General features: G+C 36.2%; 1 protein-coding gene across 1 annotated transcript; it reads right to left on the bottom strand.

The window, feature by feature from the left end:
- Window positions 1-15,020: 15,020 nt before the first annotated feature.
- Window positions 15,021-52,661, bottom strand: Smp_171750 (putative axis inhibition protein, axin; the record flags this gene model as incomplete). The annotated part of the gene is given in 8 exon segments (XM_018796997.1): window positions 15,021-15,147; window positions 18,569-18,898; window positions 32,167-32,996; window positions 33,001-33,024; window positions 33,291-33,695; window positions 36,012-36,489; window positions 43,582-43,896; window positions 51,966-52,661. Coding segments are annotated over 8 exon segments (3,141 nt in total). The 5' UTR covers window positions 52,598-52,661.
- Window positions 52,662-54,535: the final 1,874 nt, after the last annotated feature.

Consider the following 54,535-nt stretch of genomic DNA (forward strand, 5'->3'; position numbering starts at 1 on the left):
AATTGACTCATGATTTCAACTATGAAAATATCCTTTTTGTTAAAATATAAATTAACCAATCAAATGAATATGCCCGAAGTTTGTGTGGATGATGTCGTTCAGAAGGATGATGAAAGCTTCACAACCAAACTATCCAGCTCAGAGAACAAAACTCTATCAAAATCATCCACCTGAGCTACAAATCTTCTCCTCCATCGCATAGTAATAATGGTATTATTATTATTATGTAATCAATTATGATAGGATAATTTGATTGACAGATTATGATCAGTAAAGATTATTTAGTATTTAGTCAACAATGATGAAGAGATAGTTAGATTGAAAGAAGAGGAAAATGAATATGATTCCGGTCTAGTTGAATTGTCATAATATAAAGAGAGAGAGGGGGGAGGGAGAAAGGGAGGGAGGGAGAGAGGGAGTTGAATATTTTATTTATTTATTTATTTGTTTGTTTGTTTGTTTTGGCATGTAAGATAAACTCTGTTAATGACATTCAATTTGTTCATACTAGATTGATTGTTCAATGTAGTCATGAATGAATGAATGATAATGATCAAGTAAGTTAAGAATTAATTCTATACAGTATAATTATATGCGACATATACAATTTATAGCCTTTAGTACTTGTTATATCTTAGTGAAAGTCCGCTTGTAGCTCCTCCAGGGGCTACTGCCGGTCCCAAGCCCGGGTAAAGGAGGAGGGTTAGGCATGGGGTTAGCGACCTCATCCTGTGGAAACCAACCCACTAAATAAACACTAACCAGAAAAAATTATTTTCAAACCATTTAAACTGTGCCCTGCGAGTTGAAGGAGTAATGATGACGTCTCATGATGAAATCCGAGTTCCTTCGGAAGTCATGAGGCCGATGCATCTTCTGACAACCAGAGCGACAATTTTTATAGGTACATGGAATGTCCGAACAATGTGGGAGACTGGAAGAGTCTTCAATTAATGAACGATTATTCTATATACATTCTTATGGTCTTACTATTGAGTAACTAGATTGTGTATCTATCTATATTCATCTTATTATAAGCTTCATTTTGACTTATGGATTATTATTATTATACGATTTATTGTTTTTAAGTTATGCCCAGTCTATTAATTACAGTCTCCTACAATCACAGCCACATTTTGGCTTGATCTTGTACAAATATTATTTTCTATTTGATGATATGATGCGGTCTGTTAGTCTGGTATATAAACCGAGTATCCTTGAAATAAAAGACTCGCATAATAGAAGCTGCATTTGGTGCTTTTGGATTCAATTGGAAAGGCTAGGTGGACAAGAGACCAATAAGGACGCTAGACTGCTCATACCGAACGAACGTCACTAGTTTGGTACAGTGCTAAGATTGGAAAATTCGTATTTCCAGTAGTGAAGAAATCACGTGATAATAGCCGGAAATAAAATCATAACAATACTTTAATATTAACTCTGGAAATATACATTTTGTTTGCTTTCTTCTTTTCTATGTATTCATTGCTACGCTGGTTTAGAAGTGTTTAATCATTTCATATATATAAACAAAGGTGGATAGTGGTTAGCAGTGGAATCCAGTTTGAAGCGCTTTCTGTCCTATTTGGGACTCGTCAGCTGGATGTACCTGCATCTCATAGTTGATGTTCACTCTGGAACTCGAACCCAGTACCTTTCGCTTCAAACGTCATCTCGTTATCCACTTATCTACTGAGTCCTGATAACCATTTGCTTGTGCAATGGGGTGAAGTTTAAATTCATATAGTATTGTTTGTTTCAATCTTTCCATTGATGTTTAGGACTGCAAATGGTCAGTCTCTTTTAGATATATAGTTTTATATATAGTTTCTTTTATTATCTCTTACAGAATAAGCATAAAAATATTCAAGCAGAATAAATATGAATTCATTTCATTTCATTAGTTTCTTATTAGTTGCTTACACAATTTTTAATATCTAAAAAGAAAAATGACAAAGTTAAAAATTACTTATTCTGAGTTCAAATCTCGCGAGGCGAGGTCGTGGATGCGCACTTTATTTTATCTATTTAAACACATAAATATTGGTACAAGGAAACACCAGATACATATGCGCCTCACAAATCTCATTCGATTTGTGTGAGGGCTGTGATACTGCCCAGGTGCCCGAACTGAAGCAGGTAATCTTCTTAGGGGGCCACACTCTGAGCCTTTGACCGAAAGATCTGATCCACAAAGCAGTGGAGCATCGTAAGGAGATGCATTCCCATGGTAGCTGGTGACCAACGATTGGTTCATACACCGTTTGTTCCTTCGGGATACTGTAGCCCATGTGCACAATTGGTTTGGAATGAGGGTTTTCCAACTCCCCTATGTGGACTCGCCGTGTCCACCAACCCGGTTAAAGCGCCGGACATTCGCTTTTCGTCCTCTCACTTTCGTAAGCAACACCCCCTGTTGCGAGAAGGCAGTGCTTAGTACTTCCCTTTCAGAGGCTATATATGTGTGGCCATGTGAGAGAATTTGGAGAGGAAGAGTGGACTCTGCTCACTCTCGGCCGTACCAGGGCATTTGGGGGCGGGATGCCCACTGCCACTGAGGAGTCCCACAATAGGACGAAACGGCTGTCCAGTGCTTCTAGATTTTCCATGTTGATCTAGCTTCAATTGATTCACGCTTTCAACTATGATAATATTAGATCTCCACGAAAACCCCTTCTGATAATTATTCAAATGAGTTTCATTTGGAAGTTGTTGTCAACACACACACACTCACATACTACAGGTGAGTAGTGAAGATGTAAGTGAAGTAACCGGATTAAATAAAAATAATAATACAATTATATGTCCTTCTTGGAAGTACATCTTATGACGTTGATAGAAACAAAAGATCAACGATTTAAAAATAGGATCGTTGCATAGAGATTGTTCACAATCTCAAACGTGTGTGTGTGAGTGGGAGGAGGGTGAATTCATAATGCACTACTTTAAAATTTTTTTCATAAGTCTATATTCATTATTAGTTCACGGTGAAAACTACCTAAAAGTTATACACATTTATTAGTTGAATTCACGAGTCGATCATAGATAAACCATCATGGAAAACCTAGAAGCACTAGATGGCCATTCCCTACTAGTATGGGACTCGAAAGCAGTGCATATTCACGATCCTGCATGCGAGATACGAACCCAAGACCTATCGGTCTCGCATGAGAGCGTTTAAAATCTAGACCACTGAGTCAACATCCAAATAAAATGTATTACAAGTTACATTCATGAGTCAATTAAAACCTATTACCAAATAAGTAAAATTGAAATGTTGTTGTTAAATTGGGGCTTAATACTACTGTTAAGAATTCATTACTGTAACAGAATTTACAGTATTGAATAAATGAATTAATTATGATTTCCATAGACCTTTTCAGGGTTAAGAAGAACATTAACATAATGATACATGTACAATCCAACTGTGAATACCAAAAAAGGAATGAAATTTTACATCATGGATTTCACAGTGAGCTGCAAATCTAGCTATTCTATGAAAGACTTATTTAAGTCTATGTTTATTGATAAAGTCCCCCCAAACTAAGAAATACTATATAAACATACATATACATATGTTTCAGTCTAATGTATCTTCTCTGTTCCAATTAATTAATCTTTCGTTAGATGAGAACTCAGGACCTTCGATCTCGCGCGTGAACGCTTAACCTCTAGACTATTGAGTCAATATCCAACGATGTTAATGTCTAACTTCAACTAATCCACATGATCATTGTATTCGATAATAAACTTATTTTTACTCATGAGGTGCTTTAATATGAATTTTCATAGTCATACATACACAAATATATAAGAGTTGAAACCTTTGAAATCAATCCAGTTAAGAGTGAGAGAGCAATTCAGTGGTAACAATGGATGAATATCATACTTTTATCTGTGTTAACAAAAGTTATAAAATATGATCTATTTATCTCTAATTTAGTTATGTAAACTGGTGATTTTATAGAGTTGAGATCATGAGCCAATTGAGGCTAGACTACCATGAGAAGCCTGAAAGCACTGAACGACCGTTTCGTCCTATTGTGGGACTCCTCAGTGGCAGTGAGCATCCACGATGCCGCCTCACCAGATTCCAAAGCGGGGACCTACCAGTCTCGCGCTAGTGCACTTAACCTCTCAACCACTCAGCTGGCCGGCATCCAACAGTGTTAATGTCTAACCTCAACCAACCATCCAACTATTCTTTAATACTGAAATATGAACCCAGCTTTGAAACAAATCTAGGTCAATTAGATGTGTACTATTATTAGTATTATTACTATTTTTATTATGAAAAACTCATTACCAGTTAAGGATGTATGTACCTAATCTCAAGTTATATTTATATGTGAGAACTAATGACAATACCTGACTTACCAAACTGAAGTAGGTGGGATGAGTTTTGAACCTGAATAAGTGGTTGGTTGTTGAACGCTTTAATCGCACAACCCTCAATCCATCATCCTCATTTGTAACTTCAGTAAATTCCATTAGTAATATCTGTCACAATTCTGATATAATAAAATTGCAGCATTCAGGATTTCTCACTAATGAACTTCAAAACTTTGTCTAGAAGTTCACCACTTATAAATACTGAATTATTCTTTACCTAGTTTTGGAATAGTTTTCTTTTCTTATTATTATTATTATTAGCTTTACTCAATATTATATTTTTGGTATAATATAGAATCCTCAACACAATGTATTTCAACAAGTTTCCGTTTCTTATTTCTTGATTGATCCTGACGACAAATATTGACTGATCGCCAGTTAGAAGTTAGCAGTCTAGTCATTCACTGGGTGGTGACACGCATGATATTGATCACCACCCAGTGATCAATCAATTGTGACTGCATTCCAGTCTTACAGGAGGTCGGTCGCGGCCCGAATAACTCAGTGGTAACGTCTCTGACTGTGAAGCTGAGTGACACGGGGTCAAACCCGTCAGGGAGCACCGGTTCCTTCAAGATTACAGGTACACATTGCTGATGAGTGCCAAGTAGCACAAAAACCGGGTTCAGGGTTTCCTGTCGACTACCTCCAACCACCATCTTAGTCCAGTCAATTGACATCTAAATAATGCACATTCTTTTCGCTGCATATTACCAGCAACTACGGTATCTGTAACTGGACCTTTGTAACTTGTACAACGAAAGTTTGTACACTTTTCAGAGACTCACCGAAATAGGTTATGCGACTAATAGTCATAATAATGTATTAATAAAAACAAAATTAGATAACTTGTTAAAATATCTACATAGACAGCAAGAACAAATAGCCAAAATGTTCATGCAGGCCGCCTGAAAACAGATGGTACTTTTCCTGAAATGATACTGATACATTCATCATCTCAGTAAAGAATTAATCTAATTATTGTTTAGTATAATTGATCGAGTAGGTTGAAAGCGTGAGTCAATTGAAGCTAGACCACCAAGGAAAACCTGAAAGCACTGCACAGCCGTTTCATCCTATTATGGGACTCCTCAGTGGCAGTGCGCATATACGATCCCGCCTTGCCAGATTAGAACCCAGAACCTACCAGTCTCGCGCCAGAGCCCTTAACCTCTCAACCACTGAGCTGGCAGGCATCCAACAGTGTTAATTTCTAGCTTCAATCGATCCACAAAATTGAGCAATCATTCACCAATGTCATCAGTGAGTTGATATCTCCGATGTTTCAAATTCCATTCAAGGAACCGTTATGTAGAACCACATACAGAGATGAAATAACTGTTGTTAACTAACGATTTATCTTTCAATCAATCGTAAATAAAGTCCATCAAGTTTTCAATGAAAATTCAGAATAATTAATGACAAGTTGAGGAAATATTATGGAATGTTTGTGGTGATAACTCACTAATGAAAATAACTCTTTTCGAATGGATAAAGAATTTAAGTATGGTACAGAATGACCGTCGAACTCCTAGATAGATGATAATATCAAACATGCTCAATCCCTGTTCTATTTCAGTTAGTCATTCACTGTCAGAATGGTTATTAAAGTAAATATGAGAAAATTGTTTGTCGGAACGATTCCATCAACATATTTGCTGTTGAGGAAAGTGTATGAAAAAAGTGGTAGCTATAGTGTTTGAGTGGTGGAAACTTCTCAAGACATTCCACATAATGAAAACAGATCAGACACGTATACTGATAAAAATGGAGGACTTTTTGTAAAGCAAAATATAAATGAATATTTACTGAAATAAATTTTTAATGACCTCTGTTATGTCATATAGCTTGCCAATTATCACGTGTCAAGATGGTCAATCAAAACACCGACTTATACGACCTTGGCCCTGTGCCAAAGCAATAACGCGTTAACTAGCGTGAATAGTCAACTTTGAGTCCTTACTGGTTATTCTTGCTTTGTCCTGCACTGCCTGTTGAGTTCAGAACACAATCTCAGCTTCCACTATATGCATCTTATATCTCAGATATACTTAGTTTATACGCAAGCAGACCAGAGCATACCACACCTTCAAATGAAAAAAATAATAATGATACAAGATCAAGCCAAAAGTTGCTGTGAGTGTGAGAGACTGTAATTAAGAGATTGACAATAACTTAAGAATAGTAAATCATATTATAGTAACGAATAAGTCAAATTAAAGTTTGTAATCAAATAAATATGAATATACATATAATCTAGTTAGAACATGAACTCTGGGATGCAGGTACATCCAGCTGATGAGTCCCAAATAGGACGGAACGCGCTTCAAACTGGATTCCACTGCTAGCCACTGTTCATCTTTACTAGTTACTTAATAGTTATACAGTAAGAATATACATATAATAACAGTCTATAAACAGATCCCAGCAGTTATCATTTATTTATTCTTAGTTAAGATATGGAAACCTGAATATTTCAGTATGAAAACCATTCTAGACTTTGTTAAATAAATGCAAATGATGAAAGGATGAGTGTAGATAGTAAATTTTTTTATTTTTTCATATAATAGACTCATTCAACATGTACCTAGTGATTAAATTACTCAGACAATTGGTGAACGGTTGGTCAAACTTCGTGGATCGGTTGAAGTTAGACATTAACACTGTTGGATGCCGGCCAGCTCAATGGTCTATCGGTTAAGGGCTCTGGCTCGAGACTGGTAGGTTCTGGGTTCGAATCTCGCGAGGCGGGATCGTGGACGCGCACTGCTGAGGAGCCCCATAATAAGACGAAACGGTCGTCCAGTGCTTTCAGGCTTTCGATGGTGGTCTAGCTTCAAATGACTCATAATTTCAACTTTGAAAAATACTCAGATTTCAATTATTAGGTCACATGTCCTATTATATAAAAATTGATAAATGAATAGTAATAAAACTTATTAATGACTGACTTCAAGAGATATTTCCTAGAGTTCTAATGAGAAGACGTGACCAATGAAGTTCAACTGGGTCTGTTGTGAGGCAGTAACTCACAGAAGGCAATAGTGAACGGTTGCACAATTTCATTCGATATCGACTCAATAGATTAAGCTTTCACTCAGGTGACCGAAGATCCTGAGTTCTCACCCAGCGAGTTGGATCGTGTATGCACAATACTGAGGAGTTCCATACTAGTAGAAAATGGCTGTCCTATGTCTCAAGGTGTTCCATGATACTTACTTACTTACGCCTGTTACCCCTCGTTGAGGAGCATAGACCGCCAACCAGCATTCTCCATTCAACTCTGTCCCAAGCAATCCTTTTCAGTTCTTTCCAGTTGCTATTCATCCTTTTTATATCTGCTTCTATTTCCCGACATAATGTGTTCTCTGGCCTTCCTCTTTTCCGTTTCCCTTCCGGATTCCAAGTTAGGGATTGCCTTGTGATGCAGTTTGATGATTCCCTTAATGTATGACCTATCCACTTCCAACGTCTTTTCCTAATTTCCTCTTCAGCTGGAAGTTGGTTTGTTCTCTTCTACAGTAGGTTGTTGCTGATGGTGCCCGGCCAACGGGCATTCAGTATCTTAATTATCGGAAGGGGTTTTGTGGAGATTTAGAATGTTTCATAGTTGAAAGCATGAGTCAGTTGAAGGTAAAATCCCCTTCTGATTATTAATATAATCATATGCTCACTAGTGACTTCGAGAAGTATATCTAGGAGCTGCGCATTCACGAACCCGCGCTCGCGAGGTTCGAACCCAGGACCTACCAGTCTCGAGCCAGAGCCCATAACCGATAGACCACTGAGCTGGCATCCAACGGTGTTAATGTCCAACTTCAACTGATCCACGGAGTTGAGCAACCGTTAACCAATTGTCATCAGTCCCATAATAGGACGAAACGGCCGTCCAGTGTTTCCACGTTTTCCATGGTGGTCTAGCTTCAATTGATTCATGCTTTCAACTATGATTCAGTATCTTGCTTAGACAACTGTTTATAAATACTTGTACCTTCTTGACGATGGATGTAGTAGTTCTTCACATTTCTGCTCCGTATAGTAGGACTGTCTTGACGTTCGTATTGATGATTCTCACTTTGAAGTTAGTTGACAGTTGTTTTTAGTTCCATATTTTCTTCAATTGTACAAATGCTGCCCTTGCTTTGCCAATCCTTGCATTTACATCTGCATCCGATCCTTCTTGTTTATCAATGATGCTTCTCAGGTACGTGAATGTTTCCACATCTTCCAAAGTTTCTGCATCAAGTGTGATTAGGTTGGTGTTCTCCGTGTTCCATTTGAGAATCTTGCTTTTTCCTTTATGTATCATGAGGCCTATTGATGCAGAAGCTGCTGCTACATTCACTGTCTTCGTCTGCATTTGTTCGTGTGTATGAGATAGGAGAGCTAGGTCATCAGCGGAGTCCAAATCGTCTAATTGATTCTGAGATGTCCATTGTATTATGTGCTTCCCCTCAGATGTCAAATAATCGTCTCATGAATTCAACTATTACGTAATAAAACTGCTTATTCAACAACAACTGTCAACAAAAGACTGTCATCATCAAGATCAAAATGTACCCGAAAACTATTTTGTTTTTTGTTAAAAGAAAACAGTACAGATCCTATTCGCTTACGCTATGAATGATATTTACATTAGATTTCTGTGAAATTATTATTAAAGGTCAATACCAAACTTTATGCCCATATACTTTATTAAAAGGTTTATATTCTCTATATATTCAATCTATATATAGAGAGAGTGTACATAATTTAAATCAAGGTGAAAAACCATCAAAATTTTGCCGACATTTTTTATTAGTTTGCATACATATATAAGTAGTATATATGTACATGTAAGTAGTATATGTGTGTATAAGTAGTATATGTAATGTATATAAGTAATATAAATACATATACATTACAGTTAAAGGTCATTGTTTATATGAAAACATCTAATTTGTTTCTTATAAAGATTACTGATTTGTAAAGGAATTTGCCGAAATACCGACAAATAATAAACATTAAAACAATCTACTTCTCTTTGTTTATTATTATTATTATTATTATTATTGATAATATAAGTCAATGAATAGAATGTGTATGATCTATGTATTGATATACTCTATATAATTATTAACTAATTATTGACTATAGACCAAAGGTATTTGGCTAAGGGTTGGTAATATTATTATGCAATTGACTAAAGTCAATGACTTGATCTGGGGTTCGAACTAATGACTTGTTTGAGTTGATCTAGGGTTCAAACTAATGACTTGTTTGAGTTGATCTAGGGTTCGAACCAATGACTTGTTTGATGTAAAGTTGTGAATGGTTTAATCATATTTTGGATAATTACACTGATAAGTAACTGGATCATGGTTATTAGGATTACATGACATTCGTCATGTATATGTGTTATATCGAGTGAGTGTGTACGTGCCCGTGATAAGACCGCCAATTAGAGAGGAATGAATTATCGATTAGAGCAATGATACACAAAAATCCGTATGAGCAATCTTGAGTACTTATCAATCTTGCTCTCTGCCTAGGCCAGCCAGTTAAATCTACAACACCAATAACAACCTCCGCAGTATGAATCATTATTCACAAACATACTGGGTTTATATACCAACCAGACAGACCACATTGTACTATAAAATAGAAAATGACATTTGTACTAGATTCAGCCAGTTGTTGCTATGATTAGGGGGAACAGTAATCAATAAAATGGGGATAACTCAAGAATGGTAAATCGTATAATCATAGTCTATGGGTCATAATGAAGCTTATAAAAAGGAGGACACAAATATGAACAGTAAAGCTACTAAATAGTTATACAATAGGAATTATACGCATCATATTGGTGCATATATAGTTCTCAGAGTTACCATTCATAATTCTCTTCGGGATATAACAATATGTAAGCCAGTATATGGATGGTTAAGAATTTTTTTTTTTAAAAAACTACTTAATTTTGAAGGGGTGTATGTTTGTTCATTTTTGAAGATAAAGGTAGGCGTAGATTAATATTAACCGAAGAACTATTAATTACCTTATCACAATTTAAAATTAATAAGGAGAGAACAAAAATCCAACAATAAGGAGCTTATTTGAATAAACTAAGCGGTTGATGTTACCTTGACGAGGTGGTCGGGCTTGCCTATCGTGATGAACCAATCGAGCTATACTGGCTGGAACAATCATTCCTCAAGATCCTACCATGGCAAACAGATCAGTTGAAGAGCGGTAAGACTAAAAGCAGCAAACCCAAGGTCCGAAGGCGAAGTCGTACTGTAATGTACAAGAACACGAATGGGGATAATCGAATGTATATGAGCACAAATTACAGACTATGTCACTAAATTCTCATAATCATACAGTAAATAGTTAACTTGCAAAATAACGATCAATTGTCTTATTCATGCATCTTCCTTCTGTAAATATCAGTCCATCTTCTCTGATTTCATTGTTCATACATTTTCATATCGATTGCGCTTCATTCCTGTTCGTTCCTTATCCATCTTCTGCCAAAATACATTCTGTGCCTGACCATTGTCATATACTACTTATGTGGACATAAGTAGACCACACCACAGTACTGCTGACTGTATAGAGCTGTGATGGCAGTAAATTGTTTCCTTCAGACAAACACGATAACAGCTATGTTCCCTTCCTACAAGGAAGTGTGTGGTTAGAAAAGATCGACCCTAAAAATCCACACCTCACCTTATCCCACGGATTTCCATCTCCGGCGGTAAGGTCCCAACAAGTACGTAGCTAACACGAAAACTACCCACAAAAAGGTCTTGCGTGATCAGCCTCAAGCAGTTGTCCCTTGGGCACTGCGGTCATGCTCTCAGATTACTAAGACCACCTCTAACCCGATTTCTTTTTCAGGTACCTCTAGAAGAACCCTTCCACGGTGTGGGCAACCGGGAAGTGATAACCTCTCTCATACCTCCAACAGCACTCAAGATCACTGTATTCATAATCAATCTCCTCTTATTTGAATAAAATGTACTGAGAAAAGTATTCTACGACATCAGGATTTTCTGATTACATGAATGTTTGTATGCAGTATTTCTCACGGACTGACATTAAACTAGTTAGCATTAAAAACCAAACAACATTTTACAGATATTTCAGGTTACTTTCAAACTATTCAGTAGTGAACACTAGCGATCACATTTGGGACCTTCTAGTCTAGGAAATATCGCTTAACTACCAGACTAGTGAATCGCGGGGTTCGTTGATTTGACTGCTAGTGTGGTCATTGGTTGGACTTAACAGATTGAAATAAATTGAGCATTGGGTAGAAAGTTAATAATAAAGATATGTTTTGTTATATCCCAATGAGTAGAAAAATTGTACTTCTGATGTTTCATTACTTAATGTAAGCCACTTCTTCACAATAAATCAATAACCAAAATTGGATTTACACAAGTTTAATTTGTACAAAGGAAACAATGATTTGTATTTTAATATTTATTCACTTTATATCGATGTTTTATGGATCAATTCGGACATGAAGTAGATTGATCCTAGCTTCTCATTAAATTTCTGGAGTACTTCTACCCAATTAAATAATCACAAATTCAGCTCAGTAGTCAAGATGTTAGACGTTTGCACGAGAAACTGAAGGTCATCGGTTTCATTTTCGCGTAAAAGTTCGTAAATGCACACTGATGAGAAAACCCATACGACGATGAAACGTCCTTATGGGGCTTCCATGTTTCAGATCGGTTAGTGATTTAAAACTACTTATTTATTAGTAACTCGAGTGAGATAAATATCGATGGCAACAGATGATTAATAAACATCTACGACTCAGAAAACACACATGGTTCGCTTTTAGCTAGAATAAATATTAGGAATAAAAGTATTATTGAGAACTACCTTCAACAGTGATTTTGATTTAACACTGTTTCAATAATGAACTGAAGTTCACATAAAATTCATCCCGCGGGATCGTGGATGCGCACTGCTAAGGAGTTCCACAATAGGACAAAACGGCCGTCCAGTGTTTCCAGGTTTTCCATGGCGGTCTAGCCTCAAATGACTTATGATTTCAACTATATATAATCTCAAATTTGTCAATTATATTACATAGTGTAAATAAACGCTTGCTACTAGGAACTATATTATATTCCTTATTGTGGGACAGTTTAGATTGTACTTGTCCTATTCATGAACATTTAAAGTCTTACATTAAGGAACTACATGGGATTATCTATTGAAAATTATCTCGATTTAAGGGCCATAATAAACCATTATCCAGGCGCATAAAACGAAGCTGGTGATTCCCTATAAAAATTAGCATCCTCTCTTGAATACTTGAGTTGAATCCCTAATCTATAAGGTGATAGTAACATACCGAAATGAAGTTCAGACTCCTTAGTAGTCTACCCAAGTGACTCAACTTGGAATAGTACCTATGCCTCCTAGTGAGGGTGCTACGTTCAGACCACTGAGTTGACATAGAAACTATCTACATTTAAAACTCCAGTTCGTTCCTAATGTAGAAAAACGATCACCCAAATATCATTAGTCGTAACACTACCAACACAATTGAACTAGACTGATCACAGTTTAGCATCAGAACTTTACTCGAAGTCAATCTATAATGATCAGGATCGACTTAACAAACTAATACACTATAAGCAAAGATGAATAGTGACTAGCAGTGGAATCCAGTTTGAAGTGCGTTTCGTCCTATTTGGGACTCGTCAGCTGGATGTACGTGCATCTCAGAGTTGAGTTGATGTTCACTCTGGGACTCGAACCCAATACCATTCGCTACAAACGCAATCGCGTTATCCACTTAGCTACTGAGTTCTGATGGCCACCTGCTTGTGCAATGGGGTGAAGTTATATTCACTTGGTGTTGTATACTTGTACTTTCCCACTGTTAGTTTGGACTGCAATTGATCAGTCTCTTGTTGGCATATGTGCTTCCTATGCGGACTGCCGCAATATTGCTTGAAGTCACAAGCTTTATAAGATACAAGTAAACAACAACAAATGAAACTAATACATTCTCATCAAAATCTTAAGATTATCTTCTATAATATTAACTTTATGATACAGATAACAAGTATGATCTTGAAGATTCTATAATGAGTTGATAATTTGAAGATTTCATTTATAGGTCAAATGCAATTTAAATGGATTGGTTGAGGTTAAACATTAACACCGCTGGATGCCGGCTCTATCGGTTAAGTGCTCTGGCGAGAGACTGGTAGGTCCTGGGTTCGAACCTGGCGAGTCGGGATCGTGGATGCGCACCGCCACTGAGGAGTCCCACAATAGAACGTAACGGACGTCCAGTGCTTCCAGGTTTTCCATGGTGGTGTAGCTTCAATTGACTCACGATCTTAACTATATACAATTTAAGTATTATAATGATGCACATTGTGTGTAAGATACAAAATGTCTAAAACAATTCAATTGTTGTATACAAGATGAAAATATATGGATTTTTATTGATCAGAAGGGGTTTTCTGGAAATTTCAGTATTTTCATAGTTGAAATCATGAGTCGATTGAATCTAGACCACCTTGGAAAACCTGGAAGCATTGGACGGCCGTTTCGTTCTATTATGGAACTCCTCAGCAGTGCCGGTCCACGATCCCGCACTCGCGAGATTCAAACCCACGACCTACCAGTCTCGCACCATAGCACCTAACCGATAGACCGATAGGCATTAACACCGTTGGACTCCGGCTCAATGGACGCGCACTGGTGAGGAGTCCCGTAATAGGATATTTATTGAACAATCAGAATAACAACAAGAACCAATCCATAAACCTTGGATATGAAACATATAATTATATTATTTTATCACCATGACTTTCACTAGAACTATAACAATAATATTAAAAAAAAGGAAGAGAGAGAAATCAAAGTTAACTGAAACTAATTAATTAATTAATTATATGTGCAATTACACTTTTTTCCCCTTTCAAATACACATACAATTTGAGGATTATGAAGTGTGTATGTGTTGCTTTGGTTGTTGTTGTTGTTGTGGTGGTGGTGGTGGTGATGGAGTGAGGTGCACAGATCCAAACTGTAATACAGATCAACACACACACAGACACACACAAAAAAAGTTTGTTACCAATAAACAAAGTGTTAAAAATAGATACGGATATGAAAAAAATATTCTAACAACTATGGTTTATGTGTGTGTGTGCATAGTGAATAGTGATGGCTGCAATTGTCTGTTTATAATAATAATAGTAATCGTTGTAGCACAACACAGTAGGGATTCCAATATTTCCAACATAATGTAATCGTATTTACAAGAGAAGAAAAATATATAACTGTACAAAGTTAATTAGAAGAATAGTCTGTACAGAACTAAATAGATAGTTACATAATCATCATACATACAAGGCAAGTAGATATACATGAATGTATGCATACACCAAACAAAAAAAGAAAGATGTGTATCTATGGCAGGAACAATAATCAATAGGGATAAGATATATGTGAGGTAGTTGCAATAGTAATAGTAGTAGTATTAGTAGTATTAGTAGTAGTATAGCACATAAAAGGAAAAATAAACAAATACATAGATTAATCATCACAAAAATTAAAAAGAGAAAGAGAAACGAAAGAATAGTTGAATTGTTTAAAATTGTCTAATCAGCACGTTCTACACGTGCTACAACTTTACCTTCCCATAATGGTAAAATAGCATTGTCATTTGTTAATTCTTCATGTACTACACCTGTACCAAATTCATCATTAGGTTTCTTGAAAAAGTATCTACAAGAGATGAAAGAAGTAAACAAAAAAACATAAGGTGACAATAAATTAGAACAACAATAATGGCTAGAAACTAAAGAGATTAAAAGCAAAGATGGATAGTGACTAGTAGTGGAATCCAGTTTGAAGCGCGTTTCGTCCTATTCGAGACTCGTCAACTGGATGTATCTGCATCTCAGAGTTGAGTTGATGTTCACTCTGGGACTTGAGCCCAGTACCTTTCGCTTTAAACGCCATCGCGTTATCCACTCGCCTACTGAGACTGACTAGTTACAGTCCTAACACATCGATGGGAAGATTTAAACAAACAATACTAAATGAAGTTAAAGGTGTATAATGTGAACATGTATCATCAACCATACAACTACACAAACACACATATATGCATACAAAAAGGGGTCAGGGTTCATAATTTACAAGAAAATTACAAATAATCCTTCCTTAACAATAGAATAAGTTTTGTTGTTCATATCTAAATGTGTTATTGATGGTTACATTTGTGCCAGTTATTGATTAACTTAACAACTGAAGAGCATTTTTTGCACACTGTAAACTTAGTAGTCAGTTGTCGATGTATTCATATATGTATCTACATAACAATCATTAGGTTATCTCTACTCTTCCACACACAAACACGTTCCCTCTCCCTTTCTCTCTCTCTCTCACACTCTCTTGTAAGAAAATAAATAAATTATATTACAGATTAGATATACACCATCAGTATAGTTCAATGTGTGTAGTTGAAACATGGATTAATTATTATTAGGATTAGACCAGATATACATAAATACATATATATAAGAGAAAAATCGATTTGGGGAAAAAAGACGAAAAGAGAGAGAATAGTGTAAGAAGAAGGATAAAAACTAAAAAGAATCTAGTTCGAACAATACTAACTCTTCTGGTAAGGTTTATGAGTTAGAGTTTAAGGTGAAAGCTACGAGCCACTCTTTCAGACTTAACTATAGTTCAACTTCGTGGATTGGTTGAAGTTAGACATTAACACCATCGGATGCCGGCCAGCTCAGTGGTCCATCGGTTAAGTGCTGTGGTGCGAGACTGGTAGGTCCTGAGTTCGGATCTCGCGAAGCGGTATCGTGGGTGTGCACTGCTGAGGAGTCCTACAATGGGACGAAACGCCGTCCAGTGCTTCCAGGTTTTTGAAGGTGGTCTAGCTTCAATTTACTTAAAATTTCAACTACAAATATATTACATTTGTCAAACTAGTAACTACTTCAAAGTACGATGTTTGGCTAGTGTAGGTATAGGTTGAAAGAAAGGTAGGAGAAGCCTATCTAAGACATGGAATCAATCCATGAATTTATCGACCATTGTTCTGAGCTATAAAGGTAGGTGCAAATTGCAGGATTGGTTTATGCAATAACTATGATCATTTGTCAAATCTTATCATCCCTTAGATCTTGAATGTTAAAATTATTTTATATTTTTATTCTGTGAAATAATTCTTTCTTCTCGAATTATATTACTCTTTTTCTAATCTTCCTGCTACTACTGATATTGTTACTACTTTTACTACACTTGGATTTGTTTTGATAATTTCATCTTGTTATGCTAATATGGTATGGAAGCTTAAACTCATGCATATATGTAACCGGTTCTACGTTTCTCGTGACGGAATGACTGACACATAAAAGAAGTACATAAACCTCTTGAAGGCTCTTTACTCAAACACTACTAGTCGAGTTAGAGCTTATGGCGAACTGTCATATGATTTTACAACCTCAAGTGGTGTCCGACAAGACTGTCCACTATCCCCATTTTTGTTTAACTTCATTATAGATCTATTGCTGGAAATAATATTCTCGTCGACTGAATTTTCAGGAATTGATCTCCTACTAGGGGGGTACACTAAGCGACTTAGAATACGCAGATGATATAGTCCTGTTTGGTGAAGACGCTGACAAAATGCAGAGTCTTTTGTTAGAACTGAGTAATAATGCCAGGATATTTGGAATGCGTTTCTCCCACTCTAAATGTAAATTGTTACTCCAGGACTGGCCTGCGTCAACACCTGAACTAGGGATAGGGAGTGAAGTAGTCGAACGTGTCGACAACTTCATTTATCTTGGAAGTCTGATCAGCCCTAAAGGGTTGGTGTCTGACGAAATCTCAGCACGGATTCAAAAAAACCCGTTTGACTTTTGACAACTTACGTCACCTATGGCGAAGATGAGATATCCGTCTATCAATTAAGGGATGAGTATACTGCGCAGCAGTTCGTTCTGTTCTACTTTACGGCTGTGAAACACGGTCATTAAGAGTAGAAGATACTAGTAAGTTACTAGTATTTGACCATAGATGTCCTAGAAATATTGTTCGCATCTGCTGGGATCACCGGGTAAGTAATAGTGAGTGAGATTAGATGCCAGGGTATTAGGGAATGATGGTAAATCAGTTGATGAGGTCATGAATCTTCATTGACTGAGATGGTTGGGCCACGTTTTACGTATGCGTGAACACCGATTACCACGACGCGCTATGCTGACTAGTATTGGGGATGGTTGGAAGAGAGTTAGGGGTGGCCAAACCAAAACGTGGCATCAGTGCTTGAAGTCACTAACTTCTAGTCTAAGCCATGTTGGTAGATGCAGACTGCTTGGTTGGGGTCCGCGTGACTATCATAACCAATGGTTGGAGACTGTAGGTGACATGGCTCAGTATCGATCACAATGGCACAGGTGTATACACTCTCTACCTTCCTTTGAACCGTGAGATTAAAATTCCTTCATATCCGTTTTCCTTCCTATACTATATCCTTATATTCAACCTTTCTTTTATATATTTTACGACCTCTGAATTAATTACTTCTATGAATCCGGTGTTCATCTTGTTGTGCTAACGAGGTATGGCAACTTGGACCGATGCATATATGTGCCTGGTCCTATGTTGTAACTAACTGACTGACTGATATCACATTACAATTTAAAGCATAGCACTTAAAAATTCAAACATTTCACATCTCTCTTTCTCAAGTATTCTAAATGGGCAAGAGCTATAATTTGTTCATGTATTTAACTTAAGCATTTTATTTCTACAAAAGAAAAAAATAACTTCCACATTTTTGAATTCCATAGAAATCAGGGATAAACCAATACAACAGTGGATAATCTTTCTTGGCAAACTCTTCCTTATCAAATCTATATGCCTAGACCCACTTATGTGGTGAGGAAAATCAAACTAGATTGCTTAAATCTTATCATGTTTTTTTTCTTAGAATTGAAATTTGTCTCTCCTTAGTGAAGTCACCACTAGGCAATTCCTATGTGTGTATAGGTGAATACAACTTTGACATTCCTATCCTCCATGTTTCACATCTTAGAAAAAGGGTCCATTTGAAAAGAAAAGATTTAGTCAATTTACAAAGTATCAGTCACAAACGAAACAAAAGAAACCAACTTACCGATAAACACCTTTTTTAGCAATCAACTGCTTAAATTGTCCTAATGTTAATAAAGATTGATTACTCAATTTCGTTTGAAAATTGTCTACAGTTTCTGACTGATCATTGACTTCAACAAATAGACCAGAAGAAGAAATTGAAGAAGAAGATGGAGGGGGATTATGTGAACCACCAGTCCATACAGTTCGATAAGGAACAGGATCATCGCATAAATAATAGCCAACAACTAATCCAGCACCTGATGAACCAGTTGTAGAAGTAGTATGACAACTTTGTTGCATCATTACAGATGATGATGAAGATAATTTAGAATTCAAACGTGTACTACTACTAAATTAAAAGTTAATAAAATAACGATTATTCATTGTTAAATCTCGTTTTCTTAAAAAGCGTGAAAGCTTTCATAAACAGAATGCTTTGAACCTTGAATTTTGATGATTAAAACGCTTAATTCAATTCAAAAATAAACAGAACTACTTGTTAGTTGATTGCCCCCAAATGCCCTGGTACGGACGAGAATGAGGAGAGTCCGCTCTCCCTCTCCAAATGCTCTCACATGGCAACGCGTATATAGCCTCTGTCAGGGAAGTACTACTCACTGCCTTCTCGTGGCGGGGGTGTTGTTTACAAACTTGAGAGGATGAAAAGCGAATATCCGGCGCATCAACCGGGTTGGTGGACATGGAAAGTCTACCTAGGGGAGTTGGAAAACCCTGATTCAAAACCAATGGCGCACATGGGCTCCAGTATCCTGAGGGAACAAATGGCGTATGAATCAATCGGTGGTCACTGGCTACCATGGGATTGCATCTCCTCACGATGCTCCACTGCCTTGTGGATTAGACCTTTATGTCAAAGGCTTGTAGTGTGGACCCTTAAGAAAACCACCTGATTGGGTTTGGGCACTTAGGCAGTATCCCAACCTTCCCATAAATCAAATGATTCATATGACACATATCTGTCTGGCGCCTCCTTGTACCAATATTGATGTATTTAAATAAATAAGAAAATTCATTAAAAGTACAATTCAAGAAATAAATGAGATAAGAATATTAAATTTTTTTTTAAAGAAAACAAAATTCCCATGTTCCCATTTTTAATAGAAGTTGGAAACGATGGAGGGGTAATGGTTTAACAACAATTTCAATCTGGTATATTGAAATCTAGTCAAATAATAATAATGTTTCATGATGTTTCGTGACTTATTTTAAACCACTTCTTCAGAGTGAATAAATAAAATTGTATCAAAAAGAAAATTAAGTTGAATGTATCCATATGTTGTTGTTTGATAAATTGAAAACTGACTATTATTATCATCATGATTTGGATAAATTTTTGAGATGTATCATTTATAACTACGGTTTTAAGCGTTTGAAAATAATTCTTAGAAAGTCAGTCAGTCTTGGATGCTATTAGAGGTATGAGGGCAGTTATCACTTCCCTGTTGCCCAAACCGTAGAAGGGTTCTTCTAGAGGTACCTGAAAAGAAAATTGGGCTAGAAGTGGTTTTAATGATCTGAGAGCGTGACCGCAGTGTCCAAGGGACAACTGATTGAGGTCGGTCACACACGACCATTTTGTGGGTAATTTTTGTGTTAGCTCCGTACTTGTTGGGACCTTACCTCCGGAGACGGATATCCGTAGGATAAGGTGAGGTGTGTGCATTTTTAGGGTCGACCCTTCCTAACCCCACCCCTCCTTGTAGGAAGGCAGCATCGCTGTTATGCTGGTTGTCTGAAGAAAACACCTTACTGCCATCACACCCCTGTACAGTCAGCAGTACGACTTCGCCTTCAGACCTTGGGTTTGCTGCTTTTAGTCTTACCGCTCTTCGACCGACCTGCCTGGCATGGTAGGACCTCGAGCTAGTATAGCTCGATTGGTTCATCACGATAGGCAAGTCCGACCACCACATCAAGGTAGCAGCAACGGTCGAGCTTGACTCAGTGTTTCAAGTTAGTTGGTACTTGTTACATCAAGACATATTTATAGTCTTTGAAGAATTGATTCTTCTCGTGGAATTCAAACCTACGGCACAAATTAGATGTTACCATCGAACTTCTTGGGAGTGGCAATTGATCTTATGTAGGACCGAGGTATTTACACTGTTCACATAGTAGTAATAAATACCCCAGTTATTTTTATTTTTTTATTTATTTAAACACATAAATATTGGTACAAGGAAGCACCAGATACATATGCGCCACATAAATCTCATTTGATTTGTGTGAGGGTTGTGATCCTGCCCAGGTGCCCAGACTGAAGCAGGTGGTTTTCTTAGGGGACCACACCCGGAGCCTTTGACCTGAAGGTCTAGTCCACAAGGCAGTGGAGCATCGTGAAGAGATGCAGTCCCATGGTAGCCGGTGGTCAATGATTGGTTCGTACGCCATTTGTTCCCTCAGGATACTGGAGCCCATGCGCACCATTGGTTAGGAATCAGGGTTTTCCAACTCCTCTAGGTGGACTCGCCTTGTCCACCAAACCGGTTAAAGCGCCGGACATTCGCTTTTCGTCCCCTCAATTTCGTAAACAACACCCCCGCCACGAGAAGGCAGTGAGTTATTTAGTCATTTAGTTCTTCGTGTTAATTAAATTCTATATATCAGGAGGTCAGTTATCAATCACATGTTAGAATCATACAAAGAACAATATTTTCCTCGAGACTGTAGACACATTACTGACGAAAGTCAACTAACTAACTACTCCTATTACTCTGGTATTTGTCTTGAAATAATTCTATCGTGTTGTGTTAATGTGGCATAGCAACTTGAACTGAGGCGTGTGTCAGATTTTAAGTTGTGTATAGCTGATCGATTGATTGAACTAACATGAGCTTTAATTCAATATACCGCAGAGAAATATATGTTATTTACTAAACCACACTTAACAAGTGCTGATAAGACAGTCCTTTATTTTCTAACTAACATAGCTTCGTTTGTAGTTTTAAACACGTATGACGAGACAGTTATTATATTAGTTATATGATATACCCTTGTGGGCCAGGATAATTTTGCATTGGCTTTCAGGAGAACCAGACACTATCCAGACTTTCACGTGACAATCCAAACAGTACAGCTCAATCCCGTTTAACAGGAGAGCCAGACACCGCCTTCTGAGTTAACCCGAGCAGTACAGCTCGATCCCGCCCCACAAGAGAACTAGACACTATATGAGCTTCATCGCTACAATCTGAACAGTACAGCTCAATCCTGTGGCGCAATCACACAGGTACCAAGCACCCTGGTGGACCATTAGCACCATTCATATACACAGTTACATCACATGTATAATTATTCCGATTAGTGACGACACAGCAATGATGATAATATAATATTATGATTGTGGAAAGTTAGCTTGCTGGGTAGAACACTAAGTTCTCAACAGTAATGCATCCCAAGTTAGGACTCTTCAATGCCTACTTCGGTAAACAGGCCATATTAGTAGTATTGTTACTATTTACCAATGAATAAAATACAGTAGAGAATCAACTAACCTTGTATTATTTTCATCATGATCATCATTGTTTTCGTCAAAATCCAACCGAATATTGTTGGTCGACTCCAAATTATTGTCAAAATTAATTGAATGTTTAGGATTCTTGTTATTAGTACTACTATTATTAGTAGCAATATTGACATTATTATTATTACCAATACGATGTGCACTAGATTTCCGATGACTATGATGATGATGGTGATGATGTGATTTTCGTGCATGTGATGATGATTCTTTACTAGTTTTGCTAATCTGTGCTTGTGAATTATCATTGGACAATAATACAGCATTATCTGAAGATAAAGATTTTACTTTTTGCTCATCATTGTCATCATCATCATTGGCGGTAGTAGTTGTAGTAGTAGCAGGGGGTCGAAGTGATGCATGTAAAGGTTCCGATGAATTTTGTTGTAATTGTAGCCAATGTTGAAGTAGTTTACCACTTGTTGGCTTTTCAAAATCATTATTCATATCTATTAAGATAAACATACACAGAGGATAGAAATTATAATCACAATCAAAAATATTGAGGAAATACATTTCAAGACTGAATCTGAAAGTGCAGCTCAAGAAGCAATCAAATGAGGATTTCTGTGAGCTTTTCTCTAGGTATAAATCCGAGTTTTTTAATGAGTAGAAAATAGTGTTATTACGCACTCAACCAAGTTGAATAAGATGCAAAGAAGGTCGAACCCAAGTCCTGGTTAGCTACTAGTCATACGTAACTTAGAACCTGGCACGTGTGTGTGTGTTGGCCAAAGTTGTCATACCACATTGGGACGACAAGACGGAATTAATAAGGTGACCAGCACAGAAGTCAAAATAATCATAGTAGCAATGACGATTTAAAAAAGAAAACTAAATGTTGAAAATATGGTTCAAAAGTCCGGAGTTAAAACGTAGCTATGCGAGTATTGAAATTCAAGATCCAGAAGAAAATAAATGGTGAATATGTCTGCGTTATTCAAACCGATCTTCACCCATACTACCCAAAGTCTCTAGCCACTGATCATAGTTATTGAGCAGACCTCAACCAGATAGTCTGTATCTGTAAGCATGGTTTAGACTAAAAACACGTTTTGATTTAGCCGCCTTATTTTTCTTACAACCTAGTCCTCCTCCAGCAAACACTGGATGTCGAATCTCCATCGACTGAAATGGTTGGGCCACGTTTTACGTATGTTTAAACACCGATTATCATGACGCGCGATGCTGACTAGTATTGGGGATGGTTGGAAGAGAGTTAGGGGTGGCCAAACCAAAACGTGTCATTAGTCCTTGAAGTCCCTAACTTCTAGTCTAAGCCATGTTGGTAGATGCAGACTACCTGGTTGGGGTCCGCGCTACTATCGTAACCAATGATTGGAGACTGTAGGTGACATGGCTCAGAATCGATCGTAGATGTATACATTCTTTATCTTCCCTTAAACCTTGAGATTAAAATTGCTTCATATCTGTCTTCCTTACTGTACTATATCCTAATATACAACCTATCTTTTATATACACTACCACCACTAAATTAACTACTATGAATCCGGTGTTCATCTTGTTATGCTAATGGGGTATGTCAACTTGAACCGATGCATATATGTACCTGGTCCTACGTTGTAGCTGACTGACTGAAGTAGACTTTTGTTAGGTATACGTAATACATGTCCCAACTAACTTTAGTAGGTATAGATTGACAGTATCATCAATCGATTTGTCATCTTTTATCTAATACACTAACCCCTTATCTTCTAGTGATTGAAAATCAACTCCAAATAAGTACTTCACTCTTTTACTCTAATCTATTCTTATTTCTCTCCTCATGCATATAGATACTATAGTCCCATAGAAACAATCTAACAAGATTATTTCTCTTAACTTTTTTTAATATTTAAAAAAACATTCATTAAATGTATTCAACAAAATGTAATTAGTAACCAACTACTACTACTTTGTGATCTATATACTTTTATATAATCTATCAAGGTGTCTATATTTTTATTTGAATCATTATTCTGATTGTTTCCATGTCATTTGTGTATTCATCAATAGTTATATCTGCATTTGGTGCTTAGGATACACACACACACACACACTATATATATATATATATATGTGCACGTATGTTTGGCGCCACAAAGGAACTATACTTTCAGATTGTATAATTGTTTTAATACTTAATTAAAAGTTTTTGTTTTTCTATTCTATTTCTATAATAATAAACATTGTTTACATTCATAATTTATCTAATTAAATAACAAATGAACAAGTGTAAAACATAATAGATTTGAACACAATTAATATGTAGTTGAAATCATGAGTCAATTGAAGTTAGACTACCATAGAAAATCTGGAAGCAATGGGACTCCTCAGCAGTATGCATCCACGATCCTGCCTCACGAAATTCGAACCCAGGACCTATCGGTTTCGCGCTCGAACGCTTAACCTTTAGAACCACTGAGCTGGCCGGCATCCAATGATGTTAATGTTTAACTTCAATCAGTCCACGAAATTGAGCAACCATCCAGTCTCAATTGACTCATGATTTCAACTATAAAATCACTAAAATCTCCACAAGAAACCCCTTCTGATAAAATTAATATACAAGAATAAGATAATAATAATTAGATGTCAATCAGTCAGTCAGTGTGTGTGAGAGAGAGATAATGAATGAACCACTTCAGGATTGTAATGGATTTTATATAATTTCAGAAAACCAATAGTTCTGCACCAGCTACTGGGATATTATTGTTAACTCATCGTTAGCTACAAATTGGTGTATTTGGTTTATAGCCAATCTGTACGTGTTTATGTTATTACTAGATTACCTATATTCAAGTAGGAGAAGAGTTCGAACTTCCAACATGGTGGTAACTGAAAGTCGAACATCTAAACCAGTAAGAAATTGCTCCATAAACACCGTTCCATCTATTTCGAAATATACACAAATAGATAGTAACCCTTCACCACATTACATAATAACTTTCTATAGAAAGTCTACCGCAGACAAACATATAAATATCTGAAGCGGTGTTTTTTGTGGAGATTTAGTATTTTCATAATTGAAAGCCTAAGTCAATTGAAGCTAGACCACTAGGGAAAACCTGGAAGCACTGGACGGCTCTGGCGTGAGACTGGTAGGCCCTGGGTTCGAATCTCGCTCGCGAGACGAGGTCGTGGATGCGCACTGCTGAGGAGTCCCATAATAGGACGAAACGGCCGTCCAGTGCTTCCAGGTTTTCCCTGATGGTCTAGCTTCAATTGACTGACTCACGCTTTCAACTATTCAAATATAAATATCTGATAAGTTATACCTAACGCACTATAATTAATCAATTTTATCATACCATCTGTATATGATACAAGAAATAAGAGTTGAATGAAAGAAAATATGATCTTAGTGAGACAATTATAACACCAATATTGCTATTCATTTTCATATATTCAGAGTTAATATTTTAACCATAGTTCAATCATAAACACAAATAGGATGCTATAATTTAACAAGTAATTAACTCAACACTAATACTAAATTGCCCTTTATTTAGGGGTGCATTTTATTAACTTTGTCACCCCTCTCTCTCTCTCTTTCCAACAAAGGGTAGTAGTGTTATTATTATTATTGTTCTATTCAATAAGATAGTACACAGGTATTTCTTTTTTAATGCATTTTCCATTACGTAGCAACTATACTTAGGTTTTGCTTATTTTCATTATAAGAAAAGTGAACATACACATACGCACTTGAACATACACAACAACCTACATGCATACAAAAACACTTAACATTAAAAATAGTCATTACACCTAAGAGGAGTTTAGGTCTCCTTCTTGTTCTACCTTTACCCCTTCTCCCAAATGCCCTGGTACAGCCGAGAGTGGGGGGGAGTCCGCCCTCACTCTCCAAATGCTCTCACATGACCATGCGTATATAGTCTCTGCCAGGGAAGTACTACTCACTGCCTCCTCGTAGCATTACTGTTCTTTACGAAATTGAAAAGCGAATGCCCGGCGCTTTAACCGGGCCAGTGGATACAGAAAGTCCAACTAGGGGAGTTGGGAAACCCTAATTCCAAACCAATGGTGCACATGGGCTCCAGTATCCTGAGGGAACAAATGGTGTATGAATCAATCGTTGTTCACCGGCTACCATGGGACTGCATCTCCTCACGATGCTCCACTGCCTTGTGGGTTAGACCTTTAGGTTAAAGACTTCGGGTGTGGTCCCCTAAGAAAACCACCTGCTTCAGTTTGGACACATGGACAGTATCACAACCCTCACACAAATCAAATGAGATTTGTGTGGCGCATATATATCTGATGCTTCCTTGTACCAATGCTTATGTGTTTAAATAAAATAAAATAAAAACCTTTACCCTACCGTTTCTCTACTGAAAACAAAAAGGCGGAATTTTAAAGAACAGTAAGAGAAGAAAAAGAAAATAGAAAAAAATAAAAGACAAATGAATTACTAACTAAAAAACATTATTCCATTCATTAAATACACACACACACACTAGCGGATGTATGAGATAGGTAGGACGAATACCAGTGGCGAGAAGTATAATAAAAACAACAATGTTAATCCATATACATAGAATAGAAAAAGTACATTGAAACCAAAATGGTTTTCATCAGTCGGTTATTTCTAACAAACGCACACACACACACACACATAAACATACATAGAAACATAAACCAAATAGAACTATTATGATTATTATTATTGAAATGATCAAAGAAATTACCGACATTAATAATATAAGCTTGTAATGTAGTGTAAATGTGAATATATATATATATATATATATATGTATATATACGTCTACAGTACATAAAAAGTACATAGGGATAAAGGAAATAAAGGGAGAAATGTATGAAAGGGAGAAATGTATGTATGTATGTATGTATGTAGTCATAGAAAAATAATTTAGACACCGGTATTAACATCAACAAAATAAACAAATAAAACATCAAAGCAAATAGACGGTAAAGACAAAAAGTAAATAATAAGAGATAAACAGATTAACTATTCAATATGCACATGGATACAAAAAGAGAAAAAAAAGTTTAGTTTAAAAGCATTTTTTTCTTCTCTATACTTCAAAGAGAAAAATGAAAAAATGAAATGAAATCACAAACAGTTTGCGGCTTCTTTTGAAATAATTTATGTATATCAGTATAGAAAAATACCCCCACCCCACCCCCACCCCCCGAAAAAATTAGGAGAAAAATGTTAAAACAAGCATAAACAACGACATGTCAAAAGTTAAGATAGAAGAAAATTAGTTTCCCTACTATAACAACTACCGATTACTATGATTATATTTTATTAATTCTATTACAATCATTTATAGGAATCAAATAAAAGGCAACCTCTATATGGGAATAATAACTTCTTCCATTATCTTCAACAGGTATTATTATTATTATTTAAACACAAATATTGGTACAAGGAAGCACCAGACACATATGCGCCATACAAATCTCATTTGATTTGTGTGAGGGCTGTGATACTGCCTGGGTGCACGAATTGAAGTAGGTGGTTTTCTTAGGGGACCACACCCGAAGTCTTTAACCTAAAGGTCTGATCCACAAGGCAGTGGAGCATCGTGAGGAGACGCAATCCCATGGCAGCCGGTGACCAACGATTGATTTATACGCCATTTGTTCCCTCAGGATACTGGAGCCCATGTGCACCATTGGTTTGGAATTAGGGTTTCCCAACTCCCCTAAGTGGACGCGCCGTGTCCTTTAACCCAGTTAAAGCGCCGGATATTCGCTTTTCGTTCTCTCAATTTCGTAAACAGCAGTAATGCCACGAGAAGGCAGTGAGTAGGACTTCCCTGACAGAGGCTATATACGCGTGGCCATGTGAGAGCATTTCGAGAGGGAGAGCGGACTCTCCCCACTCTCGGCCGTACCAGGGCATTTGGGGGCTTCAACAGGTAAACAATATACAACATGATTAGTATGTAATTGTATATGTGCTTTGTTGTGTGTAAATAAGGAGGAAACTTGATATTGCATTAAGTTGTTAGTTATAAATTTTTTTCTATATTTTCAGATAGAAATGAAATTCAGTCTTAAATACTAACAAGAGAGGTAATAAAAAAAGCCCATGAGAATAATAATATACACTATGTGGCCGTTAAGAGTAGAGGATATTCGTAAGCTACTAGTATTCGATCATAGGTGTCTTCGAAGCATTGCTCGTATATCCTGGGACCACTGAGTAAGTAATGCAGTCGTTAGGAAATGGGTACCAGGTAAGGATAGCAAATCGATTGAAGTAGTGAAACTTCATCAGTTGAGATGGATGGGACATGTGTTACGTATGCCCAACCACCGACTGTCCCGATGTTTCATGGTGTAGGAGTAGGTTGGAAGTTGGGGTGGCCAGATCAAAACGTGGCACAAATCCATGAAGTCACTGACAATTGGACTGAGCCATGTTGGTAGGTGTAGACTACCTGGTTGGGATCTGCGAGATGATAACAATCGATGGTTAAAGACCTTGAATGACATGCCTCAAAATCGTTTGCAATGGCGAAGGTGCATCCACTCTTTGTGTTCTCCCAAATTTTAATGTGGTATGGCAACTCGAACTGATGTATGTACGTACGGAGTTCTACACTGTGACTGACTGACTGACTGACTGATGTAAAAAAGCTAGTATATGTTTGAACTCAGTTGCTTAAACTATACTAGATTGGTGCTGGAAGCAATGGGTTCAAGTGTCAATGTAAACATAGGCAAAAGTGAGTTGTAAGCACGCACAGATACCATGTGCGTAATGGGACAAAACGTTAAGTCGTCTAGAATTTGATTGCTTGATCATATTTCAAAACAAACAATATTTCTAACAACGCCGAAAAAATTAATTTTTTTAAAAATACGAATGATGAATGGAGTTCAATTATATCGAGCGGAGAGTGAGGCAGTGAGGTTATGTCGTGAAATAACTGAAGTTGGGGACATAGACCATGTAGCTACTCACTCAATAGTTGTCATACAGACTAGCTTAGAGATATAATTCCTAAAATTCTAATCAAAAGCTGTAGCCAGTGGAGTGTGAGGATGTTAGCAAAAGGACAGGTATAGTTGAAAAGACCTAAACGACCCCTGAGTTGGATCACGAATACACCGAATTTGGGAACGATAATAGATGAATCTTGACTCAGTGGTTCAGATATACTGTGTTGCCTACGAAGTAACAAGGTCTCAGCCTCGAATCTTTTCGGATTTTGGATTCCTATCGATGAGGGGGTACAAATTAGGATGAAACCGTCGACGATTACTTCTTAGTCAGAGAATCTTGGATTTATTCCGGATTCTCACACACAATTCACATTTACAAATACCTATTCAGTTGGACGGTTGTGTTTAGGTTAGTTAGGATTGATATTGTTATATCCCCCGGTGAATTACGAATGGTAACTTTTAGGTCTATTTATGGATCAATGTAATATGCCTATTTCCTATTGTACAATTATTATGTAACTGAACTATTCATATTCGTATTTCTCTTATCATTAGCTTTATTTTGACCTTTGACTTATTATCATACGATTCTTGAGTTATAATCAGTTTATTGATTACTTTGGTTTGTATAAAAACCCAGTGTGTTTGTAAATAATGATTCATATTGCCGAGGCTGTTATTTGTGTTCTGGACTCAACTGGCTGGGCTAGGCAGTAGCAGGGCCGATACGCACTCAAGACTGCTCGTACGATTTCAAGTATCATTTGCGTCCGATCAGTAAAATCCACTCCTCTCTAATTGCACGTTCATATATATTACGAGTCCATACGTTATAACAGTTATTAAATAGTTAGGGGTGGAATTGTTCAAAAAAGGGAAAACGGACATCCATATAGCAATGAAAAGCTCATAACTTACCGTATTTATACTTCAAATCATTGACCATCAATTCCGGACAGTGAGAATGATGGTGATGAAGAAGATGAGAATGACGATAATGATGACGAAGGTTATGATAATGATGATGTATTGAAGAACATGAATCACATAAGTGTAAATCATTCATAGTATGTTGACTAAACTGTTGTCCAGGTGTTGTCTGTTTCGAATCGAATTCATAACATGATGAAATGAGACAGTTTTTTAGAGGGCATTCACGTGTATAAGTCGTAGTGACACTATTATTATTATTACTATCATCGTTATCATTATTATTATTGTCATACATGGATTTTGACGCAGAATGTGTACGGTTTCCTCGTGGAGTGGAAAGATGTTTACCTTTGAAATTAGGATTTGTTTGCCAACTATGAAGGCTCCTATAATAACAATAATATGAATAATAACTGAGCTGAAATTCACAAAATATAAATTTCGAGTAAACTAAATACAACCATTCACGGGGTTTTATTTCATAACAAATAATCAGATTGCTTCAAAATAGCTCAATAGTAACGACTCTGATTGTGAGACAGTGATTTGGTTTTAAATCTCGTGGAGAGCAACAGCCTCCCCGAAATTCTAGATATGTTTGACTGACGTGTACCAACTAGCTTAAAATCAAGATTGAGAGCTTCATTGTAATTCCTCTGAACATCTAAAATTGATATACCAACAGTTTATTGTACCGTATTTTAGACAATGTAACTGTATTTCAAAGTGACCGTAACATTATCTGTAAGTTGAAATCGAAACAAATGACAATGATGTTACGCAGACACTACATGAATTGGTCTGGAAGCTGATGATTAATTGTTAAGGAACTCAATATCAGCCCGTAAAGTCTCTAACATTCGGTTTGAGCCATATTGGTAGATGCAGACTACTTGATTGGGGTCGGCGCGATTATCGTAAGCAAACAGTTGGATACTGTGGGTGATATGACTCAGAATCGACAACAATGGCATAGGTGTATACGCTCTTTATCTTCTCTTAAACTGTGAGATTAAAATTACATAATACTTTTCTTTATACGAACTAATTCTTTCTCCTTGTATCATATCCTTATATGCAATGTTTACTTGTATAATACTACTACCAGTGAAGTGACCACTATGAATTTCGTGTTGATCTTGTTGTGCTAATGAAGTATGGCAACTTGGACTGATGCATATATGTGCCTGGTCCTACATTGTAGATGACTGAACTCGATATTCACAATTATCAAATCTCAGATTCAAATCCTACTACTTCACCCTACTTCAAGTGAGCTCGATTGAACAAATTCCTCACCATTAGATTTCATTTTAAAAAGCGTGGCACCAAGCTGCCACTAGACATACTATTGCATTAGAATTCAGAATACCGAATTTCATTATCAAGTTGAAGACATATCATACGATCTTGACAGTGTAGTGAGGGGGTCAACATATCCTGATTACCAATATTGTAGGACATCTCTTGGGAAACCTAAATTAAAAATTGATTTAATCTTGAGGATCTTATCAATCTGAAGACATGACTATAGTTTCACAACCTACAGAAACATATCATCAGTACCAGAAACCAGTGGGAGAAATTAATGTGTGCTATTTTAAGGTCGACCACTTTCAAAAACTTTTCTTACTTCTTTAGAAAGGCACGATCACTTGAGTTACCGGTTATCCATAATTAAGCTATCAGAGTCGACAGTAAGACTTCTTCTGTGAACTTTTCCTCCTTTGACTTCACAGAGCGACCCAACAGAGACATAGTGTTCCAGTTAACGTAATTTGTTTATATTTATCAATGACAGATAAATCTGGCAATCGTGCTAATTTAACAGAAACTATCTGGCAATCTTTGTTGACATCATCATGATATAAAAAAACTATATAATGTCACCATTAGATGTAAACAGTGAGGTTTGCTGGTCTATATTTAGATCAGATGAGAATTATTCCTTGAATTAATCAACGATATTTTATGGAACTAGCTTTAATGAGAATTACATAAATGCCACAACATACCTGAATAACAACAATAATAGCTAGAAACAAATAGGAAGGTGACTACAGTAGGCTACTGCTTCATAAAATATAATACTTAGTGGATGTTTTTACTTAAAGGACCCCTCCCCCCCCCCAAAAAAAAAAGAACTCACGACAATACTAGTAATCATGTAAAAAAAATAATAATAACCACATACTGGCTTCGATTTTCTCGATTGTTGTTTACTTGTTTTCTTAAAGGCAGTTGATCGTATGCAGATGATATTCCTGAGTCAAAAGTACTCGATGTATCTGAGGCAGTAATAATGGGTAACTGTTGGCTATGACAATTAGTAGACTGTTGGGGTTTATCATTTAATTGATGAATATAATTACAATTACAATAATTTGCTGATAAATGATCATTTAATGCTGATGGTGAATGTGTACAATGGATACAACGATGACATTCACATGGGATCATTATGCCAGGATGTTGTTGTTGACAAGTACCAGTAGTAGCAGTGGTGTTATTGTTAGCAGAGCATGTAGAATTCAAATGAACACCAGGGATTGGGTAAGATAATGATGATGACGGTGATTCGTAAAAAGATTCACATTGTTTACTTCTTCTTCTCAATCTACTACTACTAAACGGATAGGCATAATTCAAATTTGAAGTTTCTTTGAATTGACTTGATTTAAAATATGATTGTTCGATTGTATTAGTATGATTCTTTTTAATATAATCATCATCACCATCGAATATTCCACGTGGATAATGACGTATAATTTTCTCAACTAGTTTAGCAGTTACTTCACCGTTGACAAGAGCTAACTCTGTAGTGGATGAAGATAAAGCTTGTAAACTAGCCGCTTCTAAAATTGATGCAGTATCTACTGTATCATCCATAATATCTAAATCATCATGATGATGATGATGTAATCGATGCTTTTTCTCATAATAATTACTTACAACACCACTATCCCATGAAGCAATAGATCGTAGATCAGCTTTATTGGGTCGACTGAAACTTCGATAACTCACATTACCACCAGAAGCAGTAATATGTCGTCTACGATGAGAATTATCCGGTATTGCTGTCCTATTATTATTATTATTATTATTATTATTATTATTACTTGAAGGTACACAAGAAGACTCTATAGAAGAAACAACTACTGCAGCAAGTCTACTTTGTTCTGTTGATTTTTTCAATTCATATTCTGTAATATTAGATCCATTGCGTACAATACCAGTTGTATTATGTTTCATTGAATTTACAAGTGTATCACATAACATCGAGGGATAAGGAGTCATTAATAAAGGTTGACTAGATACTGGTGTATGCATAATATCACTTTGTTGCCTTTTTGAATATGATAATAATAATTGTGTATCCATATTCATATCGGATTCATCTGCCCAAATACGTGAACAATGATCATCTAATATTTCTTGAGCATCTTGTGATTTATTAACACCATTCAATAGTTGTGATCCAGTATTCATAATCAATGTAGAATGATGAGGATAATTTAATGTATGCTGTTGAATAGTTGAGGAATTCGTTTCATTCATTATACTATTAGTAGTATTTATAAATGAATTAGGTTTTAATTGTGACCAATTTAAATGATCTGAATGAAGTGATGAATTATGTTGATTGACAGAAATGAATCCATATGAATCAGTTTGTCCTATTGGTAGAGTATTTTTAGACTCTGTCGGATGTTTTTCATCAACCTATTCAGTGTTAAGATAATAAAAACATTGTTTTAAGTTAATCTGAGGAGTCACATAAAAACTAGATGTTAACTCAGTCAGTCACACCGTAGAACTTCGTACGTACATACATTGGTTCGAGTTGCCATACCACATTAGCACACAAATGCAGTTGTCGATTCAAATCCCATAATGGTAGAAGTAGTAGGAGTATAAACAGTAATCCGAAAGATTAGGGTTTGAAGATGTCATTCAAGGAGTATAATACAGTGAAATAAATTTGGAAAGAGAAAAAAAGAAAGGGACATGAAGAATTCAGAAGATTAGAATTTGGTAGAACACAAAGAGTGGATGCAACTTCTCCATTGCAAACGATTTTGAGGCATGTCATTCAAGGTCTCTAACCATCGATTGCTATCATCTCGCGCATCCCAACCAGGTAGTCTACACCTACCAACATGGCTCAGTCCACTTGTCAGTGACTTCATGGATTTATGCCACGTTATGGTCTGGCCGCCCCTAGCTTTCTTCCAACCTACTCCTACACCATAAAGCATTGAACGTCGGGGCAGTCGATGGTTGGACATACGTAACACGTGAATAAAATCAATCCACAGGTATATGCAAATATGTATGAAATTAACGGAACCTAAAGAACTTAAAGTAAACACTGATGACGTTAAAATAACAAGGAATAGAACTTCACAATCAAACTATTCAGCTGAAAGGATATGACGTAACCAAAATGTTAGACATTCTTATCAATGGATAGGCCATAACATTGACGACCAATTTATGGTGTAAAAAGGGCTTAAGTAGTCTTATATTAAAGTTGTTTATTATATCAAGTTATATAGAGTTGCATAGTTCTCTAATGATCGACTAAGTGTTACTCTAACTGTCCATGAAATAGACGCTTGACTTTTTGATTGTTGCGTTGAACTCTAAAGGATCTCTCTGTTGTAGTTCTTCTGAGTCGGGCAAGATGCATGCAAGTACATACACCCACTAAAGCATAATTCGAGTCTAAATGCATACTGCAGAACGGACGAGTCTTCTACTGAGCTTCTCACATGATGACTGGTGGTGAAATGGCTTATTTGCTTTCAACACCAAATCGATATTCAAAATATCTAAGGAATTCAAGAAAAGCTTTTCAAACTATGAAGAAAAGCCAGTGAGTGAAGTGTTTCATATAATGTTAAATCCATATGCCGTCAATAGAAAAGAAGGCCTGAATATTCATTAGACAAATGGACTATTTATTCAAACAAACACATTTAGCTTTGTTCGTCTCTCATATAAATACATTCAAATTCCTACTCAACTCTTTGAATATTACAAATTGCACATTTTTCATAACCATCATCATACATACAAACCTCCAGAACATACACAGTGATGTTTCACACAGAACCACCTTAACCACATGATATTAACATAATTAGATCTATTTTGATTAAACTAAATATTTCGCTTTGTTCTTTTATACTATTTAAATTTGAATTAATTTAATTCGGTCATTTATTTGTCTACTCTGAAGAAGCAACGTATATTAAGTTACGAAACGTTATCAATTCAAATTTCTACTCATTGGAATATTACGAATATATAATTAACAGAAGGAGTTTTTATGGAGATTTCAGAATTTTCATAGTTGAGATCATGAGTCAATTGAAGTTAGACCACCAAGGATCGTGGGTGCGCACTGCCACTGAGGAGTCTCACAATAGGACGAAACGGCCATCCAGTGCTTCCAGGTTTTCCTTGATGGTCTAGCTTCAATTGACTCATGATTTCAACCATGAAAATACTGCAATCTTCACAAAACCCCTTCTGATATATAATCATATGCTCACTAGTGACTGACTTCAAGGGATGTTTCCTTGAGTTCTAGTGGGAAGCAGTAACCAGTGGAGTTCAACCAGGTCTGTTGGAAGATATCAACTCACTGAAGACATTGGTGAATAGTTGCTCAATTTCGTGGATTGGTTGAAGTTAGACATTAACACCGCTGGATGCCGACCAGCTCAGTGGTCTATCAGTTAAGTGCTCCGGATCGAGACTGATAGATCCTCGGTTCGAATCTCGCGAGTGCGGAATCGTAGATGCGCACTGCCACTGAGGAGTCCCATAATAGGACGAAACGGCCATCCAATGCTTCCAGGTTTCCCATGGTGGTCTAGCTTCAATTAACTCATGATCTCAACTATGATATTATAAATTTGTACCAAGTTCTATATATTGATTTTAACTGACTTCATCATGAGATTCAAATGATTGATAAACTTAAACTAGAAGTGAATAGAAAAATAGTTAAGTTAAAACATAACTTACCTGATGATTAACAAGTGACATTAATTTTTCCAATTTACCACGTGATTCTTTTACTTTCTCTAATCTATCTGTTAATAATTGAACAAATGAAACTGGATCAGATTCAGCTAAATTGGTTTGTTTTCTTATTGTCCAATTTATCTTCGGGGGATTATTATTATTATTAGACTCTTTTATGAGGTTATCTGATTGATGTGTTTGTTGTAAATTAAGTGAATGTATAAATGATAAATCAATATTATTCGATGTTGAATTCACTGATTGCATCGTTATTCCTGATGAAGATGTGATAGGTGTTTGTGTCAATATTTGACTTGAACTGTTTACAGGATGTGGATTATTATTATTATTCACGAAAGACGACTGATTGGCGAATGGTGATTGACTGTCACAAATGTTGCTATCATCATGTTGTCGTTTTGAATTGGTTGTATCTTTTGTATGGTTGTCCATTTGTTGTAGATGATTATCAGTTAATCTAAAGAATAATATTAATTATTAAGAATTATATGTAATCAGATAAATGAATTAAACAAACAATTGATTAGATCAAGTTTTATGAAGACTGATTCAATTTATAGGTTGTATTTGTCATAGATTGATTTCAGTTGAAGTGGTTGTGTACTGTACTGTACTGTGGAGAAGTCCCATACTAGGACGAAACATCTATCCAGTGTTCTCTGATTTTTTAATAGTACTCTAACTGAGACTAATCTATGATGGATACAACGTACAAATACTTGGTTAGTGAGTTTAATTCATCAGTTATAGTCAGCGGTGAACTTGATATAAAGATATTTCAGTCCAAGCTTCTACATATCATATTAGGACAGTGATGAGAAAGATAGTGATACCAATTCAAGTAAGAAATTAAACATGAATGATATCATAATTAGTGTTATACGGAAAAAAGATTCGTGTTTCCTCGTTTTCTCCATATTTTTTTGACTGAATTTGAGATATCTGATGATCCATAGGCTTCATTGACGTGAAGACTAGATACTATAGTTATGGAAAGATTAATTTAATCTGTTATCAACTAATTTTCTCCAAAATCTATGAATAAACAATCAAAGGATTAAGAAACTCTTTGACAACTGATTGATCACTGGGTAGTGAACAATTTCATGTATATCACATATCACAGTTTCCTGTTGATTACCTTTAATCACTATCTTAAATTCATCAACTTAATGTAATTTACAACTTTATGTTATTGAGCATTAAAGACATTGAATTTTCTCCCAGATGTTGTGGTATCATTCACAAAGATATCAAACTATGACGAAACAAAGATAATTATACAACAAAATCATGTAACTTCTCTCGATCGAGTACATTTTAGACTAATTCGTTTCAAATTAGGATCAAATTTATAGATCTTTGTATGTAATTGACCAGTCTTTTATACTAGAACGTAACATCTACCCAATGTTCTCTGGTTTTTTAATGATACTCTAACTGAGACTAATCTATGACGAATACAACGTACAAATATTTGGTCATGTAACTTCTCTAGATCGAGTATATTGTAGACTATTTCGTTTAATGTTAGGACCTGCTTCAGTCTGGGCACCTGAGCAGTATCACAGCCCTCACACAAATCAAACGAGATTTGTGAGGCGCATATTTATCTGGTGCTTCCTTGTACCAATATTTATGTGTTGAAATAAATAAATAAGGATCAAATTTATGGATCTTTGTATGTAATTGTAAGCAAAGATGGATAGTGGCTAGCAGTGGAAACCAGGACGCGCGTTTCGTCCTATTTGGGACTCGTCAGCTGGATGTATGTAATTGATCAGTTTTTTATGTTATCAAGGTACTCCTTTTTCAAGTTTATAAATTTACCGGGTTATTTTTGTGCATATGGTAAAGGTTATTCATTCACATATACCCATAGATAAACATTCATAGGAAATGCACAATCCAGAAAAAAAACATGGATAGATAGATAGACAGACAAACAAACTGGATAGAAAGACACACACATATATATATATACACTGAAATTTGTGGACAAACAATCAATAGGTAAACAACACAAGTAAACAAACATACATACAAACAAACAGTTATGTAGATATAATTCGATGACAAAAGAGGTAAAGTTTTCCATGATATTTATGCGTATCTCTACGTGTATATATGTCGATATGTATACGCACACACACACACACCCATAAACATGTATAAGGCTTGTCATAAAGTACCGTTGCCGCCATTTGCCGCCAATAGTTAAAGGACATTTTTAAAACCGACAAAAATAAAGGGGTATATTTTTGTTTTTGATGTTGAAGTATGTATATTTTCATATTGAATTACACACACACATATCACAGTATTTTTAAAAAGCTTTGACTCTCTTCATTTTGCTTGTAACAATATTTAACAATATTAATGATAATAATCATAATAGACCAATTTAGACCGAGAGAGCTAAACTGTCTTTATTACATTTGGAAAAACACACTACCAACGAATATGATATGTATGCCTGTATGTGTAAAAAGTGTCTATGCCGCAGTGATCAATGCAACCAATTTATGTTGGTAAATGACAGTGTATCAGTTAGAGTTATGACAGGATTAGTCGGCAATACGTGTATATATCTGTATATCTGTACTAACATTCAAACAAACAGTGAAATACACTTCCGTGACTATGTATATCCATATCAATGAATGTGCATAGGGTAGACAACAACAATACAGCTGTTAAAAAATTATTAAAGATGTAAAGAAATTATGATTATTATTGTTGTTTTTAACAGTAGTAGGAGTAATAGTAGTAGTGGTAGTAGTGTATTGAATCAAAAACAAAACTTTGTCTGAATAAATAAAATCGATAAGATTTTTGTAGAAAACAAAAAAAAAGCAGCAAAGAAATAACACTAAATCGGCAACAAAAACAAAACAGACATTAACACCGCTGGATACCGGCCAGCTCAGTGGTCTATCGGTTAAGTGCTCCGGCACGAGAATGGTAGATCCTGGGTTCGAATCTCGCGAGTACGGGATCGTGGGTGCGCACTGCCACTGAGGAGTCCCATAATAGGATGAAACGGTCGTCCAGCGCTTCCAGGTTTTCCATGGTGGTCTAGCTTCAATTGACTCATGATTTCAACTATGAAAACAAACAAACAAACTTCATATATAGATTTAAACAGACTTATATGCAATATAGAGAACATTATACTTGATAAGGGTAAGGTGAAAGAAAACAGAACAACAAGAGATAAATGACCAATCACGTATTTCTTATTAACTCAAACATGATAATTGAATGATTACATGATCGGTTTTATGAGTAACATTTTTTTTCAAAAAAATAATAGACTTAGGTTAAATATAATCACAATTGATTGATCACTGGGTAGTGATCAATGTCATACGTGTCAAGTCCTTCTTAGTGCTGATCAAATGCTATCGACCTCCAACCACCTTATCTCAACATAGTGCATGCAGTGTCGAGCCACCTAGACTAGAGGCCACATTGCAACTTCATCGATAGCATTTGATCAGCATTAAGAAGGACTTGACACGCATGACATTGATCACCACCCAGTGATCAATCAATTGTGATTACATCTCAGTCTTATAGGTCGGTCGCGGTCCGAATAGCTCAGTGGTAACGTCTCTGACTGTGAATCTGAGCGACACGGGATCGAATCCGCCATGGAGCACCAGTTCTCTCAAGATTATAGGTACACCTTACTGACGAGTGCCAAGTAGCACGAAACCCGGGTCCAGAGTTTCCTGTTGACCACCTCCAACCACCATCTTAGTTAAATGTATTTCGCTTGAATAAATGCTCTAAAGCAAATCTAAAGGGTGTCATCTTAGTGTTTACGGTATAATCAAATTTAATACTACCTGAATAAAAAAAAATTATGTGTAAACATATTAGAAATATCTAACAACTGTAAAAGATATTCCTTGATACACCCAAAAATACTAAGACGGTTTCGCTTTCTTATATATCTATACGACAAATTATATTTATTCTTCATCAAGGTTGTCCAATCATACATATATATTTATGTTAAGTTGTCTAATGAATATCTTCCTGAAGGTGATGTCATCGCTAGACAACTTTCCAGAGATTATTGACAGCTTACTTAAAAACTTTCTAATCAATTTAAAGCATACAAATGACAGTTTTATTTGTTGAATATTCTAAGATGATGCAGTTTCTGGGTGTCTCCAGTCTGATAACAGGAAATAAAACAATGGAGAGCGTTGACCACCTTAACAATCTTGAGTTTTGTTATCTTCATTTGTTATTAGATAGGTAACATAATTACATCATGATTATGAATAAATTGTTTGGCTTCGGTCAACCTGGGTTATTTGTTTATTAAAAGGGAAGTTTGTTACTATCCCTAAAGGTTTCTAGTATATTAACAAAAGTTTCTTAGAAGTATTGCTCATATGAGGTAGAACTGTCAAGCACATGTAATGCTAAGAAGTTATATCCGTTGGGATAAGCATTGAACATAAATAGCAGCCACCTATTAATTGATCAACATAAGAGATTAGAGAGACGATAATGGTCATCGAATTAAGAGAAGGTATTAGTCCATGAAGTGATTGACAGATGACAAAAACCACTGAATCATACTGGAATAGCTCATCAATATATGCTAAATATTGTTGAATAAGCATTAAAAATTCCAGTAATCAAAAGTAATTTTTTCAATAGACATCACTCAGTAAGTTGAATAAACTTAAATATTGAAATGTGTCTAGTTTACTGGGTCATAACTCCACACCACACAGTGTACTATGCAGAAAGAATGGTGTTCACGATATAAAAAAACTAACCAAATTATTTAATATTTAGCGTATTCTATGAAACATAAATATTTGTGTCTTCCCGTTGATACTAAAGACTACAATTGATCCGTCATCTCAGAAATATGTGCATCCTGAGAAGATTGCCTCTATCCTGTCAGATATTCACAAGGATTATATCAAAGTTGGGTAATGGCTAAGAATGGCATTAGAAATTTGAAGCGTAAGGTACTGAGTTTGTGGTCCCAGTCTGAATATTAACCCTGAGATGTAGGTACATCCAGTTGGTGAGTTGCAGATCGAACAAAACAAACTCTCTAAATTCCATTGACAGCCAATATACATACATTACTTTTTGATTCACATTTACTATGTGATATCTAAACATAACAATCAACTAAGGAAATGGAAGAATAAATAGTTTTAACATTCTTGTGTACTTTTTCACACCAGCGGAATTCAAACTTATAATCGACACGATTACATACCATACATCTTAACCATTAAAAATGTACCCTCACCCCCCATATATAACGTTTACAAAATCTATAATCAATAATTATGTGAATTTTCATTTTTAACTGAAGAAAAGAATAACTTTAAGTCAATCTATGTAATGCATTTTATAACTTCAATCTATGTACAATACCGATACATACCCATAAAAATGAATTTACCTTTGATCTTTTCTACTTTATTCAATGTTGTATTTCTTTTTTGTATATACAATGGTATTTTACTCTCTTTTCTCTTTTATTGTCTATCTACATCTACATCTATACATCTCTATATGTATCTATGTATCTATGACTATAATATTGACTTAATATGTATGTATTATCTTTTTTGTTGTTTTTTTGTTAGAAAGCCAGAAAAAAAAAGAGAAAGAGTCTTTTTCTTTTTCTCTCTCATAATAATGTCACCATTTACTTATTAAAACAATTACTATGAAACATTGATATGTCGGAAAATCGCTTTGTAGTTACTATGATAATAAAGTGAATAGTTGCATCGGAATACACACATCCACATACACACACACACTTGTGTACAGAGACAGTAAGATATAGATCCAAAGAGTATATTGGTTACTAGTGTGTAAATGTACAGTTATAATAAAAAGTTTTACCTGTACATATAATATAGAACCACTTAATTACTATGTGTACATAAACATATAAACTTGCTTAGAGGTATAAGTACACACTATATATTCACAATTTGTTAATACAATGATGATATCATAGACTATCGTAACCAACGGTTGGGGACTCTAGGTGACATGGCTCAGAATTGATCACAATGGCGTAGGTGTATACACTCTTTCTGATATATAAATATATATATTAGAATGTTCATTCACTGGTTTGCTTCTTTCTTTTAACGGATCATAATTTAGCTTCTATATTTGCTAATACATATGTAATTTTTATGTATAGTTGAAATCATGAGTCAACTGAAGCTAGACCACCATGGAAAACCTAGAAGCACTAGACGGCTGTTTCGTCCTATTGTGGGACTCCTCAGCAGTACGCATCCGCGATCCCACCTCGCGAGATTCGAACTCAGGACCTACCATATGTAATTGATAAATACAGCTCCGTGATATGGACGTGATATAACTTACAAATGGAAGCAGACAATATAAAAATAAAAAAAAACTTACAATATCAATAATACTATCGTCATCATGACAACAAGAAAAGAAAAGAAAATTCTATACCCAACTAGGAATACATGAAAAACAACTGTAAAATGATAGATGGCTATTAGAGTATTATCATTATCAAACTTTGTTGTGTAAAATGTAACTCTACCTATTCGCCCACTATTTTTTTTTTCAAATACAAAGAGAATAAAAAACGTTTGACATCTTTCTTATTGGACATTGTTTGTTTGTTTGTTTTGTTTTTTGTTCTACACGTACGTCCATTCAATGATACCTACGATTGTACACATTTGGAACTGCCCTTAAATTTATTTCTTTTTCGTATATGTGTGAGAGATTTACATTGGAAAAGATGAAATAATCTTACACATACATAGATACTACACAAACATACATATACACACAGAGATACACGAAGAGATGATAAGTACTGAACGCAAACAAATAAAAGGTATTGGTAGTGTGCATGAAAAGTTATGAACAGAAAGTGTATATAGAATACATAAAAATGACCACCACGAAATAAGTAACAATATAAGTGGATGATATGTATTGACAAAATGAGGAGGAAAAAGGGTATCATAATCGATAACTACGTATATAAACAAAAAAACAAACAGTACAATACAACTATCATTACTTAGTATTGTCTGTTTGAATCTTCCCATTGATGTTTTAGGACTGCAACTGGTCAGTCTCTAATTGGCATATATGTGCATACTATGTGTATTGTCTCGATATTAGCCTTAATTCACAAGCATTGTAAGTAAAGATGGATAGTAGCTAGCAGTGGAATCCAGTTTCGTCGCGCGTTTCGTCCTAAACATCAATGGGATGATTCAAACAAACAATAGTACTAATTGAATTTAAACTTCACCACATTGCACAAGCAAGTAACTATCAGGACTCAGTAGCTGAGTAGATAACGTGATGGCGTTTGAAGCGAAAGGTACTGGGTTCGAGCCCCATATAGGACGAAACGCGCGTCCTGGATTCCACTGCTAGCCACTATCCATCTTCGCTTATCATTACTATTGTTGATGATAGTAACAATAAAAATAAATTATATGAATTTTTTAAAAAATATTCAACTAGACCAACATACATGGAATCATTCGCTGTCATAGGCATTTTAGGAATACCACCAGGTAGTGGATGATCGTGAATGTTAAGAAATTGATGACGACTAGTTGATCGATGGTGATGATGATTTGATTTACATGACTTATCATAATGAAGATCAGGTTGTGCAGAATGAATAACTGGTGATTGAATTGTTGAAGATGTCCAACTGGTAGTAAGTCGAACAAAAGGATTTGTGGAAATTTGTTCTGAAGTCGAAGGTACATTACAATTATTATTATTGGCAAGGTAATAATCTGGAGTGAATAAGGGATGAAAATTCTTGGCACCAGGAGACCTAAAAGAAATGATATGAAATGATAAATAGACTGAATAAAAACAAAGAAGCCAATAGTTAAAAAAATTATAGTTTGACGCAGATATTCTGAACAACTGGCACACCCTATGATAGACAGCCAAGTGGAATACATATTTTTCAAGGAGTCAATCAAATCCAAGCTTAAACAGGTGATGTGATCAATGAAAACAATTACTGACTTCAACCTTAATATCAATAATATAGTTTGGAGAATTAAGTGATTGAACAATAAAGAATATCAAAAAAGAAAAATAATCAAGATGACATACAAGCACTAGCTTCTTATATGCATGAAATAGCCTCTTAGTCGCGTGTTGGTATTAAATGGTAAACCACTGAAAAACAAAATGATCAGGGACTATTTGAGAGTTTTTTATACTGGTTTGAGACCCCACAGTCACAGATATTCAGTTTCCCATAGTTCTACCATAAGATATCGACATCTTTGGCGCGTTAAGTTAGAATCATGTGCTCCACATATCCAACTATGGTCAACCCAATACAAAAGAGTAGTGGGAATCATTCAAATATATCAACGATATCGATCTTACAATATTTAAAATTAACAAGCCTAGCAACTAGTCACAAGCAACGTGCAACTTGACACATAAGAAAATCGGCTCACGTTGGCCCACTTCACAGGCGCAGCGAAATAGAAATTATTAAGGCCATAGCAAGAATAGTAGAAGTTGTAACAGCATCATGTTGGCAGAAAAAATTAGACATTGACAGTATGATTCGAGAAGAAAAATTAAGTTTTCAAAATAAGACGTGAAAGTTAATTAGGAGCACAAAACCTAAAGTACGATAAAGAGGGAACGAATCTGCTCTATTGTAAATGATTCTGAACAATCACTGAACATCTTCAACCGTTAGTTAAGACATTTGCTTGGAAACCAAGAGGTCTAAATCCAACGACAGGTCTCAGTCTAACTGTCGATGACTTTATATAACCAAGAAGTAGATAACACAATCGATGATATCTGAAAACTACTCTACTTCCGTTGAGATTTTATGAATTTTATGAAGTATAAACCGTTTTCGACCAGTTTGAGAAGTTATATCGTTTCTAAGAGAATTAGTTTTTGATATAATCTCTGCATAAATATGTGGAAGATATCTTTTCACAATACCTATGATGCCGACAAAATATTCATCTGCAAACTAAACATCAAGTTCGTTGTACTGAGAAGCATATTCATGAGAGAACTTTTACTGTTGAGAAATATACCTAGATTAAAGATATTTAATCATGGATAGTGGCGTATAAGTGTTTACTGCGTGACAGATAATTTAGTGACGTCGAGTTTCGACACATGGTTCTTGGATGGGATCTTGAATCTGAATTGTTCTGTACTATTGTCTCAAAATACTGTGTTGACTCAAATAGAACCTAACGCAAGCGGAATAAATGTGATGATTAGACCGGGGCATGAAATAATTCATCAAAGTTACTGACTCTTATTGTGATAAAGAACAAAACATCCGACTTCCAGTCACAGGTTCGAATCCCGCCAAAAAAACAATGCTGCTTAAAGCTTTCTATAAAAATATGTTTTTGGTGAATGAGCTACCCTACACCAAACTTTTACGATGCATTCACAACCCTTATCTCTTAAAATTTAAACATTTTACCGTTTTTCACTTATTTTCCTATCCTCATAGATATCCTTCTCATCTGTATAACAACCATTAGATCTTTCCATGTTTGAAGCAATAAATGTTAGCCATTTGTTATTCAAAATATCCAAACCCAAGATAAATGTGGAAATTCATATATCATTGTTACTGTAACAACTAATTACGTTACAAATATTATCGATCAACTAGTCCTCTCATTTTTAGTAACCACCATGGAAAACCTAGAAGCACTGAACGAACGTTTCGTCCTATCATAGGACTCCTCAGTGGCAGTGCACATCCACGATCCCGCCTCGGGAGCGAGATTCGAACCCAGGACCTATCAGTCTCACACTAGAGAACTTAACCGATAGACCACTGAGCTGGTCGGCATCCAACGGTGTTAATATATTTCTATATATAGATTGTTATAAATAAGACGAAAGTCATCATCATCATTATCATTATTACAATATACCTTTACACTAAAATTAAACAAAAATAGTCATAAAAATTCATTCACATAAAGTGGAATTTTATGAGTCTCTCTCTCTCTCTCACACACACACACTCTCTCACCACCTCACACATGCGCTTATATTCTTTACTCTATAAAACGTTGTGCTTAATCTTTTCTTTTTTTTATTACTTTGTCGCTATTTTTTGTTGTTGTTTACTTTGATGTGTGATTTTCTCTTTTCTTCAAACAAATAGATAGATAAAATCATAGGTGGTGTCTTTTGATGTGAGATGCCGACAATCAATTCAATGTTTTCTTAATAAAATAACCCCCCCTTTTGTACTTTCTATCATATACACATACATACAATCCCTTATAACACATTCGTATACACTTAATAAACTTCATTGGTTTTATGTCTAGTGCATTGACATAAAAATTTGTTTGATCGTTATTGTGTATGCATAGATACATATACATATACATGTATGTCTTTATGTGTGTGTGTGTGTAAGTGAGAGAGCATCGTAAGTTTCCATTTTTTTGCATGAAATGTTCTTTTTCTTTTATTATGTTAATATTCTTGATAAAAACAGAAGTGTAAATGTTAGGGAGAAAGAGAGTTTACTTTTTGGTTATAGTCACTATCTACTGCTACTTATTGCTACGCGATACTACTAATTTGATGTATGTATCTCATTATGTGTATATATTCACTGTGTTGCTTTATACCGATTACCATCATACATTAAAAAAAAAAACATAAAAGTGTAAGAACAAGTTAAATGATGAAATCATGCTTAGATCAAAGAACAAGATTTGAATGATAAAGAAATTAGGTTTTTTGTTGGTCAATTGACCTTAATTTTACACGAATGATATATAAAACTGTAAGTAATATGCATTACTTTCCTAAGCCCCCAAATGCCCTGGTACAGCCGAGAGTGAGGAGTGTCCGCTCCCCCTCTCCAAATGCTCTCAAATGGCCACGCGTATATAGCCTCTACCAGGGAAATCCTACTCACTGCCTTCTCACAGCATTACTGTTGTTTACGAAATTGAGAGGACGAAAAGTGAATGTCCGGCGATTTAACCGGGTTGGTGGACACGGCGAGTCCACCTAGGGGAGTTGGAAAACCCTGATTCAAAAACAGTAGTGCACATTGGCTCCAGTATGCTGATGGAACAAATGACGTACGAACCTATTGTTGATCTGTGGTTACCATGGGACTGCATGTCCCCACGATGCTCCACTGCCTTGTGGATCAGACCTTCAGGTCAAAGGCTCCGGGTGTGGTCCCGTGAGAAAACCACCTGCTTCAGTTTGGGCATGTGGGCAGTATCACAGCCCTCACACAAATCAAATGAGATTTGTGCGGCGCATATATATATCTATTGCCCCCTTGTACCAATATTTATGTGTTTAAATAAAAGAAATTACTTTCCTAAATCATTGTGATTAAGATCGAGATTGTAAATAGAAAAATGTATACATCAATTTTATCACGAGCTAGTCACATGAATTCCCATCTTGTTAGGAAATTCAACTATTTCAATCATCCAGGAAAAAAATTAAAAATTAGATGATCTCCATTTGGCCTACATGTCACCTAGAGTCTCCAACCATTGGTTACGATAGTAACCAATGCAGATGCAGACTACTCGGTTGGGGTCCACGTGACTATCGTAATGAATGGTTGGAGACTCTAGGTGACATGGATCAGAATCGATCACAATGGCACAGGTGTATACACTCTTTATCTTCCCTTAAACCTTGAGATTAAAATTGCTTCATATCTGTCTTTCTTCCTACACTATATCCTTATGTACAACTTTTTTTATATATTACCACCACCAAATTAACTACTATGAATTCGGTGTTCATCTTGTTGCGCTAACGAGGTATGGCAACTTGGACCGATGCACATATGTGCCTGGTCCTACGTTGTAGCTGACTGACTACATACACTAGGTATAAACCTATTCAGTATATGACATGACAACTTCAATATCGAGTTGTTTTTTTTAACAAATTAGATTGTAAGTTCGAACCACATTTCGCCGTGGTTCACTTAAGCAAGATAAATAATAACAATAACCACACAAAAAATGTTTTCAGAATTAGTACAAAAATAATGTTATCCATTTCACAAAAAAGCGATTAGAGTAAAAAAGGCTTATGAAGGCGTTACTGACTGCTGGATTAAGCTGTGCCGATAGATTTAGACCATTTGATTTTTAAGCAACTATTGTAATCAATAGTCAGAGACATTCGGTAACATGGCTTAAAATCAGTTACAATAGAGTAGATCTATTCACTTTTTACCTTTTTTGCTAACATGATACGGTTACCATTTCTACTATTCTGACTATTATCCTGATAATTTCATTTCATTGTGCTGATAAGGTGTGGAAACTTGAACCAACGTTACGTGACTGACTCTTTGTTTCTTTACTGAACAACCCATTAAAGTTTGTTAACAATACAAAAGCAAGAATGTTTCAGCAAGAAACTGGTTTTAACATCTATTCCTATATATCTGGATACCGGATATGAAAATCGAGGAAAGACTTTTGTCCTACTTTTGGATTCACCAATTAAATCCCTTAACATCCCAGTGTCTCTAACATATAACACTCCAAACACGGCCTGATTTCAGCATTCGACTTCTGCATCATATTCGTCACCAATCTAGTGAAAACTTGTTAGTTACTCTTCCTATATCCGTTGGTATTCCATTGACATAAGTATCAGCCAAAGTGAGGATGTTTAGTTTCATAGTACCCCATTCACTAAGTAAAAGTTTTCGAACATTTGGTTTGAATCCACATTGCTTTTGTAAGAACTAATAATACCATCTAACTGCCTGGATTCAAGGAGAACTGGGGTTGTGACTAGTGACACGTGGTTATAAGTTGTGTTTTAAAACTAGTAAACCACCATTATACAAAATTTTATCTCATAGGCTATAATTATAATAACTGGTTTTAATAACAAGTGGTAATTTTAAGTAGCTGCTATTTTAATTTACAGTTTAAAGTGGAAAACAACTGATGTAGGACCTAGCACAAATATGCCTTTATAAAAGTTACCACAACTCGCATAAATTACCAAAATGAAAAAAAACTTTAGTATTACTCGCTTGGTGGTTCCACTGTACGTGAAATATGCTTTAAGGACATTTACGATCAAATGTTAAAAACTTTCAAACACACTGTCCCATACTTTAAGTAATAGAGAATTGACAGTTGCGCAACGAACTTTTACTTCAATGAAAAAACACCCCAACTGCATTATATGTGACAGAGACTGACAAAAGCCAAACAAGATGTTTATAATCATGCTAAAACTAGACTATCCACTCAACAACAAATTAGGGCTAGCAAAACTCTTAAGATAGTTAAAGTGGTTGACTCTCTCTGCTACCTTATTTCTCGTCATCAAATTGATCACTAATGGAGACAGACTCAGATGCGACATTTTCCATTTGTAATGAGCGAAATGTGGCCAAAACATCCTCATATTGTTCATCAATGAGGTCGGAACTTTGCAGCATACTAGAATATCCAGCAAATAGAACTATCTCATTTGTTTTAAATTAATGAAGTCCCCAGGCAAGTGATTAATCTTGAGAAAGTCATTTAATGAAGGTGCTACCTCTAGAAATATTTTTGGAGGTAGTTGGACAATTCTGACGGACTCTCATAGATGATGAAGGTTAAATACGTCATCGTGTTTACATGGGGGACATGGAATCTTTTTAGCACTTTAGGGTTTACCGAATGCTACATTCTAGCCGCGAAATACTTTTACGATTAACTGTTGCTAATATCGTTATACCAACACTAAGCCCCCTAATGCCCTGGTACAGCCGAGAGTGGGGAGAGTCCGCTCTCCCTCTTCAAATGATCTCATATGGCCACGCGTATATAGCCTCTGCCAGCGAAGTCCTACTCACTGCCTTCTCGCAACAGGGGGTGTTGCTTACGAAAGTGAGAGGACGAAAAGTAAATGTCCGGCACTTTAATCGGGTTGGTGGACACGGAAAGTCCACCTAAGGGAGTTGGAAAACTCTCATTCAAAATCAATGGTGCACATGGGTTACAGGATCCTGAGGGAACAAATGGCATATGAATCAATTGTTGGTCACCGGCTACCATGGGATTGCGTCTCCTCACGATGCTCCACGGCCTTGTGGATTAGACCTTTAGGTCGAAGGCTTCAGGTGTGGCCCTCTAAGAAAACCACCTGTCTCGGTCTGAGCACCCGGGCAGTATCATAGTTCTCACACAATTAAATGAAATGACATACTTTTGTGTGGCGCATATGCATCTGGTGCCCCCTTGTACCAATATTTATATTTTTAATTAAATAAATGTTTAACTCAACAGCAATAAGTCAAACTAACTTATTCACCAGGTACTTGGGTATGAGCCACACTAAATGTGAGGGCTAACGGTTGCCCAAACCAAAGTAGGTGAGAAGTCATTCAAAGCCGTGACTCAATAGGTGAAAGTCGGACGCTCTAACCACTGGGCCACCACTAAGCAACAACCGTTTAATGAGATGTATACACTTCCAATACATGGTTATCCAATTTTAGTTCGGTTAATTTTACCCAGTAAAACTTCGATATTTCATTAGTGTTTGGCGGTTAAACATCAACCTCGCTAAAAGCACGTTATATAATCCAGTTTTTCAGAAAATCAAGAATTAGTTTGTTTTTGTGTTTATAATCACGTGTTGGGTTATTACCCTTCAGTGTTTATATTCTAAACCTGAGGTCATATTCAACACCTCTTTCGCACAATGACATATATATGTTCATGTTTCAGCGATATAGCTTACGACCTGCACTGGTACTGCTTATATTCAATCCGTAACTGATGGGTAGAAATCAAATCTGGATTCAAAAGGATTAGACATTCGGAAGAGATTCTTTCGTATTCTTTTTTACCATCAGTTTCGTGAATATTTCGGGTATTTCTATGGTGCTAACATCAATCGGTTTTTGAAATATTGAATTAACTAGTAAAGTTAAATAAAATGTATTGGACACCAAAGATGGTATAATATGCATATATGACCTAGGATTAGAGGCATACCTTGTTAAGTATCAATCAGGAAAAGTTCTGTGACTTCTTATATTTAAGTCAACTTCGCAAGGTGTTGGCAAGTAAATTATGACGTAGCAAGTAGTTAAATTTTGAGTTGCAGATTGGTTGTTTAAATTTTGCTACTGTAAAACTGTTAGTTACATCACTTCTGACCAGTACATCACAAGTTAAAACTATATCCTACCTAATTTATATTAGTGCCAGGTAGTATCATTCACTCTTGTTGCAGCGCGAAACCAATTACATGGACATGTACTTACTGTATAGAGGGATCTTACGGGTTGAACCACTGCTTTCAACCAAGTTATAAACCAGAACCCTGGCCAATCAACTTAGTGTTTCCCACCAAAAAAACAACGTTCAAAGCAAACATAAAGCTATCATGGTTATACTTATTATTTCATTGTTGTTGTGAATATCAGTAATGCGGATAAAAGAAACTGTGACTGGTTGGCAAAGCCATATGAATTTACGAATATAATAATCTGGAAAGCCTGGCGAATCTCCACTCTGATTACACATGGACCTCAATAACTGAAATCCGAGTTGGTGAAATTTTAATCTCATCTGAAAATCTGAACGTGAGTATTAAGTAGGAGCTAGTTAATAGAACCGAGTCGTGTGTTTTAGTAAAACGTTCATATAAGTCTAAGATCTAGCATCTCAATAACTCTAGTAATAAGACTGTTTTTATCATAATAGACTGATGATTCGAAACGGTTGGTTAAACAGGTTAGGATAGATTATATGGATCAGCTACTAGACAGTAGTCGATAATATGGCTAACCTATACATTAAGCACTCATGTCCAATAGGACAAAAAAACTGAGAAAACAATTATAGAACTTACTGATCAGCAGAAAACCTATTGTATTCAGAAAATGACTTGTGCTTAGTGCGATTTGATCGTCGACTTTCCAGTTTATAGTCTGAGTAAAGAAATTCGAGGTACTTGTTCCGTGTTTTTCTGTCAGAACAGAGTGGTCCATTTGAAGTTATACATAATAAATTGCTAGGACATGCGATGAAGGTAAGGAACTCGGGATAATATTTTTGCTCCAGAAGACTTTTTACAACATTTTGTGCTGAGTCAAACAGGCACCGATCGGGAGGTTGTACAGAGGCATTAGAAGAGAGGCCTTTTTTGTACCCATGGTGGTAGGACGACAGGCACTCATTAATGTTTTGTTTTAAAATATAAGGCAGCGGAACTGCATGTGAAGCACCTGACTTTATATAAGTCCTATAAATAACCTTAGCGACTTGAAAGAGCTTATCCGGATTGGACAAGTCAGCATTTGATCGGAAGCCCTTGCAGGCAAACCAGAAATCAAGAAGATGACTTGCAGAATGTTTGTATGAAAGAAATTTGTTGAAAAATTCCACACCGTCTGAATCATTCAGTAGGTTGTCTAGATTTATGCCCCAACGGGACTGATCAAGATTACTCACTGAATCCCGACTATCAATCACAACATCCATATGTGTATTATCCAACAGTCAGAAAAGTCAATACCTCCAGATGAGAACTTCTGTATATTGCGGTAGTGTGAACAAGGCTACTCATTGATACAAAAAAACAAAACGTGATCCCTCAATTATATTGCCTCAGAAAGTATGTTCCTTTTTTAAAAATATTTCAAAGCGAAATAATTTTCGATGTCAGTTTCAGATTTTTAAAGGTAAAGATGAGCGTTCTAACGACGAGTTAATTCTCAAAACTATTAGTATTATGGAAATCCAATCTCTATATGAATCCGTCAGCAGAAGATACTGAAATTACATTATCTGGTGGAGCAGCCCAGTAATTTACCACTTGATCCACGTAAAGAAACTTCAGAAGTGGACTATTTCTTTTTAGCTAATGCACTGATAATACCATTTCAAACAACCAGTTCTAGCTTAGGAAAGAATGTGAGATGAATTCATATCAAAACCATTCTTCCTTATATTTTCAAGGAGTATGAGATCACCTAGAAGTCTGTGTTGATATAGTAAGGATGATATAAGACATCTTAGTTTGCTTTCTCAATGCAAGTCGGAAAGACCTGTAGTGACCGGCCAGTCTCGATAAGAACACGATTGGAATAATAGAAACAATTATTATTATTGTAACCAATTGTACCAGAGATTGTTTTACTGTATTTGTTTAACTGTATCCGTTTCACTTCTTGTTCCATATACCGCCTGGTTTGGTTCGAGCTTGCTCACGCACTGCTCATTTTGCCTGTACTCTTTGGCACGTCTCGGTATTATTTCTATACCACGAGATCGCCAATAAATATACTTGATCTGGATTAATAAAGCCTTCTGATTTACGAGCTATCAAAGGAACCAAGTCGTTTATGGGCGCGTAATCTAATAGTAGTGGTGATCATAGTCTGTCCTCGACTCGACATCCACTACAAACTGGTGAGCCGTATTTGGAACACGCACAACAAACTGGTGAGCCGTTGTTGGAACACGCAATACAGCTGGTAACCCAATCCATCGAGCACAAGTCAAACTTGGCCAATTCTCCAAACCAGATCAATCCGGTGAGTCTATTTATCTATCCACATCTGTTGCATATATTCGTATTGATTTTTTTCAATATATAATATTTTGGCAACTTAATATGGTAGATAACGATAAGAATAACATAAATATGATAGACTCCGAGATACAGGTTATCAGTTTTCGACCGGTTCCTTTCATCCCTCATGATCCAGAAGTCTGGTTCGCGGCACTGGAATCTCAATTTGAGATCCGCCGCATAACCAATCAAAGGCAGAAGTACGCCTACGCTTTGGAATCATTGCCCGGGGATCACCTAACCGCTGTCCGTGAGGTTGTCCTCAATCCCAACGTTCCAAACGTTTATGACCGTCTTAAGGATGCCATCCTTCGACATTTCCTCCCATCAAGAGAGGAACGATTGAGGACACTATTAGCACGTCACCCTATGGGTGATGCTAAGCCGAGCCACCACCTCACGCGCCTGCAATCCCTTGCAGGAAACATGACAGCTGACTCTGAGATAGTCAAGGAGTTGTGGTTCGAAGCCTTACCAGTCAGTATCCAGCCAACCCTTACGGCTCTGCTCGAGGACACCCCGCTCAACAAGGTGGCCCTCATAGCAGATAAGATTCTGGCACGAGTTAACACCAAAGGCGACCATTTGGTTGCTAGTTTTTCCCGTTCTAACGTTGATCTCGATGCTAGACGACCTCCGGCTCATGGGGATAGGGACAGATGTATCCATACTCGTCTCAGTTTCCGAGACCACTCAAATGTGCCAGCCCCCTACGTCCCCCGACCCAGGTCACAATCTCGAAAAGCCGTAACGACTCGCCCCAAGCGGGCATCTTCCAAGCCACGCCAGAAGGCGGTTTCGGAAGCGAGTCCAGGTTGGTGCTGGTTTCACCGTGCTTTAGGAGC

The sequence above is a fragment of the Schistosoma mansoni genome, chromosome 4 (assembly GCF_000237925.1).
Source record: "Schistosoma mansoni strain Puerto Rico chromosome 4, complete genome".
Classification (NCBI taxonomy): domain Eukaryota; kingdom Metazoa; phylum Platyhelminthes; class Trematoda; order Strigeidida; family Schistosomatidae; genus Schistosoma; species Schistosoma mansoni.